This window comes from Pseudonaja textilis, chromosome 2 (assembly GCF_049901715.1).
Source record: "Pseudonaja textilis isolate UNSWEBS1 chromosome 2, rPseTex1.2, whole genome shotgun sequence".
Taxonomy (NCBI): Eukaryota; Metazoa; Chordata; class Lepidosauria; order Squamata; family Elapidae; genus Pseudonaja; species Pseudonaja textilis.
The window spans coordinates 52308498-52369445 of NC_141991.1; the positions used below are offsets into that span (position 1 = coordinate 52308498).

Below are 60948 nucleotides of genomic sequence, written 5' to 3' on the forward strand. Positions count from 1 at the left end.
TCCTTGTTGATTATAAACATCTCATGTTGATATGCAGCTTGTCGTTATCTCTGTTTTCCTGATGTTGTCCTTAATATCCAGAACATTTTTCCAGGTCTTTCTAATTTCTACTTGATTACTTCAGCATACAGATTGAACAAAAATGATGATAAAATACAGCCCCAGCTCCTTTACTAATCCTGTGTTACCATGGAGTGTTCTCACTGTTGCCTCCTGATCAGTGTACAGTGATCTGTTAAATCTAATCAGGTTTATGATCTTGGGATACCAAGATCATGCAAAGCCGACCATAGTTTATTGTTTTCTACCACGTCAAAAGCTTTTCTGTAATTGATAAAACTCTTATGTAGATCCTTTAGATATTCATGTGCCATTTCCATAATCCATCTATTATTGGCAATGTGATCTCAAGTGCCATGCCTCTTTCTAAAGCCAGCTTATACATCAGGTAACTCTTGACCTATGACATTATACTATTATTTATTCATGCATTCATGAAGGCTGCTCAACTCCAGAATGATTCTGGGAAGCTTACACAATTTAAAGGGAATAGAAAAACAGTCCAAAAATAGAAAGACATATGCGCCTAGGTAAAAGAATCAACCAATATCTAAAATTCTTATAAAATGTGTAATGGGCTTCATAAGGGGCCCAACCCCAAGCTGTTTTTAAAGACTTGCAGACAAAGCTATGTTTTTAAAGATTTGCAGAAGGCTTTCAGGATGGAACCCATGTGCATTTTTTTCTGGGAGGGATGCTGTTGTAGAAGAGAGGTGCCACAATAGAGAAAACCCATTTCATCAGGTTTATAAAACTGAAATGACATTTACTATGTCTATTATAAGGGATAGCAAACCAAACACCTGCCAGGTATTTGGACTGTGGTTACATTTTCTTATATTCCAGTAGTATAAAGCTATAGCTAAGCAGGTACAGTTTTGTGCCAACTAGCATGCATTTTAGATAGAAAGGAGTGGAAACGTGGAACCATATTAATTCTGAACCAGATTTAGAACTAATTCCGAGAAGGGTCAAGAAAGAGCCAATGAGGAAAATTGTGGGATTTGTTTTATAAATGAGTTGTAGACAGGGGTGGGATTCTAACGGTTCTATCTGGTTCTATAGAACCCCTTGTTAACTTTCTAAGCAGTTCAGAGAACCCTGTTTATTTTTTTCCACCCTTATTACATTCTTGGCAGACAGCTGTCTCCGGAACTTGGCTTTCTTAAAGGGGAAGGGTTGTTTTAAGACTTAAGGGGAAGAGATGTTTAACACTGCTGTTGGGAGGAAATACTTCCCTGGACAATCAGCACTTTGAAGAAATCATTGAATAATGAAGCAAAACTTTTAGTGACAGGGAACCAAGATGAGTGACATTCAGCAAGGCTTCTTGGCTAGCTAGAAGGATTGTCATTCAAACGTGGGTTTACATACCCTTTTTGAGTTTTGGTCTAAAGCTGGTTTTTGGTGAAGCTTAATTCTTGTGCTTGGTGAAGTTTAATCCTGTGTTTATTGATGGGATAATTTTCCCTATTCAGCTTCAACAAGCAACAGTTACTGTTGTGATTTAATTATTTGTATTGTGTTTGAATTTTTTCTTGCCTCATGATTTCTTTTTTCTATTTGGAGAAGGGGTCTTCCTTCACTTCTTTAATACTATCTGGCACTGTCCTTTTGAGGTATACTTCCAAGAGGCAGGATGCAAACTTGGCGCTGATTTTTTTTACTGCCTTTCTGGGGGGCATGTGACCTTTCCTTAAATCTGGGTGATTTCCTTAGGATATCTTGTGAGGTAAGTGAGACCAGCTGGTATTTTTAAATGGTGCAGATGGATCTTAGGATTATTTTTCCTGGGTCTGCTTTTTCTGGAGAGCTTAAATGACCTCTCTGCTAAAGGGTTTCACTTTTATGAGCAAGAGTTGGCTGTTTCATAGTTATCACTGCATTTTAAATATTTTCATTCCTCAAGGTGTTCTAGCACCCTGCCTGATTTGTAACTCCAGCTTGCAGGTATTTTTAATCTAATGATTGGTATTTAGGGCAGCTTTTTACAAGCAAAGAAGCTTTTTGTATTTTTGTACAGGTAATCCTTGACTTACAACAGTTCATTTAGTGGCCGTTCAAAGTTACAGTGGCACTGAAAAAAGTGACATGACCATTTTTCACACTTATGACCGTTGCAGCATAACTGCAATTGTTCTTGGTTCTGATCTGCTTCAATAGCTTGTGATCCATGTTGAGGAACAAAGAGTGAAAGGGTGCAAGTATTCATCCAGAATTGAGGGTTGGGCTCCTGGGGAGAAGGAGCATCTTTGGGACTGAAACTCATATACTGTAGATACAATAAGAAGCATCAGTTGGGTCTAGGAAGGGTCACCAATCTGAAACGTTAAAGGCGGCATGATTCTGCAGCCCTCAGTAAGGTGGTTCCTTCCTTCCTTCCTTCCTTCCTTCCTTCCTTCCTCCCTCCCTCCCTCCCTCCCTCCTATTGCCTTTCTTCTGGGCTGTTCTTATTCTATGATACTGTAGAACTGGGTTGCTCTGTGCATGTGTGTATGTGTGTGTTTCAGGTGGGCTTCCTAGCTTTAGAAAGAGAGAGGAAAGGAGGAAGGGACAGAGAGAGGGGGAGGGGGAGAGAGAAAGAGAGGGAAAGAGAGAGGGGAGAGAGAGAGAAAGTGAGAGAGAAAGAGAGAAGGAAGATACAAGAAAGGAAAGAAAGAAAAGGGAAAGAAAGAAAAAGGGAGAGAGAAAGGAAGTGAAAGGAAAAAAGAGGGATGGGAGGAAGGAGCAGAAAGAAAGGGAAAGAAAGAAAGAAAAGAAAGAAAGAAAGAGGGAGAGAGGAGAAGGTAAATGAGATACATGGATGGATAGATAAATACATGGAAGGAGGGAGGGGGAGGGAGAGAGTAAAAAAAAGGAGAGGAAGGAAGGACATAAACCCTGACTTCAGAAGACTTTGAAGCAGCACAGCAATCTAGGACTGGCCTGCAAGGGATCTTGGAGGTCATCTAGTCTAACCCCCTGCTCCAGCAGGAGATCCTTTCAGAATCAAAGAATAGCAGGGTGAGAAGGGTGTGTGTGTGTGGCTGTTAAAACACCAAAAACAGGCCAAGTAGCTCTATGGAGGTCAGTCGTAAATTAGAACACTTGCTAAGCAACTGGCCATTAAGCGATGACATGGTCATTAAGTGAGGACCACTTACATTTGGTTTGCCAGTCACATGGCCACCTGCCTGGGCCTTACCCTGCCCTTTCCAGGGCTCCCCAGGCCTTGGAAACTGGCAAAAAACACTTGCTAAGCAACTGGCCATTAAGTGAAGACCTGGTCATTAAGCAAGGACTATTTACCTTTGGTTTGCCAGTCACATGGGCACCTGGCCACACCCACCCAGTCACATGACCACCGAGCCACACCCACAAAATAGGCCACACCCACAGAACTGGTTGTTAAGAAATTTTGAATCCCACGCCTGGTTGTAGAGATAATGATTGTAAACTGTAAAGCTCACATATGAAGTGGATTTACTTTTGAAATTATTGCTGAACAGTTCAATTGTTTAAACTTTTGTGGAAAAAAAATTACAGCTTGGAAATTTTACAGCCAAACAACAATTTTCTGCTTCACACTCTCCCCATACCCTAAGAGGCTCTTCCTCTCTTCCCTTCCCTTCCCCCCAAAAATGTCTAGAGTCCCTTTGCTTGCTTTTATCTAGTTTCTCCAGCACCATTCCTTTTCCTTTTTGTGTTTCCAGAATATGCATATCAGTCTTTGACAGGCACTTTTTAAAAAGGCTTTGCAAAAAGAGACAACTATTTTGCTTCTGGCACATTAATTTCTGTAACATCATTAAGTACCAGGTAGTTGCAAAAGTTAAAATTTTATGAGGAAAAAAAAATGCACAAGAAAAAAAATGTTAACATTTTATGAGGAATTTCATAATGAATAGCACTTGGTGGCTTCTGAGATGCTTTTAAAAGTGAACTTCACTGCATTATATAGCATTGAAACAGCATCTTCCAATCTGCCCTTATTAATTCAGTGCTTATTTGAAGCAAATAATAATCTTGGTAGTTATGTTATGCTGAGAGAATGTATGGGTGTTTGCTCACTGTTTTATGGCATCAAAGTTATCTACCTAGTACTTTTTATTCATTTTATTGTAAGTTTTCTGAAAGGCAGCATACACGTTTCGTAACGGGCATTATATAGCATGAATTTGGCACAGACCTGGGTTGTCTCTCCAATCACGTCCATATCATCACTTCTGAGGCCTGCTGACTCTGGGCCCTGCTGGCTAGGGAGTGTTGCCTGGTGGAGCCCATAAAGAGAGCCTTTTCTATTGAGACAAAGGCAATTTGGAACATCATCCCCTCCAAGATCCGATTGGCCCTTACCCGGCTGGCTTTTTGAAAGACCTTGAAATAGTTATGTTGCCAATGGGCATGGGGAACCAGGAATGTGGCAGAGCCTGTACAATGCTCTACAGGTAGTAGTCAACCTATGACTGGGGGAGGATGTGCAGACGGAGAAGATTTACGCAGCAACTTGTGACCTTTTTCTGCTGCCTTTCCCCATTGACTTTAACATCGGCACAAAAGTGTTTCTTTAAAGTAATTTCTGATATAGACACAACAACCCTTTTCTTTTTGGCAGGAAAGAAGATTTGCTTTGAACTTGTAGCCATCTTTTATTTATAGTACTTGCATATGTGGTTGTTGGTGTAAGTATACACTGCCTACTTATCTACCTACCTTACCTACAGTACCTACCTACCTCTTGTCTACATCTTCTAATTTGTGATGTTCATTAGTTGTTTACAGAGAGCCAGTGTTATGTCAAGGATGTCCCTTTGCTACTAAGTTTTAGCTTGCTGAATAATTTGGGCACTTTAATAGACTTGTTGTAGCTTTTGAAGCAGATCATCTCATTTTTAGTCTTGCATGGAATCCTGAAAAATAGCAGGCTGCTTTAGTGAACAGAGGTGCTTTGCTCATGTGACATCTGAAGTACTTTTGAATCATTTTCAAAGCATGCATTGTCCTAAGAATTAGAGTAGGCTTATTAAATGCAATACTTGACTAATTACTTGGGACATTATTTATAGTCCAAAACATGACCCCCCAAAAATCTCCAAACAAATTTTATACTTGCTGAAAGCCATTAAGGAATTTCTTTTACAATAAAAGAATGAATTTAAAGCTGGCTTCTGGGTGGATTGACTTGCCTTCTTTCTTGTTCCCTAATCTTGTTCCCCATATTAGTGATTGTGGCAAGGAATCTTGCATGTAAGGATTAAGGCAACGGTCTTATACAGCTTCGCTTCACTTGTCCTTAAATACTTGCCATAACCGATTTCATCAAAGCAGTGTTGCTTTAACTTGGGGCTGTAAAGATAAGAGCAGCCTCATAGTCAAAGCAATACTGCTACAATAGATTGTGCTGCTGGTTGGTTGATCTGCAAAGGACAGGAAAGCGAAGTCTCAAGGAAAGAGTATAGAAATTATGCTTGGCTTCAACACGGTGAGGAGGAATTGTGGGAAGTAAACTGCAACACATCTCAGAGACACCACGCTCCAACACAGATTCATTTGACAGAAACAAGTATGTATCGCTGTAGCTAATTCTTTGTGTAAAAAGGGTTATTTGAACTGAAAGGAAATAAATACGCTATCTGTTGTGAGATTCCTAAGGCTAATACTTATTTGAAACATGTTATTTGATTGTAACGTGTCCTTTGATTCTAACAGAATAATGTGAATCCTAGCTTAATTAGTGTGCCAGTGGCTAAAATCTGCAATTGTTTTCTGCTGTTTATTGCCTGAACATGGCCATTTGTACGAAGCTAGTCTTTCTGTTGTAATGAATATTTATTGAATTTTGTAGCAAGGTCTCATGCTGTTTGGTCTTGTGCTCCTCCTCCTACATTTCACGGCTTGGTGTCTCCCCTTTAACAACCTCCTTCAGCACAGAATCATATGGATACAGGCAGGTGTCTGTGAAGAAGGCGTCACGTCTGTCGGATTGTGTAAACTCTATGAATAGCATATTTAATAATAATTTAATACAATTTTTAACTGATTTTTAATGCCACATTAGGTTTTTTTTTATATTATAACAAAAATACTATGAACCAATTGCTTTACAAGGGCTGCTGATTTATAATTACTTGAGTATCTGTTACTATGGTGACTTTAGGAGCCTCTTAATTTATTTCAAGATATTTGTTTTGAAGTTTGGGTATCTTCTATGTGGATATATACCAGTGGTGGGATTCAAAATGTTTTACTACCAGTTCTGTGGGCATGGCTTGGTGGGCGTGGCAGGGGAAAGATACTGTAAAATCCCCATTCTCTCCCCACCCTACTAACCTGCTTTCCAGCTCCATTCTCCTGTGCAGGGCAACAAAAAAAGACCCAGCCGATCAGCTGGGACTTGGGAGGCAGAGAATAGATGGGGGCAGGGCCAGTCAGAGGTGGGTGGTATTCCGAACTACTCAGAATTTCTGTTACCGGTTCTCCAGACCAAGAATAGGACAGATAGTTTTGCATCTGAAATACATGGTATTCTAGCTGGCTAACACTGTACTATACTTTATTCATCAAGTTACTTCAGCTGCAAATTTCTTAGTATTCTTTCTAAATTGATTGTGAATGGAAGATGTGTATCTTTGTTTATATAGTATTTTTTTTCCTAGTAAAAGCTGCATTACAGGTAGAGCTTCCTGAATGACTACTATGTTTAGCAACCACTATGACAGTACTGAAATAGTGATCTTACAACCAGTCCTCCCACTTATGACTTTCAAGGCATCCTTACAATCATGTGATCAAGAATTGGGTGCTTCACAACCAGCAGGCATTTAAAACCATCACAACATCTCACAGTCACATGAATGCCATTTGCACTCTTCATAGCCAGCTTCTGAAAACCAGACTCAATGGAGAAGTTGGCAGTAAAATTGCAAGGCACAGTCAGGTGATGTTAACAACTATGTTGTTTAGTGATAGAATTGCCGATCCCAATTGTCATTAAGTGAGAACTACCTGTATTTAAAGAAGCATAATTGACATAAATCATTTTTCTCAAGCTGATATATGTTGTGATAATCTTTTCCTTTTGTTACTGAAAGCTACAAAAGTACAACTGTTTGCAAACTTACCATGGCATACTATCCACTGCTAAATAATCAAAATCTACAATAATTTATTTATGCATTGTTTAAATTTAGAAGACTGCTGAACACATTGCAACTCTGGGAGGCACACAAATGAAAAACAAAACTCAAATATATTAAGAACTAAAATACATAAATAAAAATTGCTATAAGGGGGAACAAACAAACCACAAGTGTAGTAAACATCTCATGCCATAGCAGTTACACCCATGTCTATCCCATAGTCTAGGAAAAAGGCAAGCGTTCAGGGCTGTTCAAACTTCTGGAATGATTTAGTATTTTTAATTTCAATTGATTTCCAAATATTATGATGAATATGCTGTGTTTTACTGTATTGACATGAGGTTATTTGAGATTTTGATGAATTTTACTTTGGTTTCATAATTGCACTATTCTGGAGGTTTAAATGTATCAGCATAAACAGCCTGCATTTAGCAGTGAATTCTGATTGGACTCCTTCAGCAGGCAAAAACACAATCACATTGTATTGTTCAAGGTGTGCTGATGAAGATTCACTGGAAGCTTCCAGTTCATTAATACTAGCAACATTAAGAATAACAACCTTTTCCTACAATACACTTTCTGCCAACTGAACTCAAATAACAAATGTTAGAAAACACACCAGAACTTCTAGAGAACATAATTCTTGCCCTTATAATGTTGAAGGCATTACTTTTCTTTCAACCTTCTTAACCCAGAACAATTAATGATGGTGCTTACAAGATTGGCAAATGAGAGCCAGTGCTATTAATACACTCATATAAGGAAATTATTATGGAGAATCTACAAAGGTGGATATTTATGAATTGTGCATCTAAATGGATAAAATGGGAGCAAGGAAAATACTGTTTAGATCCTGAAGGTTGTTATAAAAATGCATACTGATAGACATCTTTCTTAGTTGTCATAAGATGTGGAGAAATTGTGTGCCCTTAGCATGATTCTGCTTGAAGAGCAAGTTTGTCTCTTCAGATTTTTAATCTTTTGAACACCTGTCTAATCAGTTTCATGTAGAAAAAACATATCTACATACTTTTCCAAGTACAGAATTCCACTATGATATTAAGTATGTAGCCAAGAACATAAACAGCACCCAAAAATACTTTGAAATCAGCTCCATAGTTAATTGAACATTTAGACAACTCTTGTGTATCTCTTTAGATGTCTCAATTTTTTTTACTTTGAGTAAGAACTATTGGCAATGACACCTTCAGTGTATCTTTTTTATGGATTTCTCATCCTTCATGGACACTTTTCACTTTCAGGTGACCTACTTTCTATTTGAGCATCCAGTCCACTTTTCTGAAATTAGTATACAGCTCTTTTCTATTACTAATCCTATGATTTACATTATTAATATTAATATCCTGCATATTATAAACAGAATGATAACATGGTTGCTTTCTCCCAAGATTCAGGATTCAGGATTTCAGACCTCCTTGTTCCTTCACCCACTTCTAACCAATGGTGTCATCAAAAGAGGGCAAGAATTTGTTGGAACTGAAAGGAGTTAGAATTCCATCAGCTGTCTGAGTAGCTGAAATCTCTCATTATCACTGTCACAATGCTTCTTTGAGAGTTTGGTCAACTGACCTTGCTCCATCTGTATAATCTTTACACAGAGAGATTATTATAATATATAAAAACTGGAATTAGGAGGGAATGGACATGCATGGGCAACACTTTTGATGGAACTGGCCACAGAGTTAAGCAGAAGTGTACACACATGCAAACAGCTGGGGATAATCTCAAAAGCAGCCACAAAGGCTTTCTAAAGAACAAGGATGCTTGTGGAGAGTTACTTAACTAATGGTGACAAGCCTAATGAAGCCTGAAGTATTTGAATGCTTCAGGTAGTATGCAGTATCTACTCTCTCCCTCACACACCTACATTCTGAGGAGCTATGTGTCATGTGGTAAGTGAGAGATGTAACTCTGGGCTGAATATGACCAACTCTTTGGCCCACTCTGCATTCTACAGATTCAGCAGTACTTTAATAAGAAGTCAAAAATAATGCAGAACCTTGTGGATTTAATAAGAGTCTACTAATTTATGGAGATAATCTACCCAAATTAGGTAGATAGTCCTTGACTTAAAAGTGTTCAGAGTTATGATGGACCCCCAAAATGATACAACCAAGATTCAAAGTTCCAAAGGCTGTCCCTTCCCCCTCATGATTGCATTTTGCATACTTGACAACTGACATGCATTTATGGCTGTTTGTGGTATCCTGTGGTCATGTGACCACAATTTACCTTTTTTTGCTGGAAACTGAAACTACACAAACCACCCATGGTGGACTAGAGTACAGTATTTGCTTAACAACCACTAACAAAAATGTTGTAAAATCAGATTAATCACATATTGACCCACTTAAATGACCATGGATCTATGGCCATAATTTCAGGCTGAATTACAGTTGTAAGTCAATACTAAACTATATAACAAAGGAAAATTTGTAAACATTGTCCCATCCTTAAAGGCCATTTTCTTCATGTCCCATTAAGAAAAATGCATTTAAAGTGTAAATGGTTGTATATTTGGACTGATAACTTGATTAAACATGGTAAATATGGAAGGTCCCAATAACTCATCTTGTATAATCTTCTGTCCCAAGCCTAGAACTGCCTTTTTACTGATATTTTCAATTGACTTTGGTTTCTATTATTTAAATTTTAATGATGGTATGCTTATTTGGGGATGTGTTGGCTCAGTGGCTAAGATGTGGAGCTTGTAAAATATATTTAGAAACACAAAGTCCTGAAAAATCTTGATTTGCTGCATTCTCTTCTTATTACTCAAGGCTGTCTTATGAAATGTATCCCTAGCTATGTAGATATTTTAGAATAACTACAACTTCTGTTGGCACTGTTCTGAAGCAACTGAATCTGCATTTTGATAACTTAAAGATGCTTTAACTAAGGAACTTAATATCTCCCTTATTATAATCCGAATGTACCAACTTTTTGTGATGAGTGATGCTTCACGCCTTTCCTGCGGGGCATGGTGCCATCTTGCTACAGGCTTTGGAAGAAAGATCACAGAAGCCTGTTGAATATTGTATGTCAGCCATTCACTTTCTTTGGAGTAGAATTCTGCCTAGCAAGACTCTTTGCTCATAAAACTTTGACATGCTGTCCAATCCAATAAATGACCAGAAATAATTGTTCCCTGTGGCTGCTTAATCATGCAGCTGCCAAATTTCTGTCCACAATTATTAGGATGATTAGATTATTTTACCTGAACACAAAGTATGCCAGTTGTTAGAATTAACTCATAAGAAGTTTAAAGGAATATTGTGAATCAGAGATTTTGCCTGCTAAAGTTTTATATGCAAACTCAATCTTTCTATGATGGTCAGCTACAATGCTGTCTCCCACTCATTAGGCCAACTTGTCGGCCCTCTGAGGGACTCTAGATCAGTGGTCCCCAACCTTTTTTGTGCCGCGGCCCGGTACCGGCATCACAAAATCATCCACGGCCCGGTACCGGCATCAGCACGCATGGCAAGGCAAGCTGAGCGACCGGCCATCCATCCATCCTCCACTTCTCCCTGCCACCTTCAACTCCTCCTTTGTACCTGTGTCGATGGGCATCGTGACGGCTTCGAGACGGTCGCTCGGGTCGCCTTGCCATGCGTGCTGAAAGAATCCTCGTGCCGTGGTTTTGTTCGAAGCCGCCCCCCCCTCGATGAAACTAAGGTGTGAGGATTCTTTCAGCACCCAAACGCCGCTTTCTACCCGGAAAAGCTCACCGGGAGCACTTTTTCATCAAAACAAGATGGCAGCGCCCAGCAAACCGGCGGCCCGGTAGAAATTGTTCCACGGACCGGTACCGGTCCGGGGACCGGTGGTTGGGGACCCCTGCTCTAGATGATGAAGCACTAGAAGAAAATCCTAGAGCCACATTGAAAAAAGACAAAGAATGAAGCTGACTAAGCACAAATAAAAAGTTCATTTTAGGGATTATATTGTGGTGATAAGAGTGGCAAAACATAATTATTTTTCTACTCTTTCTACTCTTTATCACATCCATAGATAATCATCCAGGAGCCCTGTTTAATATGATTTAGATCTTGTTGAAGATGGACAAGCCACAGAATCATTTGCAAGGCTGCTGTAATGAATATTCTGGGTATCTGGTGGATAAAGTGGCTTGGATCGTCTCAGAATTGGGCTCCAATAGGCATGTTCCATCAAAGTGACTGAGGCAATATCTTGTGAGGTTAGCTAGGATGAGAATTAACCTGCTACTCCTAAGGAAATGGCCTTTGTGACTCTAAGCTTAATCACCCATCTATTAAATCAGTGGTTTTTCTGGCTAATGCTGCCTAGTAATATGTAACAATGGTAACCTCCTTAAGGAAGTGGCGGTTCTCCTTGCCTTGAAAGTGGCAGTGCTCTATATTTCAAGAAGCTGAACCCAACTGTCTAGATAATTTTTGACTGGTATTTAAACTTCCCTTTTTTAGGAGTGTTGTTGAGAAAGTCTTGAGCTGCTCTTCACAGGGACCCAGGGGAAACTTTATTTAGATCCTTTTCAGTTGGGTTTCAGAATGGGTCACAATACTGAGACATGTTTGTAGTTAACATGTTTGTTAATAATCTCTAGTGAGATTTTGACTGGGATGAGGCAAATGTCCTAGTTTTTAGTTGCTCAAAAGCTTCTGATACCATTGATCTTTACATCAAGTGGCTCCACTATTCTCTGCTTTGCATTTATTTTTGTTTTCAGTTTTTCATTATTACCTCACTGCTTTTTTTTCTTTTTTCTTTGCTCTATGCTGGTCATTGACTTAAATAAAGGAATTTGATTTGATTTCATCCATGTATCCTGCTGAACTGTCTATGAAGGTTAGAATGTAGAAGTACTTTTTGTGGTGGTTCGCCTCTTTTCTCTGTGTATTGCTCTAGGAATATTGGAATGGAAAGAAGGAGAGATCCAGCCAGAAGCATTTGCCATCGGGGATAACTGAAGTCTCCTGTCTTTCCATCTAGACGAGACTGCTAGATGATGTCCAGGATCCGGTATCATCAGTATACTGATGACTTGCCAAGTGTTGGAGACAAGGTCTTGACCCAGTCTCTGGATAGTAAAGACTGAATAAGGAGAGATAGAGTCAGAATCAACCATATGAAGACCACATTTCTTGTTCTAACCCAGGCTTCGTCAAACTTAATAAAACACAAAAAGTAAAATCTATTGTAATATGATGCTGAGAATTACTTGCATTCCCAGCCAAAACTAATTATACACAGTTCCTCCAGATAAGAGCATGCTTCTCAGTGCTGTAGAATACTTGCCAACAAACAGACGTCCAATTAAGGCTTAACATAAACCGATCAGAGTACAGAGCTTCAAGATGAATATGAAAATTACTGAACTGCTTTGCTTCCTGCAAAGCTCTTCGTCATTGAGGACTGACTTTTATCTCTTATGGGAGGGGCAATCACCTCCCAGCCTTATTCCCGAGTCATCCCTTCTGCTTCAACTGCTCTCGCCTTCTAGCAGCTCTGTGTGCATGTGCACTGGGAACAGGCTCCTTGGGGTCCTCTGCTTCGCTGCTGCCAGACTCTGAAAACTCTGAAGGCAGCACCCCACTCTCAGATGGTCCTGGTCCCATCCCTGCATTGGATGCAGGACCCTTGTCCAAGTCCTCACCAGACTCCCTGACTGGTTCTCTTTTGTCCTCATTGTGCAATACCTCTGCTGCCCTCACTGGCTGCCGGCGAACCACAACATTTCTGTTTCTATTTTGGTTACACCAGGCTTGTCCAACCCGTGGCCCATGGGCCGCATGCGGCCCAGGTCGCCTCGTAATGCGGCCCAGTGCCCACCCCAACCTTCATGCCAGAGCCAGCGAGGAGGAGGAGGAGAGGCAGGCGCGAGGCGGGGCGAGGCGAGCGCCAGGCCAAGCAGCAAGAGAAAAGGCGGGCACCGTCAGAGTGCCACCTCCTGCTGTTGCCCCCGCCGCCACCGCCACCGCTTCTGCCCCCACCACTGCTGCCCCCACAGCAGCCGCTTCTGCCCCCGCCACCGCTGCCGCTTCTTCCCCCGCCACCGCTGCTGCTTCTGCCCCCGCTGCCCCCGCAGCGGGGGCAGTAGCGGTGGCGGGGGAAGAAGCGGCGGTGGCGGTGGGGCAGCAGCGGTGGCGGGGGCAGCAGCGGTGGGGGCAGAAGCGGTGGCGGGGAAGAAGCGGTGGCGGTGGCGGCGGCGGGGGCAGAAGCCACGGCGGGGGCAGAAGCAGCAGCAGTGGCGGGGGAAGGCTTCTGCCCTCACCGCTGCTGCTGCTTCTGCCTTCCAGTCCTGCCTCATCCAGCCGGGCCATTTGCAGGAGGAGAGGTAGGCGCGAGGCGGGTGAGCTTTCTCCCGCCCCCAAAAAATTTGCCGGAAAATAAACCATGATAAAAATAAATAATTTTTAATAAATAATTAATAATAAATAAAAACATCTCACTAACTTCATTTCCAAATAAATTTAATATGTTAACTATGTTTTATATGGTTTTTTTGGATGATCAGGTATCGTTACTGTTATTTTATTTTATGTGCGGCCCAAACCAAATTTTCATCTTCTAATGTGGCCCAGGGAAGGTGAAAGGTTGGACACCCCTGGGTTACACAGTCTTGGAGAATTTTCTCTCTTAAGTCTTGGGATAGCACTTCCCCATTCAGTACTGCATGATCTGAAGGTGTTCTTAAATTACTCAAAGAGCAAGTAATAACTGTAGCTATAACATCCTTTGCATAGGTCCATCTTGAGCACCAGAAATACCCATTCCTGGATTGGGAAGCTTTCTTGATATCAGTTATGACTTGAGAACCAAACATGTGAACAATCACAATGCTGTTTATATGCGGTTGCCATTGAAGACATTTGGAAGTTGGAGCTGGTTCACAATACAGTGCCGTGAGAAGTAATGCCATCTTATGCCCATGGAACATGTCTGTGATGTGAGCTGCACTACTTGCCAGTTAGCTTCCTGGTGCAATTCAAGGCGCTGATTACCACCTATAAAACCATTCATGGCATAAGGCCTGCTACCTGATGGACTGACATTGTTTGCATAATCAGAAAAATTTCCAGGATCTTAGAATGTTGCAACTCAACTGGAATTCATTAAGGGGGTTGTCCTTTTAAATCGTTGCACATTGTGAGTTTAGAGGCAAAAATTCTTAATAGCAAAATTAATTTGAAAGTAGAACCTGTTACACCACATTTCAAACAAGGGTTAGACAGCCAACTCTCAAGAATACCTTACCTTGGTTGCCTGGCAGAGCTGAGATTTAGTGGCTTTAAAGGTTTGTTCTAAATCTGTGGTTCTGTTAGTAATCCAAACCAATACTGTAGTGTATTTCTGATTTGAATTGCCATAGTTTGGTAACTAACTGTTACATAGTTTGTGGTTGAAGTATACTGCTGTTTTAACTGACATTTGAATTTCTATTTTATGTTGTGTGCCTATTCGTTGCTGTCCACTCTTTTTATTATTAAGACTGCAAACCTATGGCAGAGATTTTCCTTATTTCTGTACTAAAACTTGTATGTTTTAAATACTATACCTTTGTAAATAAGTAACAAATAGCAATGTGTATGCAGAGAGTGCACAAAAATAGGTATAAGAGGAGGTTGATTTTTAAAAAATATAATGTTGCTTGCTTTTAGTTTTCACTTAAGATGTAGGTGGTGACTCTTGAAAAGGAAGTGGTTTAATATAAATAACTGGAACTTCAGTGAATTCTGCCTTACACATTTAAAGCAACATTGAAGCTGCTCATGAATAAATAAATTCAGTTTAATGTAACAAAACCTCTTATATAGAAGGCATATTCAACATAGTGCCTTCCCAACATGCTGAGTTAGGAAGGAAGGTTAATTTCATACTGTACAATATATACATAGTATACTGTTTGTTCTTACATTCCCACATCGATAGCACATACATTTAGAATTGTTTTGGACACCATAAGTTTCCCATATTTTAGAGATCATACTGGGAAAATAAGTACTCTTTGCACAGGCTTTCACTTCTGCAGCTTCTAATGAATAAATACTGCAACAAAATAGCAAGAATAAACATGGCATGGCTATTAATGAATTATATAGTAATTTAAGTATTCCACTTTTCTGAGTTTGTTAGTACACACTATATCAGTCTTAGATGCCAGCATGTGGCAATAGTATGCCACTTTGCTAATTATCCTATAGAATAACAATATTGACAAGGTATAATAGTGTTGAAATAAAATTGAAATAAATTGGCATTTGGTTGTGCTTATAGGATATTGATGAAAATATGTCAAAACAGGACAGTACTGTTCTGACCATCAGAATGTATTATTCTGTAAGGCATAGGGCCGGTACTACTACTTCTCTGTGTTATTAAAAAGTGACATAAGAAAGCCTGAAGGTGACCTATGATTGGTGGTAGAAATCAGGATTTTTACATCATTCTAATGGCTATGAAAAGTGTACAGTTGTGATTTGGGATGTAAGAGACATAAATAATAGTGTACATTAACTAACATAAATAAATAAAATGAAGAAAAATAGCTATGTTGTCCAGAGGTGGGAAATGACAGGGTTAACTACCAGTTCGGGATTTACGAGCTTCCCTGCACACTGTGAGCTGCGGCCTGTAAATTGTCATCATTATGCTGTGTGCAGAGATGCAGCCTTTAAAACAGCCCTGTTTTCCTGCTTTTTTAACTGCAGCTGTGCCTCGTTCAGCAGCTGAAGTTGAAAAATCAGGAAATAAAGATTAGGTAAGAGCCCGGGTGGGCGGGTAGGCAAAAACATCAGCAGACATAGAACCAGTTCTATGTCTGCTGCTCTTCAGAGCTACCGGTTCTACAGAGGTGGACAGAACCGGTAGAAACCTACCCTTGATGTTGTCTGTAATGCTAAGAGAGAGGGAAAGTATAAAATATCTGAATTAAGGTGGATTGATCTTATATACTTAAGTTTACACAAAAACTGATCTTGAAAATCAATAAAATATAACGTTGCCCTGATTTGACCTCCATATTAAGTGCCTAACTCAGTACTTAAAGTATCATTAACTAACAGCTGTGTGAAAAAGCACTGTTGAGATTACCTTCTAAAATACCAATAAGGATGGTATTTCTGAAATTAAATTCTTTCTCCAGGATAGAACTTACTTAAGCTGAAAAGCAAGATCTGATCCTTCTCAGATCTCATGTGTGGTACCTACTGTCAACATCATCATTCATGATGAAAACATATAATTTAGTGTTGGCTGAAGTAGGCAATCTTTGAACAATCAGCTCTTTCAACTGTATTCAGAAACCTATTAACTGCCTACAAACTAGGTTAAATGCTAGTGGATATTCTTATCTGCCATAGAATGGCTCTGCGTTGTACAAAAAAATGTAACTTCCATGCAATCTTTGAAAGAATCCTATATAGAGAAAGAGAAAGATGGAAATGAAGGTATAGGTGTAAGTATGAATGGAAGGGCTGAATTATACATGAGAAAGTATGAATTGGTTTCACATGAATTGACGTCATCTGTTGTTTGATGATAGCAATTCATAAATTGGTGAAAGTTACATATTACCTTTCAGTGAATGGTGAAATATTGAGCTTCCTAATAGAGTGAAAAAAAATTACGTTAAAGGGTGACTCAGAAGTATGTGGCCTTACAGTGATCGGAAACATGAAGAAAGATGCTAGGGGTGGAATGATGAAGTGGCAAAGTTTGTGACTAAGGGAAAAAAGTAGGAGAATGATAGAAATACATTGTGAATAGAATACATAAAATAGCAAATGTATAGGAATTTTATCATTCTGGGAAGGAAAGCAAAGTTTCTAAAATATTACAGAATACAAGCAAATGGACATTTGGGTGTTATCAAATAAATGATTACAATCTTACATTACCAAAGAGCCATTGTGGCGCAGTGGTTAGAATGCAGTATTGCAGGCAAACTTGCTCACAGCCAAGAGTTCAATCCTGAACCAGCCTTCCATCCTTTTGACTCAGCCTTCCATCCTTCTGAGGACCCAGATTGTTGGAGACAATATTGCTGACTCTGTAAATTGCCCAGAAGTGCTGTAAAGCACTATGGGATGGTGTCTAAATGCTATTGCTATTGCTATCTTCCCCATGAAACTAAGACTCAAAAAGAGAAGTTGTCTTAGCAACAATAAGACTACATTGCATGGTAGTCAATGATAAATAAGTCCGTCTCTGAAGAAATGGCAAAAACAAACAAGTAAATGAAGGTGCATATACCGAGTTTCTAATATTCTGTAACCTAACCTATGCAATAAAGCAAATTCTAGGACTGTCCAACACTCATGCAACACAAGTCAATTACTCCTTAAAAAAGTAGCACATTTTCCGAATATCATGCAACTGTTGTCATGAAGTCCTGGAAAGGAAATATGTGGCTTAAGAAATTACCAGCAGGTATATGACCATGCATATATGGAAAAAAATATTCAGTGTTTCCATTCAAAACTAAAATGCTGGACAACTTTAATCTATAGCCCTATCAATTATTATTTTAGTATCACTCTTAATATTGGCTCAACGGTTGAATCAAAATAAAATAAATAAAAATTAAACCATAGTTCATTATTTTATTCCAGATTGTCCTGATTTTCAAATCAATGGTCACATTAAGTCAAGAACAGTGCTGGAAACACGTGGTGAGTTGCAACACAGTGAAAGAAAATCCCAGTTGGCTAAGAAACATCTGTTAAGACCCCAAGGTTTGTATCTGTGTCCTTCTTTATGAATGTGATTTTTATGTCATGTTTAAAAATGGATACACTGAAAGATGCAGTTATAGTCACCCACCAGGTGTTTTATATAGTTGCATGAACAATATAGATGTATGAAATGAATACAACTAAAGTTCATTATAATTATATAGGGCGATTAGGTTTTGCTGGCTGTTTTGGCTCCTTTTAGGAAGTTAATTATAATCACTTTCTCCAATGCCCCCTTCCTATTGTTAGCTTAACTATGTAGGAGAAATTAATTCTGATTCATTAAAATCTGTAACTTCTAGGCATTCGCAAATGCACGTGAGCAATATGATCTCTGATCTAAGAGGTAAGTTAATAAAATAGAATAAATGATATGTTAGGCGTGAAAATCCTCTCCTTCTATAAGTTTACTTATTTAATTAATTTATGTTAGTGTCCAGATAAAAATGACTCTGTGCGGCCTAAAGAAGAGAAAAATCATCTCTGGCCCAAACTAAGTAACAACAGTTAGATCTTCAATACATTATAGAAGGCCGAAAGGATCTGGGCTGTTTGATTGGCCATTGCTTTGACAGATCTGATGTGGCCAGCAGAATTTATAGGAGATAGAAGAAATGCAGTACAGAAGATTTGCAAATAACACAACTCTATCCCCACGAAGGACTTCACAGATGATATCTAGCACCTTGAATTTCACTTGGAAGCCTATTAGGAAAAAATGCAGCTTGCAAAATAGCGGTGTACCCTATTTCTAAGACAAGCCAATAACTATCCATGCTGCTGTATTGTGGACCTGTGGCAACTTCTGAGGAGTCTTCAAGGGCAGACCCACATAAATCATATTACAATAATCCAAATGGGAGAGAAATATATTTATTATGTCTGGAATCTGGACAAAAGACAAAATTTTATGTAGAGAAATACAAACAATCTGTTGTAAGTAAATAACACCTTTGAACTTTAGGGAATGTGAACTGGGGAACTCTTGGAACTCTGAGAACCTAATAGAAGTTTCCTGCACTTGTCACAATGCTGGAAAAGATTGTTTCAGGAAGTGATTGGGCTAATTAAGGGCTAATTAACCTAAGGAGGTAACTCAACTTACAATAAAAGCTCTATTTAATGGACCTTGGCTTCAGGTGCAGAAGACAAACTATGCTTATACAAGTAGTCCTCAGTTAACAAGTTCAGGGATTGTTCAAAGTTACAACAGTGCTGAATGAGTGATACTTACAACTCGAAGTATCAAACAGTCCCAGTACTCCTATGGTCATTTGAAGGTTGCAAGCCACTCTGGTGAGCAGTTTATACTCTCAGCACTTTTTTCCTCCACCAGCTACAGGGCTCACTGTGGTCATTTGTATACCCTCCACCACCCAGCAACAACCATCTCCTGGTCTGTCACATTTCCATTGTGCCTTGATGGCCACCCACACATCCTCATGCACTCTTCCTCTCCTGATAGCAGCCAACCATCTCCATTGTACTTGTGCCAGCCATTTGTGCATCATCCTCCATCCAGCACCATCTATTTACCTGTGAGAAAGTTCTCATTTAACAACCTTCAATTGTTGCTTAATAATAACAGTGGGAAGTGCTGGGATTGCCATTGTTAAACAATCCGGTCATGTGACATCATACTTTATGACTACATTTTGCATTGTGAATGGTAACCTGAGGATTTTCTTCTGAGCGTGTGTAAAATTCCATTTCACACATTCATCAGATACCCATGTGTAAAATCTCATTCATATTTAATGGATGTTCTGTTTTAATGAATACCCACTCCCTCCTTTAAATTGAGGTAAACATTTTATTTCTTCCCATAATCCCTCTTTGAATAGGTATTCCTATAGAGCAGGGATGTCAAACTCACATCATCACGGCAGTGACACATGACATATTGGGACCTTCTTCCCCTTCGCTAAATCCGGGTGTAGGCATGGCCAGCACTTAACACATCCAGCCCTTGGGCTAGGAGTTTGACAGCCTTGGTGTAGAGTAGAAGAAAAGTCTTCCAGAAAAGTAGAATCTATTCCCCAAACAGCATAGCTTCCCAAATTAAATTAAAATTAGCAAAATCTCATGAGTTTTGGGATTATTTCCTGGGATGAGGAAATCAGCCATTGGGTGAGAAGTTTCTTTAAATCTGTGCATCTCTATTTTGATGCAAAAAAATGTTCTGCAAACCATATTTAGATCAAATATCAGAATTGTTTCAGTAAATGGCTAAATCAAATAAAATTTAGCAAAAACCAGGCTGTTCATCCTTTTAGCAATATGCATTTAGGTAAGGAGACAGAGAAAGACTCCACACCAGAGGTGGTATTCAGCAGGTTCTGACCAGTTTTGGAGAACTGGTAGCGGAAAGTTTGAGTAGCTTGGAGAACCGACAAATACCACCTGTAACTGGAGATTTTACAGTATTCTTCCCCTGCCACGCCCACCAAGCCAAGCCCACAGAACTGGTAGTAAAAAGAATGGAATCCCACCACTGGTCTACACAGATTATATCTGTCACTGTTTCTTTTAAATACTTACTGTTTTTTCATTCTTAGTTATTTTTGCCTCATGAAATTATGACTCTCTATGAATATTAGGGAATAGTAATGTGTTCTGAGAAGAGCGACAGGACACAAAAATACATAACAATGAGTAAGCATATTTTATTTTAATGAAATCATTTGGGTTCCCATGAAATCTCTGTATCTGACCTAAAGATCAATACATCTCAGCTTGGCCTTGAGAACCATCAGCCCATCAATCTGATTTTCAGTCCGAGCAACTTCTTTCATTAGTGGGAGACTTTGATGGGCTGAGCACTTTTTCAGTTTCTCCACACTGCTGGGAATTCAAACTGTTGATCCTAGTACAATTTGGTTCTCATATTTAGGCTTCAGCTCTAATTATCTAGTAATTGCTTTTTGCTTTTAGCCTTATTGAATGCCTAATAATCTGTTGGATTTCAAACTCTGATAATAATTTTTATTGACAGAGATTGCCATTTTTAACCATATATATTGTGAAGACCTTGATACTATGGCTGATGATTAATGAGAATTATTTTTCATTCTAATATTCTATTTTTGCTTTCTCACTAGCTTTTATTATTTTGTTTTGTTTTAAAAAAAAATCTGTCTTTTGTTCTTGCTCCTCCTTTTGTGTAAATATCTTTTTAAAATTCAAACCAAGTCTGTTGTTTTCTAAATTTAAATTCTGAATCCCGTTTAGTTCACTTATGTTGCCCTTGTGAAGTGAAATATACTTTGACCAGAGTACATAAAAGCAGGACATACTTTTTTAATGTCTCATTTGCACAGCATTCTAAAATTTTGAATGCTTAGCATTTTCCCCCACTAAGCAGGTCAAACCTGAATGTAACACAGGTATTGCAGAGACAAATAATTGCCATTAATTCTCCTAAGTCACTTTTTCTGTTTCTAGTTGAAGGATCAGTTAAAGTTGCTTTCAGCTGTAAAGAACAATGAAAACACATGACCTTGTTGCTAGGGGTTACTGCTTGGAGGCTTTTTAAAAAGCACTACTTACTTGCAAGGAGGGTGAGAATTTCACATGATTTGCTGTGTTTTGGAAAGAAAAAAAAAAGACCCACACAGTGGGACTGAAGTGCATGTGTGCTTCATTGTTCTCTTCTCCCCCTCACGAACAAGCAGCAGTGCTTTTGTCACAATAATGTGTTCAAGACTGCGACAAAAGAGGAAGGATATTTAGCATATTGTACTATAAAGAGTTGGGGGAAGGGAAAAGGAGAAATGATGGGCTGTTTTTAATTTGCATTTTGAGATTCCAGAAGAATAAGCATGGGAGGATTAAAAAAAAACTTTGAAGGATTCCATGGCTTTAATGTAATCAAAGTGTTGGGTCACCACTTCTTCAAATGTTCAGCCCTGCGTTAACAAGTATGCTAGAAGTTTTGCTAATTGCAATGTCTTTGCACACTGTGTATCCTGTTTAGCAACCAGGAAGTGGTCACACTTGTTCTGTCAGAGTTGAAAAGATACTAGCTTAACATGAACTCGTACCACTTCACTTAAAACCAGTGTGCTTATATTTGAAAGTAATCTAATGTTACATGGCTTCAACTGTTGAAAAAGAACAGTCTTTCCCGGAGCACTCGACTTTTATTCTGTATTAGCTTTAAAGATGAAAGAGACTTAACTTTTGGTTTTGGATTTTTAGTACCTCCAAAACCTGTTCATCTTCAGCCTGCTGGACAGGAGAAGATTCCTCCAGTACCACCTAGGCCTTTACCAGCAGATCCAAAGTCTTCAAGAACTCAAGTGCCTAAAGGAGAAGCCACACATGCCTCAGCAGATATAAGCAGGCTTATTGAAAAATTTGAAAGGATAAGGTAAGACTGTTTGGTTAATTTGGAATCTCTTTATTTAAAGATTTTTGTAAAAAAAAAAAAAGCTACAATGAAAGTGGAATAGCTGAGGCATACAGTCTCAAATACAGAAAATGGCAATGGTTTTGTTATAACAGTGATGGTTATTACAATAATTACTTAAACTGGGCCATTTTAAGCCTGGTGAGGTGATTGAAACCTATCTCACAATCAATGGAGGCTTTTTAACAAAATGTGGAATACTTGTTTTCATCTAAGTAAAAGTGTCTTAACACTTTTTAAGATTCTTAATATATAATGGATTGTAGTATTGATGAGTGGCCAGCCAAGAGTTTATGATAATATATTTCTTTATCCTAAAAGTTTGTTCCTGTTTGATCTTGTATTGATACAGTTTGCTTGAACTATATGGGTAGTCAGGAGTGTTTTATCCTATAAAGAACACTTACTTAAAAATTGACAAACTTTTCAGAAAGCTGAGAAGTCATGAATATATTCATATTATAAATGCCTAGGAAGTGGCGGTTTTTCATGATATCATAATCTGTAGATGCTGGGTTTTGTTTTTGGAAGCTAAAAATACACAGTCTAACATTCCACCGAATGCCTTGACTTCCTCAATATAGTTCTTAAAATTATAAAAAGCCAAATTTGTGGCTTTTATCTGTTCCTTATAAAAACTAAAAACTGAGTTTAAATATATTTTTATGAATATTCATGGCAAGTGTATATGATTATCCATTCAGATATTCTAAAAAAAGTATAATGCTTTTTAGTTATATTAATTCAAGGCGAAGAATGAGGCTTAGAAAGACAACAAAATATATTTTGGTGCTGAGGTAGAAAATTCAGATTCTGTCATTGCATTGGTTTAACCAAACCACCGAAAATGGTTTAGTTATACTTTAGTAATAAACCGCTTTCCACAATCCAAAATTAGAGGTGGCCCTGGAAACTTAAAAAATTGGTATCATAATCTGTGATAGATTAAAGATTACTTCAATTATTGCTTCTTCCCAGTCTATGAGTTCATATTGAGGTCCTAAAATCTGTCACATCAATAATCTTGAAACTTTATTTTTGCAGGCAACCCACACATGTTGGTCAACGAAATCAAATTAATTTAGCTTTTAAGATGGAACAAGAACCAGATTCTCCTAAACAGCATGGCGCAATGGTCTATGATTTGGTAGCTTCCAGCACTTCAACAAATGAAAATAAAGAGCTGGATGAGAGTGGGCCTAACATCTTGTGTAGTCCTGAAGTGTCTAATACAGATTTAATCAAAATCAAAGAACTAAACACCACAAACAATGAAGGTTCTACTAATGTGCCCATCAGCAAAGCATCTGTGGCAGTGCACAGCCATAAGGACACATCTGTTGAGATGAATAGCAATGGCAAAATCCCTAACAGGGATAGTGGAATAGACAGCCCTTCTTGTAATGTAGCAGGAGAGAATTTCCCAAACGAGGAAGCTACAGAACAGAAAAAAACAACAGGAACTGGGGATCTAGCTGAAATGGACAATGACAAAAAAACTGTCATGTTTTCTGCTGGGGAACAGAAGAGAGACTCTGCTCAGGATGAAGACAGTGATATAGACGAGGGAAGCAGTGAAGAGCCGGAAATAGCAGAAATCTCCAAGCTGGAATGTATAGATGTTAACAAGGTATTTGTTTTAACTTCTGCATTGCTGTTACACTACTACTTTCTGTGTGGGATTTTTACTTTCAGCACATTTTAGCATATATAAAGTTGCATTATACTGTCATACATAGTGTATGGACTTAGCTCAGTATTCCTTACTACTTGGCTACTTGTAGAGTTTGTCTTTTTTTATTCAAAGCATAGTTCCAATACCACATTATTAGCTTCACTTCTCATTCTTTACTAATTCCAGTCAGCATTTTTGGAACATTCTAAGTGACTTTTAGAAATAAAACATATAAGTATTATTGACCAGTCCATTTAAGAAATATACGTATAAGCAGACTGTTAATAAAATGCATTCTTGTGTATGTCCTGATAGTAATAATAGATTTTAAAATTTAAGAAAAAAAGACTTTAGCAAATTATTTGCTGGATGTCTTTTATTTTCTCTGCTATCTAATCTTTCTTTCATACCTAAATGATGGTGGGTCAATTTCCCTCCCCCCCGCCACTAAATAGTTCCAACTTCCTTTTTGATGTTTGGGTTGTTTTCTGACTGGTGTTTTAGGTGTCTTAAAGCTCCCTTAAAGGTTAAGAACTAATTTATTCAGAAATTGGCTACAAAGTAAGCTTGATAACCATTAGAAATCCAAATATCTAATAAAAAGAACAAAGTCAGATGGATGAAAATTGTACCTGACTTCAATATTCACAAAATAGTCCAGACAAATGGCTGCATTTACTATCATTTTAGCATGGGTATTAATTTATCCTTAAAGACGTGACATATTTCCAGTCAGAGATAGTATAAGTAATTCATTAGCATTAGTTTAGGAGGTAAGTGTTTCTGTATTCATATACACCATCTTTACACTCATCAGCTTATGAATATGACTCGGAAGGCCTATAAACATTGATTTTGATGTTATGGCAACCAAGGTAGTATAATAGTGGTAATTAAGGCAAAACATGGAAACTATTCTCAACATTACAGGCTCAGAATGTGTGTTCTTGCTTTGAAGCTCTAATGCATGGATGAAATAATGTATAATACAAAGAAAATTATGATGGAAAATCCTTAATTTGCGTTTACATCAGTCATGTCTTTTTAATAATAGCTTGTATTGCATTATCTAAATTATTCTTAAGGCGATACTGCCCTTAGCATCAGAGTTGTGTTATTATATTTAACTATAAATATATGTGGCAATGCACATAAAATGTTGACTGGTTTTATTTATTTCAATTTATATGGCTACCAATTTCAAATCCATGACTATAGGTAGCTAACAATAATTAAAAATACCAAACAATAAAAGATAACAAAACACATATAACCTGTAGCTGAGGCAAAAGCCAACACAGGTCAATACAGCCATTGTACAAAATTAGGTACACACCTTGATCTTAATGCCCCCAGAAAAAAAACATGGCTTTAAGATCCCATGGAACTCCAATAGAGTCAGGACCAATTTAATTTCTAAGGCAGGTTCACAACCTCAGCAACATTAAGATATGTGAACTCCCAGAATTCCCCGAGCTGCCACTCTCTAATAGTTGAGACCCAGAGCATATCTTTTTTGCTGGGTCTAATGGAACAGTTAGGCATAATCAGGGAGAGATAGGCCCTCAAATAACCAGTTCCATTCATGAAGCATTGACTACTACTACTCACAGCTATATACCAGCTCATTATTTACAATCTTATCTAGAAAAGATTTTAGTGTTGCAATGGTAGCAATAGGAAAAAAAATCTAACTCTTTCTTCTAGTACTCTTCTCCATTTAAAAAAAAACTAATTTGTTTCTGTTACTTGTCAATGAAGATTCTCAGTTATCCAGGTGATGATTGTCCCAAAGGTGCTTTTTCAAGAGGCAACTTCCTTGAAGAGGTTTCACTTCTCATCCAAGAAGTTTCCTCAGTTCTGAAGCTTCTTCACTCAGAACTGAAGAAGCTTCTTGTATAAGAAGCGAAACGTCTTCAAGGAAGAACTAAGCCCAGTTGCCTCTTGAAAAAAGCACCTTTGGGACTTCTTCATTTTTTTCTGCTTAGAATCCACCTGACCCTAAAGCATTGACAGAGAAGAACCCACACAAATATATCTGTTTTCCTAACTACTAGTTTTATATCCAATAGTTGGATTCTCTTCTTGAAAGCTTCCAGTGATGAAGTTCCCACCATTTCTGAAGACAAGGTTCCATTGGTATATTGCTCTCACAGTCAGAAAATTTCTTCTTATTTGTAGATTGAATCTCTCCTTGATCAGTTTTCATCCATTATTCCTTGTTATTCCTTCAGGTGCTTTGGGAAATAGGTTGACTCCTTCCTCTCTGTGATTGCCCCTCAAATTTTCATGCCCCTGGTGGAAACTGACTCTGAGGGAGAGGAGGAACAGCCAACAGGGAGTGGAAGTGTGGCTCCAGAGGTTGTGGAGGAGGCTGGGGAAGGGCAGAGGCCAGCTGAGCAGTCAGGCCCATCCCTTATCCATCCTAGGGCACGCAGGGAAGAGAGGATCAGGGAAAAACATCTACTCAGGAGAAGAGGGCCATGATCCTCTTCATGGGTTGCAGGTGTGAGATCTGCATAAGAGTTTGGACCTGCGTGCTAGCAAATGCTGGAGACAAGCGTGTTTTCTTGAGGTTTATCTTGGTTGGCGTTCTTCCAGTGGACTGTACTTGGTTATCTTCCTGAAGTGTGTAATTATCCTGGTCTGTCATGGAACTTTCTTCAGTGCAGTTTGTTTTTGTTTTTTGCTTCGTTATCTGCTATTTGAGTTTGAATTGTATTTCTTTCATTTGGAATGTTACTTTGAAGATGGTTTAATCTCCAACTGTGAACAATTGAACAGTGAAGCCAAGGTGAAGGCATCAAAGGACCTTTATTTACGTTTTGGTTTTTGTTATATCACACAAATATTAGAACACTGTTATCATGTCTCCCCTTCTCTTCATGAGACTAGCCTTGCCCAGTTCTGTAACTGTTCTTTGTATATTTTAGCCGCCAGTCACCCAGTTATCTCTGTTGCTTTTCTCTGTATTCTTTCTAGAGTCTCAACATCTTTTTTGTAGTCTGGTGACCAAAACTGGATGCAGTATTCTAGATTTTCTCCAAAACTTATCTGTCCCTAAACTGGTTGTTCAGGTCTTATAGCCATCACTACTGTCTACCTACCTTTTTCCTATTAGGCCTCTTCTCTTTTCTTCCAGCTTTTCCAGCATTAGAGCCTTCTCCAAAGAGCTAGATTTTCACATAATGTGTCTGAAGTAGACATTGAACCTCTTAATTTGTGCCTCAAGTGAGAGCTCTGTGTTGATTTCTTTTTCACTTGTTTTCAGGAGTGTTCTCCAACCTGCAATTGTATAGCTGTAAATGTAGAGTACTTGGCGCTCTCTGAATTTGATTGTGTGCTTGTAGACATTTCTGCAACTTCATTTCATCCTATTACTGTGATAATGTGTATGTGCATATGCGAGTGTTTAAATGGAAGGTCCAGACATCAGAGGATACTTCAAGGGTGGGAAGAGCAAAGAAAAAGCTTGCGTTTGTTTTTTTAAAAAATCCTGCAATAATATATCACTGTACTTGTTGTTTATATTATTTTTTCATTTATATGTACTAAAAGGAGGGAAAACATTCTAAGAATTTACACTTGAAAAGAATTAATCAAAATGATCTACTGCAGAAACAAGGTAAAACTCAAACTATAAGCAACTAGTTAGGAACGGGGAAACTTGTCCTTTCTCAGGTGAACTTTTACAAAGAGGAGAAGGGCAGCTCCATTTTGCCTTTGTTCCTTTGTCTTCCATCAGAGGACACCTCTTCCCAGTCTACCTCTCTCCAGATGAAAGGCACATCCTAACCTGGAGAAAGGTTGCAGGATTCAGAAGTAAATAGCCATCAAAAGAAATGCAGAGTTAGATACAAGTGAGGAATTGTAGTATTTATATTATGGACTGATCTAATCGGTTTATTTGCATGCTTAAGTCTTATTTCATTCTATCTGTGTAAGTGCAAGTGTTTCTTGATAAATATTCATGCCTGGAGTTGTCACTAAACCTGCAAGATTCATGAGAGCTTCCTTTTCCTTTTCACTCAATCCTCAATTAGCCCTTATCTTAATTGCCTAATCTACTTAATAAAACAACCTAATCTTCTGGTTATTAGCGGGCTCATCCTGACAAGGAATGTAGCCTGTTATGATTCCAGATCACTTTGCCATTTGGAGAAGTCAAGAGCACTTTCCCCACTTTCCCCACTTTCCTTATGTGAACAGGTGCCAAGAGGAATTTTCTTGGTAATGAGTGGAAATTGTCGGCAACTGAAAAGACTCTCCAAGAATTGTGACAGAAGGGTGGGAAACACTGTCTGAGAGAGCCAGTGTAGCCAGTTCACCACATACCTGTGTGTCCACATGCTGAACAAACCTGTATTAACTTACACCTTGCTGATTTAAATGACCTCTCATTTCTGTGGTGTGAGGATAGAGAGATCTTGGTTTTCTTCAGTGAAAATGGGGTTGATTCCTCCCTCCCTTTAAAGCAAGATCAGGAGCACTACTTAAACCTCTTGTGATGAAATGTTGACTGCCTTTGGTTAATCAGTCAGGCCAGTGGGACTACATTTGATTCAGGGAGGGAAATTCCACACTGAAATAAGTAACACATTGGAAGAATTGATATAATTCGCTAACATCAAAGATAATAAATACCTTACATGGTACTTTATTTGTTATAGGAATTTTTGCTGTACTAATTTGATTTTGGAATAACAGTGAAATGTGCTCCTTTAATAATCATATGCATGATTATTTTATCTAATTGTATACCAGCTAATTGTATACTTGATCAATGCAACAGAAAATAAGAGACTTTCTCACAGGGGAATACTTAAACAATTGGAAACAAACAGTACAAAATATCTTGATTTCTCTTGTAGTTGGAATATGTATTTAAAGTCGATTTTTCATATTTTTCATATTGTCACAGTATTCAGAGCCACAAAAGCTGTTTAATATTGCAAATGAACTTCTGCATACAGAAGAAGCATATGTTAACCGGCTTTATCTTCTTGATCAGGTAAATTTATTTTAACCAAATTTTATTTTTTGAGATACATTGTTGTTCTGTATTTCTACTTATTCCAAATATTGAACACATTCAAGTATTTTTGTGAGCAATGTGCCTGGCATTTTCCACTAGGGCAACCAGATCTTAGTGGTAGATACGGAGATGACCCATAGGTGGCAGCAAGGAATGAAGAGTTGTTATATCTGTGCTGCATCTAGCTTTCACCTGGATTTCTGCAGCCCAGTACTCTTCGTTTCTCTTATTTTAGTTAAGTTAAACACATCTGACTAGTAACCTACTTTTGTATGCATGGATCACATCATAAAAATACCTTGCTTAATGGCAGTACATTGCTGTATGCAATACCCAGTTTGATATGTGCACCTTAATTTCCAAATGATTCCTTGTCCCTAGATAGAATGTTGCAATCCATAAGAATGGAATGAATGAGTTTATACAAAACTGAACTAACTGAATGTTTTTTTCTGCTTCTATATAGTTTAATGTTTCAGTTTCAGAAAGACTGCTTCAAGAATGGAGACTAATTACTTGTCCCATTCTGATGAAATGTTTATGTTGTCTAATTTCATTGAGAGGATGCCTTATCAACCACACTATTCTCCAGTTAATCTTCCTTATTATCTTACTGTACTTCCCTTTTAATATAATATAGTAAATAATATATACAGTACAATAATGTCTATCTATCTAAACTATATGTATATATGTATGTGTGTGTGTGTGTGTGTGTGTGTGTGTGTGTGTGTATATATATATATATATATATATATATATATATATATATGGCATTCAGCTTTGCTCGGTATTTTCCCACGTCATAGTAGTTGTGCTTTTAAAGTTGTAGCGACGTTTCAGCAGAATCTCATCTGCCATCATCAGGCTTCTGTACATCAGGCTACAGAAGCCTGATGATGGCAGATGAGATTCTGCTGAAACGTCGCACAACTTTAAAAGCACAACTACTATGACGTGGAAAATACCCGAGCAAAGCCAATGCCATACACTTAAGAAAATATATATATATATATATATAAAACTTAATATAAATATATATATATTCGTGTTTCTCCAACAATACAACCTCCCCCAATAGGAAGTCCCAGCATGTTTTATAGGCATAAAATCAAATTAAGCCCCTCTCCCCAAATTAAGCCCTATATTGAACGTGCAAAATGGGGGGGAATGGCGGGGGGGGGCTTCGCCTGAGGCACCCAGCGCAGCAGACAGGCTGGCCCTCCTGCCCAGTGGCGGAGCTCTCGCCAAGACATTGAGCGCCTCCTCACCAGGCCCTCTGCTCATCCCGCCAGGGCCACAACAGAGCTGTGCCAGCTGGGCAGAGCCGGTAAAGCGAGCCGTGAGTGCACACCTGCCTGCCAAGTGAAAGAACCCTGCCCACCCGAGCTTGGCTTCCTTCCCAAGTCCCTCCAGCCCGAAGCTGAAGGGGCCACCGGGAGAGGCTGCCCGAGGCAGTGATAGTGCCCACCCGTCTGCAGACAGGGAGGCGAGGCGACGGCAGCACTGCTTCCCTGGCCGGCGAGTCCAGCGGAGAGAGCCCAAAGCAGCCTGTCCTTTCCACCCCTCGCCCAGCCCGTCCCCATCCCCACGCATCTCCAAATGCGCTGGCTGCTCCAAACACTGCAGTGGCATGGGCATCGGGCAGAGGTGCTCACTCGGCAGGGCTTAGCTCGCAGGAGGATGCGGCGCAGGCTGTCGCCTTGCCTCCCTGTCCACGGATGGGTAGGTGCTATCACTGCCTCGGGAGGCCTCTCCTGGTGGCCCCTTCGGGTTCGGGCTGGAGGGACTTGGGAAGGAAGCCAAGCTTGGGTTGGCCCAGCTCTTTCGCTTGGCAGGTGGGCACGCAACCGCGACTCACTTTCCTGGCTCTGCCCAGCCCGCACGGCTCTGGCGCGGCCCTGGTGGGATGAGCAGAGGGCCCAGCAGGGAGGTGCCCACTGCCTTGGCGAGAGCTCCGCTGCTGCGCAGGAGGGCCCACCTGTCAGCTGAGCTGGTGCCCGAGGCAAAACTCTTCACACTCTGCCCGCGCCTTGCAGGGATGGCGGCTGGGTACTTCTCCTGGGGTGGGCCAATCTTGCACTGCAGCCCTGAGAGATTCGCCTCCCCACATGGGTTTGGGCTTTGTCGTACCGGTAGTAGGGCGTCATTTTTAAAAGAATTGGCTTTGCCTTCAAAGGCGAAAGGAAGGCAGTGACAGGGGTGCCTGAAGCCAAGTGTCTCCGCCATGCTCCGCTTTCAGGGAGGAGCCCTGGCTGGCCACGCATGGCTGCACCAAACACCGTGGCATTGCTCTAAACGCTGCGGCAGCACGGGGAGAAGGGAAAGCAATGGTGGCGGAAGGTCTCCCGATATGAAGTGCCCCACCAACACCGAGGTCAACATCCAAGCTGTTGCCGCTCGCCCACCCAAGGATGCAAGGGGGGGGTAATTAAGTCACCCCTGAAAAGATGGCCTAGCCATTTTTTCGGGGGTCAAAAAAAAAATAAGGCCCGGCCTTATTTTGTGAGAAACACGGTATACGTGTGTGTATATACATATACATGTATGGCATTCAGCTTTGTTCGGGTATTTTCCCACGTCATTATAGTTGTGTTTTTAAAGTTGTAGCAATGTTTCAGCAGAATCTCATCTGCCATCATCAGGCTTCTGTATTGTGTTCATCTGTGAGTCAGACTTTCACAGCCGTTTCTGTTTCAAATTTGGTGCTAGCCTACTGCTGTGCCAGAATGGTTTTTTCTTCATCCTGATTGGCTGAGAGTCTTGGTCTGTGTTTATTGGTCTTGGGGTTTCTTAGTACATAAGAGGTACTACAGACAAAAACAGTACGATACCACACAGGCATCACATCAAGACTGCCTTCAAAACAGCAGCCATCCTAAGAAACCCCAAAGATAAAATTGACCTGGAAAACCAAGGCATATATGAAGTCCCCTGTGCATCACGCCCTGCCACATACATTGGACAGACCAATAGAAGAATAAGTACCCGCCTGGATGAACACAAAAATGCAGTAAGAAAACTGAAACACACTCCCTCAATAGTCCAAAACATGAAAGCCACAGGTCATAGCATCGACTTCAATGGCATCAAAACCCTAGCCACTATAGAAAACCCCAGCTACAGAATTATCAGAAAAGCCATAGAGATTGAAAAAGGACCTGAAAGCATGAATAGAAGAGATGACTCCACCAGACTGTCAATTATCTGGAAGCCTGCACTCACAAACAAAACAATCTCCACACCACAAGCCAGGCAAACACCTGGGCACAAACAGACCCCCCCTGATACCTCCAGCTCAAACACACCCCAACCAGGCACCCAGATGAAACAAACCTAGCTTCCTAATAAATGATAGCCATCCGTTTACTCGGAGCCAAGCCGCACTAAAAGCCTCTAATACAGGAAACACAATGTTGCCATCCAATCAAGACAAAAAAAATGCTACAAAACGGACAGAAGATATTAGAAACACCAATCAAGCAGAACACAGCAAACTCCAAGACCAGTAAACACAGACCATGACTCCCAACCAATCAGGATGAAGAAAAAACCATTCTGGCACAGCAATAGTCTAGCCCCAAATTTAAAACAGAAACGGCTGTGAAAGTCTGACTCACAGACGAACACTATACAGAAGCCTGATGATAGCAGATGTGATTCTGCCAAAATGTTGCTACAACTTTAAAAGCACAACTATGTATATGAGACATAGTATTTATTCAGAAAAGATATCTGAAAATATCTATAAATTGTATTTGGCTCTGCTTTATAGTTTGGGACTTCATTTTTGTTAAGTAAAGCTCAAAAGAAACAAGTTATTAATCACCTTACATGCTGAGTGACCTTGAAGGTGGGATATATCTGCTTAAAAGGAACCATCTTAACAACTTAACATCCTTTGAATATATAATAGAAGATTCCTTTAAAAAAAATAGAATCATCTTTCAAAATCCAGCTACATCAATATAAGTTATGTTCTATTTGGAAGTGATTTTGTGGAGGTTTTGTGTTCTTTTTTTGTGCAGGTTTTTTGCACTAAATTGTATGAGTCGGGAATTCCACCTGATGTGGTAACAGGAATATTTTCAAATATTTCTTCCATTTATCGCTTCCATGAACAGTTTCTCCTTCCTGAACTCAAAACAAGGATTACAGATGAGTGGTGGGTAAATGAAAAGTTACAAGCAAATATTTCCATATTAAGAAGTAAAAAAGTTATTTTTTTCTGTAATACACTATTGATATTTTAGTAGATTGGTATAATATATTTACATACACATAATATATACTTTATAATTAGAAACTCAACAAATTTCACATCACTTTATTGGTACCAGTAAAATAAAGGAAGACAGAAATAATGTTATAAGACTATTCAATAGTCTTCCCCCATTTCCCTAACATTAAAAGTTACGAGTGTCAGACCTAGTACAGAAGCACTGACCTTTCCCACTGTGTTCAGAGTTAGTAACTGCTACATGCCATGCTTGTATTCTCACTGGGTTAATTATGCTTGCATAATTAGTGAAGCCTACTTTTGCAAATTCTAGCACAAGCAGAGCCCTGGCCAGGATGTAGAACTGGGTCCATAAAGAGACAGTTGGGTGGATTCTTAAGTAATAAAACAGTAGGAAGAAATTATTCATGCAGATAATCAGTTTAGTGATGTGTAATAGCAGATTGCAGAAATTAAGATGGTTTAAACAGTATAAGGCCACATGTTGCTCTTTCTTTAAATGATAAATTGATTTGGTCAGTTAGACGTCATGTAAATACATACTGAAAAGTGCATCATTCAGTCATCACAAAGCTTATCTCCAAAGGCTCTTAATACAATATAGATGGCATCGGATAAGATAAAAGTTCCTCTGAAGGAACTGTTTTCTGGTTAGAAGACAGGAGGAAGAAATGGATTTAAATTATTTTTACAAGGAAGAAGTAGAAACAATGGATACCCATCAATATTTTGAAGTGCTATTTAAGTGGTTAATAAAATATTCAACAAATGGTATAAATGATCTTTTACATCATCTTAAAATTTTGTTAAATGCCCAGAATTTTGATTTATTGGGATAGTACATAAATAGATAAATTTTGCTGGTGTTTTATGATATTTCAAAATATTTTGAATATCATAAAACATCTCCAGTATTTCCAAGTGTTCCAGACATGGACATTCACAGTACAAATTGTTTCAACTTAATTTTATATAATACATTACAGAAACAAGTAGAATTAACTTTATGCAAATACAGGTGAATAAATAGAAAGTATTAGTACTGTACTTGACAGAAAAAGATATAGACATTTGGTGATTTTCATTTTTTAAACATCGTTTGCCTTCTTCAAATATTTGTCCAGGATTTCTGAGTATAGTGCTACCGTGTGAAAGGAGACAATCAAAAGTTGTTTTTATTTCTGGCTCCCATCATTTGCAGACAAAAATATGAATCAAACCCAGGGTATACCTATAATTATTGATGAATCCAAGTTTGTTTATATATATATATATATCTTCGGCTCTGTGCTTCTCAGAGTGATGTGAGCTTGCAGCTGCTTCTTCCTTTTAACTGCTAGTGGGGGTGTGACACAGCCAAACCCCCTACCAATGAGAACACACCCCCACCCAATCAGAACACAGCCAAGCCCCCACCCAATCAAGTAACACCCCCACTAGCAGTTAAAAGGAAGAAGCAGCTGCAAGCTCACATCACTCTGAGAAGCACAGAGCCGAAGACACACGCCTGAAGATGATGAATGAGACTTCATCGAAACGTTGCCTAGATACTTTCAATCTTACGCGGGAGAAAACCCGAATAACCAAAGATCCACATACTAATACCCGTGAGAACCTCAAAAAACTAATATATAGATATATAGATATATACACATACACACATATATATCTTTATATCTTTAAATGTGTGTTTTTAGGGATACAAACCCAAGGTTAGGAGACATCCTTCAAAAGCTTGCTCCATTTCTGAAGATGTATGGAGAATATGTAAAGAATTTTGACAGAGCAATGGATATGGTAAACACATGGATGCAGAGATCATCTCCTTTTAAGGATGTCATTCAAAACATACAGGTATGTTTCTAAGTTGCCACTTGGAATGTAAAGAGTATGTATTCGCTCTTTTTCTTTGTTATATGCCAACATATTTTCATATTGTTTTAGCCTTAACTACAGAAAATAAACCAGAATAATAACATAAAACCATAGAATTAAAACTGATCTAAAGTGAAGAGAGCAGATTTAAAACATGCAGTCTCAAAGAAACATTAAATACCTATTGTAATACAAAGATTTTTTTTAGCCAATCTAAAACTAATTGAGTATGAGATTGATCTGATATTGGGACTGAATTCTACAACTAGGGTGCCTCAAGTGACCTGGCCTTATGCTACTCTTACATCAGCCAGATATCAGAAGACAATGCAGTACAACTGCTTATATCTTGAAAGTCTATAACAGATGGAGTACAACTAGGGAGTAAAATATTTTCCAGTCCATTTGAAGTCACGGCATTAGATATTGATAAAGAGTTCCTCATATGTAAAAACTTAGAGAAGGAAATTTCATCTTGGATATTTGCAGCTGATATACATAGCTGAAGACGTTTTGTACTATTTTTTTCATAATTTAAAAAAAGCATCCTAGAGTCGTTAGGCAAATATTACTTTCAATTAAAACAAATAAGTGATATGTTTATTACTTTTTTCTTACTATGCAATGTAGTACTTGCTTATAACATTTTTCAGTACATGCTTCACCTTGTATACTATAAATGTATCAAAATAAGCTTAATTTTCTGGATAAGCATGCCAATTACCTTAATTGATTACTTTCATTTGAATTTGTTTGATAGATTTATAGAGGTTGTGTGTGTTAGAGAGGTAATATAACACTAAAAAGTATTTCAATAAAGAAATATGAACAGGGTAGAAAAGGGAGAGAAGAGCTTCTGTAATTTATTCTGTTTAGACTGAAATCCAACTATTAATCAGGATCTTTTCTCTATCTGACACACTTTCCTTCTTTTTCCTCTTTATTTCTGGTGATTTGCCATATGAAAACAGCTTTGTATAATGTTTTTTTTTTCTTTTGCATGCAATATTTGTCATGATCTTCATATGAATAATACTACAGTCTGTGACCCTTTGTATGATTTTTTATGGAATGACATGGAAAAATATTGCCAAAATCTTAAGATAGCTGCTAATACAGAAACACGTTGATATTCTGAATTTGATTTCTCATAAAATTAAACTATTTTTAAAATGGATGCTATGAAATGGTTGATGCATGGGAATATGACTGGCTGGCTGGCTGAATGAATGGATGAATGTGCGTGTGTGTGTGCATGTGTAGGTGTAGGTGTGCACACATATCTATTGATAGATGTTTTTGTTAATATTATCAATCATTCTGTCTTTTTGGCGCAAGCACTGGGTTTGAAGAAGAAAGTGTATGTTTGAGTAGTTCTTTCCTGTCTCTGAAGTTGGATCCAATTGGTGTTGGCTGCGGCTGGGTGGGTGGAGAGAATCGATTGAGCCCCTTCTGTGCTTTGACCACTTCATGTTTGGACTACTGCAATGTGATCTAAATTGATACAAGACCACACAGAAGCTATAGTTGATCAAGAATGCAGGACAGGCAATTGTGGGTTTGGTACATTATGCACATGAAACACCTTTGCTTAGTGAACTGCTGTATAGTTACCAATGGGTTTCTAGATGTAATTGAAACTTCTGATTATTATCTATAAAGCTCTTTATAGCATAGGAGTTAGTTATTTGAAATACTACCTGCCTCTCTAGTTTCTACCCATTCTGTATGAACTAGCAGAGTCAGCATGCACTTGGTCACAGAACCAGTGGTGGAATTCAAATTTTTTTACTACTGGTTCTGTCGGCGTGGCTTATTTGGTGGGCGTGGCTTGGTGGTCATGTGACTGGGTAGGCATGGCTTGGTCATGTGACTGGGTGGGCGTGGCCACCTCAATGTCACTCACATCAAGGGGTGCCTCACCTGGAACTGGCCTCACTCTGGGCAAGTCACAAAGAATAACAAAAACAAAATACAAAACAATAACCAGTTCATTTAATAATTTAAATACATGACCCATGGCTTTTTTTTTTTTTGCAATATATCAGTGAAATATATTTTTTGCATTTCAGAAACAAGAAATATGTGGAAACCTGACACTGCAACATCACATGCTTGAACCTGTTCAGAGAATTCCACGCTATGAGCTTCTCCTGAAGGATTATCTTAAAAAACTTCCTGGGGAATCACCAGATAGGAAAGATGCTGAAAGTAAGTGCAGTTTTCATCCATGCCATTGTAAATAAATTGCTGAACAGTAAAGATATATTTCAAGGATGAATGTTGATTATCCATAAAATACCTTTTATGTATTGTAACACTTAAAACTTGTTCTGTTGTTTCAATTTAACCACACATATAATACTAACTACATTGAGCTATCTATATATTACTAAAACTCTCATCATGACCTTTACCTGGAAAAATGGTTCATTATAGGGCAACTTTTTTTGAATCAAGATACCTCAAAAGGGCTAACTTATAGAATGTGTCCATGACTCAAGAGAATGAAATTTGAGGAAGTTGTGATTGCTTCATTGCTACTAGCTACTGGTGTGCTGCTACACTGCTGCTAAAATTACATACTAGTTTTCAACATTCTGTGACAGTTTCCCAGCCAGTCTCACAATCCCTTGCCCCCTCTCCACCTACCTTCCTGCTGAGAAAGGAAGGGGAGTGAAGTTGTGATGGATTGTGTCTATGAAGGGGGAGGTGGTAGGGGGAGGTGGTGGACTACAATGAAGCAGCACTTTCTCAAGAAAAGTAAAATTTCCCAGGGTATATCAGAGTTAAGAGTGGTATAGGTTTAGTCTGGCAAGATTTTGTGTATATGCTGTGAGCAAATAAAGAGCTGAACTTTGGCTGGATTGTTCTACACCATTCTTGGGCTTGCCCTGAAGGGAAGGGAGGAAGGAAGATTACTGATGCTCCTTCCCAGCTTTCCACAAAGAAACTCAGTAGGGAACCAGCATAATGTCAGACTCCTGCTCCCATTGCTTTTTTCTTGCCCTTCATCATTCTGTTTCTCTGTTTAGGTAAGGAAATGTCCCTGAAATGATGATCCAACAGAGCATCTAGTATAGTAAACCCATAAAATTCAGGAATTCAAACCTTTAATTTGTTATATACAGTATATAACATACATCTAGTAAGCACAGAAATCTGTTTTGGTCATTATATTCCATTATGTTTAAAGGAGTGAAGCCTTGAGTATGTATTAATTCGAATGGGTTGTTGACAAATAATATTTTCTGATATTTTAACAGCTGAAGAAGCAAATAATTCAGTAGCCAACTTTAAAAAAAAAGAAAGGTGAAAGAAGAAGAAAAAAACCTGCTGGCATAGAATTATGCCTGTGTGGTATGAGAGGCTGATTGAGGGTGACCAGTTCAAAGACACCTAGTGAGATATTATATCTGAGGGAGGAATTAAAGGCAGAGTCCCATGGTCCTACAACAGTATCCTATCTGCTACACTACATGGAGCCTATATAATGAACCCAGGTTTCCATGATACAATGCCACCTATTAAATCTGGGCAATTTCATTTAGGTTACTAAAATAACTGAAATGCTCTCTTACAGTTTTTTCTCCCTCAGAAAGGAAAGCTGGTAGTGCCTTCTGCTTATCGAACAAAAGATTCACATATCTGCACAGAATGCTAAATCATCGTTCAGGGTCACTCATCTAAAGTGTCAGGTTACACCCTCAAACATAAAGGTTTCTTTTTATTAAATAGAAATAAACTCAGTTAAACAATCCATGGGTCAAAATTGACTTTTTAAGGAACTGATCAATTTCTTTTAAGTCACATTTTCTGTTTCGGTATATAGGTTCACATGCAGTAGAATCCAGTAAGTATGTATCAATGAGGTATGCTTTTTTTTAGTGAAGTAGAAGAGAATGAGCTTATGTTTGCGTACTAAAGCTGTCCATTTTAATCCAAAGTAAGAGACAAATGTAAATGCCATGCTGTCCATTCAGCACAATTTACTGTGTTTTGACATTTGAGTAAATACAATTTTCTTTTGTTTAATAATATTGCACGTTGTACTATGTTTTTTAATCAGTGATGCTAACACTGGAAGAATTCAATTGATATTGATCCTAAAAAGTGTAGACATGGTGCAGGGAGAAGTGAGTTCACTAGCTTGCAGTTTTGGACTCCTATTGTGCATACCAGGGAAATAAAAACTGCATTATTAGCCAATAACAATCTTCAGAATGTACAATTTTACTGTCTACATTGCAGAATCATTGGAGCTCATTTCTACTGCAGCAAACCATTCAAACGCAGCCATCCGAAAGATGGTGAGTAGAAAGCATGTAAAACAAATGTCATTTGAGCCATTAACTGAGATGCTTGCTTGAAACACTGTTGTTGTTGTTTTATTAATGCTGAATATTGATGTTCATACTCATTGAACTCTCTAATATTTATCAGACTAATATATAACTACTGTTTTTATATTTAATATTACATGTATGCTTTTTAGGACTTTTTCCCCCTCACTACTTGTTATAGCAAGTAGCACTTAGACTTATAAATGCCTCACTGTGCTTTACAGCACTGTCTAAATGGTTTACAGTGTCAGCATATTTTCCCCAACAATCTGGATTCTCATTGTACCGACCATGGAAGGATGGAAGGCTGAGTCAACCTTGAGCCAGTCAGAATCGAACTGCTGAACTGCTGGCAGCCGCCAATCAGCAGAAGTAGCCTGACAGCATGTAGCATGTCAGAAGTAATACTGTACTGTATTATAACCACTGGACCACCATGGCTCTGCGCTACTTGTTATACATTATTTATAATACATAGTTAAAGGAAGGAGAAAGAGGGTTTTATCTAAGAAAATTAATCAGGTGGCCTAGTTTTCTCAGGTGCTAATGCTCAGCAGATTATCATAGAAGTTGAATTGCAACTTTAGGTTTTTATAGAAAACCACAATAACATTTTTAAAATAAGCCTGCAGAGTTAAATTTGTCAAAAAAAACCCCTAACCCTCAACCCTTAAAATCAAATCTAAAGTATAAGACTGAAATGGTTATTACTAGAAAATCTTCTAGTAAATAATCTAGACAATTATACCTTTATATTTGTAATTATTAGAAACAGACTCTATCTATATACATGCAAAACACTCTACTTTCTAAAAAATAAACAATAATATATTAAAACTATTTCCTTAGTTGGATGATTCTCAGATTATCATTTCAGTACCATATGTTATTTTATTTATTTTCTTTGAGACTTGTTTCTATTGCTTGGTACACAGGCAGATTTTGCAATAATTCTAAATATTTCTTATGTGATAAGCCACTGTAAAAGAATTGTGTTAAGTGGGTATTGATAGGTTTATTTTATGTTGCTACAAGGTAAATAGGAACCAATTTTAAAAATCAGATTATTATGACTTCATTTGATAATTATTAATGTGTGAAAATTGTCATCTGCGACTGCAAAATGAAAAGAAGTGAAAAAAGAAATAAAAAGAAATGTGTTGAGAACACGGAATTCATAAAAAACTCAAAAAGACAGATAGTAGAAATTATTCTTATTCACTATATAAAGTGGCTGAGACAGCTTTTATCTCTTTTTATTGAATGTAGAATGTAAAATGTCCCATGTGTCTGTATTATTGTAGGTATTTTACTACTGCAGATGGCATACGTGTTTAAGTTCTTTGCAAGGCATGTGGGTTTAATTGTTGATTTTTTAGAAGACATTGTGTGACATTAAAAGAAAATGTGTCCCCAGTGCTATGGTTGCCTGTGGAGTTTTTCTATTATTAAAAAAGCTGTTCTGATTACTTATTTGTACAAGAGTATAAAATTAAGGTTGAGAATAATAACTTCATGCCTAACATATTACTTTATTAAATGATGGAACTGCCTTCTCTTACAGAGTCTTTATAATAAATTAGCAAATACTAGAAATACCAGTATTGTGTATTTCTTTTGTTCTTGTAGGAAAAGATGCACAAGTTGTTAGAAGTATATGAACGCCTTGGTGGAGAAGAAGATATTGTTAACCCTGCCAATGAATTGATTAAAGAGGGTCACATTCAAAAATTGTCAGCAAAGAATGGCACAGCACAGGATAGGTATTTATTTCTGGTGAGTCACTTAGTTTCTTTGGTATAAAATCTTTTACTCTGTCCACATAAGCTTCTTTGACTAGGTTAATCAATCCTTGGCACATCTGCCCACACTCAGCAAACTCTGTCAGTAGCTTTTAAACAATATTTCCACCTCTCATAGATAGCTTTTATTCTTTCATGATCAGTCCACTTGGTGCTATCGGTATTCAAAGAGTATTCCAAACATTTTAGGAATAGTTGATGTTTGGTTTTTTTTTTTCTTTAGTCTTAGCAAAGGATTTTGTATGTCTCTGTGTGAATAAATTGTTGGGTTTTTTTGCTGATATGCTGATTGTGTTTTTTTATGTGTTTGAATGTGAATACTTCTAGTAAAGAGAATCCGGGTAGAACAATGTTATTTAGCAAAGGCTGTTTAGCATGCAAAGCTGTGTCTTCCTTCTTAGTTATGTTTATCTTACCTTTGATCAATTGGTGAGAATCTTGATAAGGGGACAAAAGCACATCAGGAATCAGCCAGAATTCTGAGTTCAGACATAACAATGGATAAAACGGTGTAAATTGTAGAACAACTTCAATCCATGTTATTAAGTTTCTAATTTATTGCCATAATATAAATTGTGGTTTGTGATCTGATATGTTTATAGGCAAAATCAATCCTTCTGCAACTTTAGCACAAAACTATAATTAGGAACCTACAAAAAAATCGGCAAGTTTTTACCTATTTTTATATCGAAAAACTCTTTTCATGTGCATTTTTTGTGCTGTTATATATGATACAGCAATATACTTTATTGTCCCTGAATCCTCTATTGTAAGGTTATACATATGTTCATAATGAAACTTAAATTTAGGCTTATTAAATATAATAAAGGAAATATGTAAGAGGAAATGTTGTCAATGAGAGATAATGAAGTAATTCTGGAGTTTAATTCTGGAGTTTGCTATCCTGCAATCCTATCTAAATACAGGTTGTCTTCAATTTACGACCACAATCGAGCCCAGAATTTATGTTGCTAAGTGAAATATTTGTTAAGTGAGTTTGCCCCATTTTACAACTTTTCTTCCTACAGTTGTTCAGTGAATCATTGCAGTTGTTAATTTAGTTACACAGTTGTTAAGTGAATCTGGCTTCCCCACTGACTTTGCTTTGTCAAAAGGTCGTAAAAGGGAATCGTGTGACCCTGGGACACTACAACGGTCATAAATATGAACCATATTTATTGCCAAGCATATTGCCAAACATCTGAATTTGGATCATGTGACAAGGGAGCTGCTGCAATGGTCATAAATGTGAAAAACAGTCATAAGTCACTTGTGTCAGTGCCATTATAACTTTTGAACAGTCACAAAATGAACTGTTGTAAGTCAAGGACTATCTGTATATCAAATTTTCTATATGGATAACGATGGAACAGAATAATGTTGGCACAGTTATCTGCTGTTACATCAAATGAATTCTTCTAAGAATTTACCTTTTTAAGGAACAGTTTAACGTAGGGTTGCAGTTTGGATCATATACATACCCCCATTCAACCACGAGGCTCACTGGGTGACTCTGGACTAATCTAGTAGTAAGACTACTTCCTAGATCTATCTAGTAATTATCAAAACAAATTAGGGAGACCTATGTATGTGGCCTTGAAGTCCTAGAGAATAAGAAAATACAAATACAATAAATAAAATACAAAACAATAACTCAGTACATGTGCAGACATGCCCTAAAGGGATTGTGCACATATTATTTGTGGTATTAAGGAAGGGTACAATTACAAGGAAGATAAAAGTCCCCTGAAAGTATACTATGTAGTACATCTAAATCTCCTGATTCTAGAATCTTCTGATACATAGCAGAATGTACAATGTCTATTTAATAAAGCTGTGTCTTATGATTCATTAAAAAGCTATGTAAGGAAGTATTTGGTTATAAGTATATATATGTTATTCTTATGAAAGAATTATGTAAAAAAATTACATAACAAATATTTCTTTTGTTATTTACAGTTTAACAGCATGGTGTTATACTGTGTTCCAAAACTGAGATTGATAGGCCAGAAATTCAGTGTTCGTGAAAAGATTGATATTGCGGGACTGCAGGTTTGTATCTGATTCTTTTGGTTTTAGTTTCTGATGTATGTATTTCTAGTCTTGTTTAAGATTTTTTTTTATTTTTAATAAGGAATTCTTTTTTCCTATTCTCTCCTATTGAGAGAAACATATTGGTTTGTCTGATCGTGATGAGAATTAAATACTAAAAAAAATGCCAAAATGTTGATTTGGTTTTCTAGGTCCAGGAAATAGTCAAGCAAAATGTGACCCATACTTTTTCAATAACAGGAAAGAAAAGATCCTTGGAGCTACAAGCCAGGTATAGATTATTTTTCTTCTCCTAAATATATCTTGAATTGGACCTTTCCCATCCTAAACTTCTAATGTAATGTTTAACAAATATTAAAAGGAAAAAAGTTGATGCATCTTGTTTGTATTATATTTGCTTACACTATTAACTGTCATAATCTTATGTTCAATCCCAGCAAAGAAGGATTGCTGTTCACTTATAGCAAAAGTGGAGCATCGTGTTGAGTCAGGATTAAATCCTTCTCACTGAGAATGTGTAGATCCTGAGGAGATCCCAGTGCAAGGAATATGAAATATTTGAGGCATCAACCCTCAGGGGGATGGCTTTGCCTTCCATCTTTCATAAATGTTCATGAGAGGGAAAGGGGAAGAAAGCACTGGAGAACTTCCCTTACCACCCCTCACTTTTCCTCTTGGAAAGTGCTTCAAGGGAGCCCTTTGACACAGTGTCTTGAGCTTTTTGTGTCCCTCTTTTGCAATTTCAACAAGACAGATCCAATGAAGCAACTAGGTGCTTCCAAATGCTTCTGCCTTGAAAGCTGGCCTCCCTCGGAGCCTGGTTTGTTTAGCTCATTGGAAAAGGTGAAGAGTAGAAGAAATCTGAGGAAGTGACAGTATAGTGTGCACAGAGCACTCTCAAGGTGGAGGCTACCTGGAGGGTAGCATTATTTCTGAGTGAAAAAACACAGTGGGACAGAAAGCCTCTGGAATTCTTTGTTCATGGTTCTCCAGAGACTTGCAACAGAAGTAGAAGAGCAGAAACAAACAGAGACTTTAGTTTAGCTGTCTGGAACGTGAGGTCTAGCAAGATGTGAAGTTTTGCTCCCTAGTTTATCTCTTTCAGATATTAAAACAATTCCACATATTAAATTCTTTACCTCTGGTTATCAAAGAATTGATATTATAAAAAGAAAGGCAAACATCCTTTGTTCTAATTTTATAGGACAGAAGAAGAAAAGAAAGATTGGATTCAGGTAATATCTATTTTATCAAGGTTTTCTCTTGCTCCGCTCTGTGCTGCTGGAGCAGCTGGATCTTCCCAGGCCACTGTGCATTTGCAGGCAATTGTGGCTTCCAAGGATGGCTGTGGGTTCACACTGTACTAGGCGGGTGGGAGGAGCAGGAGACAGTCCCTTACTTTACTGAGTCTAAGGGCTGGAAAGGAATAAGCCTGTAATGGCATGGATTGCAGTGGATCCTCAACCAACAACCAGTGGAATGATATGATGTGATATAACATGACATATGTATTATAATAGTTTATAATAATAGATTGCTTGTGTGTGTGTTATATTATTATATATGAGAGATCCTCTGTGATGGAGACGGATGATATAAAAAAATAAATAAAACAAATATACATAAACATCTCACATTAAAATATATATATCATTGTATTTATCCCATTTCTACACTCTCACCTAAGATTAGATTAGATTATAATTAAGGCAGATTTCCCCCTCTACCTTTGCATGGTCCCCACTGCTTTGAGCTATGTCTCTTTCATAACTTTTTCTTCCTTCACTTTTCTGGAGTCTTTCAGACATTGCATCTCAATTGAAGTCCACACTCTGGAAATTGAGATTGGTTTTTTGGGGTGTTTTTCAGAGCAGACAAAGATTCATTCACAATATTTGCTTTGAATTAAAATTCATGAGATCATATTTTGCACTAACTCCATTTTCATAAGTATATCCTCTATTTCAGTAATGCAATTTAACTTTTGAAAAATGGAAACAAACAGGTTTCTGTGTTACAATCTCATCTGTTTCCTTCTTTGAGATCCATTCTCTCTGTCATTCTTTTCACTAAACAATTCAGATAAAGCTTGCATTCAATTAGCAAAAAAGTCTTAGCCCTTCATTATCTGCAAGACACTCAGTTTTCAGAATAATTTTAATCTGTAATTTTTAGCCTTGAAAAGGTACAATTGTTGAACAGTTGAAATCAATGATAATTTAAGAAAAAATACTGTGTATTTTGCTGGTCTAAGACTTTGCTGAAAAATGTTTTTTACTTATTACTTTTCTTTGAAACTACCACAGGTTATTCAAGCAACAATTGAAAAACATAAGCAGAACAGTGAAACGTTTAGGGCTTTTAATAACTCTTTTTCTCAAGAAGATGAGCACTTCCTAGATTCATCAGTAAGTAATCTAAGCATTTAAGATATATTGTATGGCAGACACACATTTTCACACAGTTAACAAGATTGTCCGAAGAGTTTGGTTATGATGCCTATTTGGTGGTATTCAGTGGGATCTTTTGACAGGTCTGGATTTCCCCTGCAGGGCAGAAATAAAAGGCTAAAATGTAAGAAATGGGAATTCTAAATTAAATTTTGTTAGATTGATTGATTTGATTTAGCAGTTGCCTATTCCAAGTGACTTTAGACAAACTACACTTTAAAAAGTAAAGCACAATAAAATAGAAGAAAAGTACAAATATATAATACAACAAAGAAAACTTCTAGGGGTTTAACAAATACTCTACCCAAAGTACTTGGAAATATTTAGGGTATTAGGGAATACAAGCCTGGAAAAACAGCTAAGTTTTCAAAAAAAATTGAAATATCGGCGGAGAACCCTACATATCTTTGGCAAGATGCTGTTCCAAACTTATTCTGGGTTATTGTTAATATATACATACAGTAGTGCTTAGAAGTTTGACCTAAAATGTAATCAGTTCTCCATACAAACTCTAAAACTAGATGAAGAGCACCCAATTAAATAAAGAAGTCAAAATACATTTTATTTGTTCATTTATTTAGTTGCATTTATTGCTGCCCAAGAGTTACTGAAAGCAAAGGTTGACATACTTCTGTCACACCCAAATATTTAGCTTCAAATCATTTTTGTTAATAAATAAATGTGAAAAGCAACAAAATTTTATAATAGGTGAAATGCTTTTCACTTATTTTTATATCAGTCATTCATAAAATTTTAGGTATCCTCAAATACCTTTCTAACATACTGTTGTGCGGCCCTAATATTGCCAGTTGTTCATTCTAGGTCAATTGCAAATGTCAGGATAGCACCAGAAAGTACGATGTGCTGACACAGTAATTCTAATCTTTCTTAATGTACTTGGGCCAACACAAGGGATTATTGGGCTGATTTGTGATGGTTTATTTGTTTGTTTATTTGTATTCTGCCTTTATTATTTTTACAAATAACTGAAGACAATGAACATATCCAACACACTGCCCACCTCCTCCTTTTCCCTACAATACAATCCTGTGAAGTGGGTTGGGGTGAGAGAGAGTGACTGGCCCAGAATCACCCAGCTGGCTTTCATGGCTAAGGTGGGACTTCAATTCACACTCTACTGTTTTCTAGCCTTTAACTACTAGACCAGGAGTGTCCAACTGGATTTCTTGGAGGGCTGGATCACCATTGTAGTTGTCCTCCATGAGCTGACTGAGGGAATGGGTGGGGATGGGGCAGACAGCCTCTTGCAGTACCCTGCAAGCCAAAACCAGCACAGTCCCCCCCAGATGCCCTGTTTTGCCCAGCAGAGTGCTGCAGGAGGCCGTCCAGGCTGAAAACGAGGCACACCCCCCCTCATGCCCTGTTTTCACTAGCAGAGGCGCCACGGGCCAGTCCTTTGTTATTTCTATGGGCCAGATCTAAGCACCCTGCTGACTTTGAGTTTGACACCCCTGCACTAGACCAAACATTTTTATTAAAAAAAAATGTTATATGTTTTAAATGTTTATTTAGAATTATCTTTTTGTTAATTTCTTTACCTTTGGCTTTACCTTTGAGTCTAATTTCAGGATTCCCCAATTTTGTTTGTTTTTCAGATAGTTAGCACCAGTTCCATGGAATCTATGCCAGGAACAGACAGCAGTAGCAGCACATCTGCAGGGGTAAGCAGTTGTGAAACCGATGCCTCATTAAAGCAGATGTCAGAATGCTTTGTTTAATGGGGCTCTCTCTGTGTGAGTGCACGTGTGTGCATTTGTGCATGCACATGTGTAGGAAACAGAAACTGGTATAGATAAGTTGTAATTCCTCCTTCCATTTTACTTACAAAAGCATTTTTGCCATGATAAAGGTTATACTTTACCTTTTCTTATACAAAGCTTTAACATATATCTGACTTATGAAACCTATAAGCCCTAATTTTCTGTACTTTCTTTAAATGCAGTTTGCTCAGAGATGGTATTTAGCAGGTTCTGTCCAGTTCTGAGAACCAGTAGTGGAAATTTTGAGTAGTTCAGAGAACCAGCAAATACCATCTCTGACTGGAGATTTTACAGTATCCTTCCCCTGCCACACCCACAAAGCCTTGCCCACAGAACCGGTAGTAAAAAAATTTGAATCCCACCACTGAGTTTGCTGCATGTTCAAGCAGGCACTATAAACCATAGCAATGTACATACTATTTGACAGAGGCCTCACAGACTGCTTCAAATTTTCAGTTGCTCAAATACCAAACTGTATTTTTCATATGAAAATCCCCATTTAACTCTAGGCTTAACTGCTCTGCCTAATTCAGCTACACCAGACTTCCTTATAATTAGGGTTGCCATCTGATAATAGAAATGGTTGCTAGTTAATCAGTTGTGTTTCCGCCTAGTAACTGATCGCCTTATTAAGTCTGTGTAAATCTACATATGAATAGATAGTGCTACTAGGGAGGAAAATGCATCTTTCCCTTTATATTTGCACATGAATGTTATAGCAGGTGCCACCAGAAAAGAAAAGAGGCGTTTCCTAGAGATAAAAGAACGTCCATCCTACAATCAGGGCTGGCTGAAGATGCTGTGCTGCCTTGGGTGAAGACAGCTCCACTTAAAATGATATTTTTGGCCTTTGTGGTGTACAAGCATTGCTGTGAGAGAGAGAATGCGATGCTAAGAGGATAGGTTCCCCTCCCCAGTTGAACAAATATAGACAATACCAGCAGTAGAAGATCAAACAGAGATATTCCCTACCCCTCTGGATTACAGTGGTTTTACCACAACCGCATATAAAGAAAACTTGAATTTGTTTATTATTTTGATAAAAATAAGATTTTCTCTCTTCTAAGGCGTACACATTTTTCTTGCATTTAAATAATTTAAAAGAAAATAAGAATATAACTTTATTTAACCAAAGCAAACAAAGATTCAAGCAGTTCTCAACTTACAAGCATTTTGTTAGCAACTGTTACAATGGCCCTGAAAAAAAGTATAACTGGTCCTTGCTGTTAATAACCTTTGTAGCATTCCCACAACATCATCAAAATTTGATGCTTGCCAACTGGCAGGTATTTATAACAGATGCAGCATCTTGAGGTCCTGTGATCACTATTTGTGAATTTCTCAGCTGGCTTCTGACAAAGTCAGTGGAGGAATTCCAGATTCACTTAATGACTGTGTGATTCACTTAACAACTTGCAGTGATTCATTTAACAACCATGGCAAAAAAACAACAATTATAAAATTGACACGACCCACTTAATAACCACTTGCTTAGCAGGGAAAATTATGATCTTACATAATGCCAAAAACCCTATACTATCTCAGACAAACTTTTTAAAAGCCTCCAGTGTTGGAGCACCCACAACTTCTGGAGTCAAGTTGTTCCACTGATTAATTGTTCTAACTGCCAGGAAGTTTCTTCTTAGGTCTAAATTCTTTCCTTGATTAGTTTCCATCTATTGCTTTTTGTCCTGCCTTCTGGTGCTTTGGTAAATAGCTTGACCCCCTCTTCTTTGTGGCAGCCCCTTAAATATTGGACCACTGCTATCCCATCACCCCAGTCCTTCTTTTCACTAGACTAGACATATCCAATTCCTGCAACTATTCTTCATATGTTTTTATGATTTGAATAATGATTTGAATGAATGATTATTAAATCATTTATATTTATTCATATCACTTAAATAAATATGTTGCTAAGAGAAGTTACTGAAACCTTCTGGTTCTACTTTAAGAAACTTTGGCTTGAAGTGTAGGAGCAAAGTTGGCAGCTGTCTCTTCAATTTTTTCCATGATCTCAGTTGCTTTGGCTCATTTGTGGTAGAAATAGATACAAAATGTGTTACTGCCTTTCAGATGTGTCCAAAGGTAAAACGAAGTACAAATATCGTGAGTTATTTGAGCCACACAGATATTAACTTGATAAGTTTATAATGGGGGAACAGCATGCTGTCTGTTGCTAATGCATACATAAACCTGCCAGGTCCTTCTTAGGATTTGCACATATGCCCATCTCATCTGCAGTATCTGAATGTGGCTATGAAGTCCAGCCAGGCAGAAGGTTATGCTGCCTTCATTGGTCCTTGAAATGGGAGATGTCTCTCCTTCACCCAGAGGTTTGATGTGCCATATTAGAAGCCTCAGTTCCCAAAGACCAAGCTTTTAAATAAGTGGCTCCAGTTTCCCCTTTTTATCAAAATGGCCAAGCTAAAGAGCCTAATGGTAGCACAGAACCAACACTGGATTAAAAAGAACGCTATGAAGGGTTTTGATTAATAATCAAGGCAACAAAGTAAAATTTGAGAAAATAATCTATCTGCATGCATCAAGTTAGTTGAGGCTGAACTCTATGAAATCATTAGCTTTAAAACAAGACTGAAGGACATGGGAGAATGGAAGCGAATAGAAGAAAGCACACACAAAAAACCCTCATTCATCATTTAGCAGCCTAATTTCTCTTATTGGTTCCAGTTCTTTCAGGACTTTTTGAATATCGGGTTCAATCCTAGCCCGATACTCTTACAGTGTTTTGGGATGTACTGGTGCACTGGATTCCCTGGGGAAAAAGAAATGTCTATCTTTTTCTTCGTCTAAATCCCACCCATCTGCCACTCATTGAAAGGCAATAGTTACTTTAATTACAGATCACTTAAGAGTTGTCAGCTAGTCATCAGCCTTCTGGATCTGCTGCAATTTAGCAGTGCTTCTCTTTAGAATGTCACTTGTGTCAGTTACTTAATAATGATGTTATTTGAATAGACTATGTATGACCTTTGTTTTTAATAGAAAAGGAAATAATTCTGTTAAAATTAGTGCTCTTTAAAATACACAGGAGGGGTACAATGTTAAATTGAAGCATCATACTTTCACATGGTGATGTGAATGTAGTAATTCTTTTTTACTTGATCTTGTGCTTGATAAAAGATAATTAACCAGTACAGCAGAGGCGAAATCTGCCACTTGGTGGTGATAATAGTTAGCAGACGAGAAGCCACCTTGTTCGTACTGTTAAGCGTGCAAAAAAAAAAACAACCTTTGCACATTGAGATATGACCACAATTAGTTTGGAAAACTAAAGTGGTAAAGTTCAGGGAGAAAAATAGATAGGGTTATATATGTTAGTAAATGATCCTCAATAGTTTTTTTTTATTTATTTTTTTAATTCCAAAGCAATAGAGATTGTTACTATTGCTGCTGCTACTTTAAATTTGCAGGCTCTCCCTGCCTTAGTGGGAAAAAGTTCTCTCTTCCTTGAAATTTTTGTGTTGAATTTGTTGACGTATCTAAAATGAAAACTCCCAAAACGTTCAAAAGGCTGAAACAGTGTGTAGACTCAAATATATGAGACTTAATTATATTTTCATGTAATTTCATCAGCCATTTGAAATAGCTTTCTTTTCTTTTCTTTTTAATGTTGTAAGCTTTGTTGAAGAGACAAGGGGATTCCAAGTGGGTAATGACATGACATCAGCCAGGACAAGAACAAGCTTAATTTCCCATAAGCATACATGTAATCAACATTTAATTAAATGCAATTACATTCTTCGTGTATTTAATAATTTTTAATATCTTTCCCATTAGAAGTTCCAATTTAGTGGCAGTCTTTATAAAGACTCTGGCAGACCATACCCCAATAAATGATTTGAATTTGTATCTAGCATTAAAATATACTCTTGCAGGTGAAAAGAGAAAAACATGGGGATGGCCATCACTTATGACAATGTCCAAAATTATCCCTGATGGGACAGCATGTATATTTTTCTTTTGCTTTCCCCCCAGCAGGTGTTGTTTGCTAGCTGAGCCGTAAGGGGCACAAGCTTGTCCCTGGATTTCACATAAGGATATTTGTACCACGAATACACTTGGACATGATCAGATTCACATAAAATATTACAATCCCCTCTTGTTCTGGTGTTGAGGTTGATATACTGCCCAAATCCCTACTATAGGCTGATTGTCCAGTCAAGTTATGTTGATATATGAGAGGTCTGCCTGCTTTTCCAGCATAGGATCATTGTACATTGTCCATGAAGCAGAGATTTTCAAAATATATATTAATACAACAAGTTTTAATTCATATATTTATAGTGATGGATCTTATGGAATACTAAAGATTCAGAAGAACTTTTGTGCTTCTCTTAAGTGTCTGGTGCTATCTAGATTGCCCTGCAGTAATTTGAGTATCCTTGTATAAAGAAATGACACATCAACTGAAGACTTCCAGGAGTTCCCAATTTTTCTGCATCTTTTTTTCTATGGTACGAGGTCTAGATTCTGAAAGATGTAGTGGATCATATATTATAATTGAGAGACTACCAATATGTAAATAGACTGCCAAAAATCTGTAATGGTTACTATCTAGGTGTGCTTTAGAAACTTTAGGCTTTGTCAAAAGTTATTTAATGTTTATTTTAAAAGTGATCATATTAATGAACTTTGGATCTGGGTAATTTTAATGTATTTTTACTCTTTGCGTAGTTTAAATATGTCCCTTACTGATATTAGATAATACGATAGGAGTTGAGCTGCATTTTATTGATTTGTAGTGATCTTTCTAAATTTCATTTTTCATTCCAGCCTGAGTGCTGCAGAAAATCTTCAAAATCGAAAAGAGATAAAGAGAAACAAGCTTGCAAAAGTTGCAGTGAAAGCTTTAACTCCATTACAAAAAGACGACACCACTGCAAACAGTGTGGGGCAGTAAGTATTAGATAAAAGCCGCATTATTTCTGTTAATTTTGATCATGTATGTGTGACATGACATTCTTTGTCTTCAAGATTCTGCTAAGAAAATGCCATTTTACTATTATTTATTACAAATATTAACTTTCAATATTTTTTTCTATGACATAGCTATATAAATAGATTGATGAGGGGCTCAGTAAATATTCACGTGCTCTCACCCATCAAAAGAAAAGGCACCAGCACTTATATCTCCTATTTACATACTTCTTTTGGAATTCACACATCTTAAACACAAGTTTCTAGTAGCAAATTAAAATCAGTGGCATTTATTCGTTTTAGATTTTTTAACAATTTATGTTTTTTTTAAAGTATGAATTCAACCATTATGTTTTACCATTTCAAGTTGTACATGGTTTAACTCATCAGTGTATGCCTATCAGATAAAAGGCATAATACAAACCCAGTTAATTAATACATGAGAACATTGGCTTTTTAATGTTTTATATTTTATTTTTCAATTCTGCTAAGTTACATTCAATGATGCAGTGTCATGTTACTGTTCTAGACAAAAGATTCAGAATTGCCAACCTCCAGATGTTGCTAAACTGTAACACCCACTTTAGCCATGTTTCGCTGGGATTGCTGAAAATTCAGCAATATGAGAAAAGTGACTGATCATTGCTCTACTTTAGGCTTTTGGGCACAGTCGTTCCATCACTTGCAGTCCAGCTGTTTTAACTCTGCAGGCCAGATACCAGAATCTAGAACTCCATTGCTTCCCACAATAGATACCTTTCAGCTGTATCATGCATGGTGTTTACAAGCAGATTAAAACAGGGAAGAGTAGAAGTGTGATTTATTGCATTGAACTATGGAGAAGAGGGTGCAAAAGCAAGCTGATTCATGTGATCTTTTTAGATGTAAATGATTTAAGAACAACTTTGTTTCTCTTCTGTATTGGAGAGCTAGGATGCTATCTAGCACTTTAATTATATCCAGTGAACTACTTCATTACCCTGTAGTTGGCATTTCTGACAGAAAGTTTACAGTGACTGCTAAAGCTGACATCTGATCTCTTTGATACAGATATAAATATTCTATATACCATACAAAGAAAATTTTATTTTAACATGTAAACTACTGGTGCAACTTTTGTACTGAAATTATATTTGGACATTTTTCCTGCCATTTGTTTCAAAGGATCAATTTCTTGCTGGGTATTACTAAAAAATAAATGTTTAGAAAGTTTTCCCCAGCTCCCCCTTAAATATGAAATAGGATTAAATAGGAAACATAAAGGTGCCATCAGAGTCTAACATATTTAATGCATTATACATTTTTAAATTATTTAAATATTTTCCCACAAATAATGCACTCTTTGCTTGAATGTTGCATGCAGAGAGTATATCCTAACTTCAAACACATACAAAGTTTATATACTGATTTTAAGCTGTGGTTTTACCAAGTATTGTATTTTGGATCCAATTTCAAGGTTATATCCTAGATATGAAAGACTGTATTATTTTCAAATTGAGGGGGTTTTTTTGTTTTGTTTTTCCACGTGGGGCTGTTAAACATTTTGTTGAGGTTTCAGTCACATTGCCCAATAACTTCAGAGGGTATGATTCAATAAATTGCACCAATAGAGCTAAACACTGACTGCAAAAATACCAATCTGAGGTGCTTCCTGTTCCATATTCTACTTTATGCTTTATTTGATATTTATAAAAATTATGAAAAAGAACTTGCTAATTAGCCATCTGTTAGTGGATGCAAATACTTTTGTGTTCAGTTTATAGCATTGTTCCCTCTTTTTATTTGTTTCCTCAAATTAAAGTTGTTGTTATTGGCAACTGCTACATTGATCCTGAAAATATTCAGTAAATAATAATGATACATTTAATAAGATAAGTTGAATTTGGAAAGAATTAAATTGGGGGTCCCAATTGTTTTCTCTGTCTATCCTGCCCCTGGCTGAGCAAGAGACAGAGTTGATTAAGTGGCTTAATCTTGATTTTTAAGTGCTTACAGGCAAAGGTTTACAGACCACAGATGCATGTATGTGCATGCGTATACTAGCACTGCTTACAAATAGGAAGCTTCTGAGAGAGACCAAAGCAGAATCAGCAGATGGAAGCATAGTCAACAAACAGTAGTGGTTCAGGTGTCACTAAAGGATCCAAGGTGAAATTGCTGAACTTCAAGTGGCACGTGGTATCCAGAGAATCAGGAGCATGGATCCAAGGATGTAACAGTTGTTTCCAACAGACAGCCAAGAACAACTATGACAAGTTGCCAGATGTTAAGACTATTGTTGCTCTTATTTTTCAAGGATATGGTCACTACTCAGCCCTCTGAAGTTTGGGGTAGTTCTCAAGCTGGGTGGCTACTCAAAGTTGAGAATTCCAGCATGTGATTTGTCCAACACTGTTTCTGGTGTTTGTTGGTGAAGACAGCCTCGGATTTTTGGCTGTTCCCTGAGTCCTGAGGCTGACATTCATTCGGAGTAGGTTCCTCAGCACTGGAGACCATAACAGTTTGATATATTGAAATGAAGAGATTGCAAAGTGAATGTCCGATTTACAAAGCACCAATCAATACCCTTTCATAAGTGGTCTCTTTAAATTTTTTATTCTAATAAGCTTTCAGAAAACCTTTTAGAAATATCAAAAACAGCCAAATAGTTCTGTAAAACATTGAATAAAAAGGAAAATCTATATGTTTGCTTTTGTAGAGAAAATAACATAGAGTGTTATTATTCCTTAATGTTTTTCAAGTAGATGAAGAAGCAGGAGGTAGCTATATCTTAGATATTGGTACTGAAACCTTAGAGCAACAATTCAGTTTAATTGTTTTTAGGAACAGAAATCAATGTTGTTATCAGGAAACTTTATCCTAATACTGGTGTTGTTGTTTAATCCAGGTTATCTGTGCCAAATGTTCTGAATTTAAGACTCTTGCTGATAATAGTCGCCAAAACCGGGTATGCAAAGATTGCTTTCAACTGCCGTCAGCAAACCTGTGCATTTCAGGGACCGAGGGTGCAGGAGAACAAAGAAAAAAAGTAACCACAGAGGTATATTTATCATGTTTAATTGACTATAGACCGGCCGATTACCTCGACAAAAGCTTTGCTTTTTCCTAGTTTTATTTTATTTTTTATTAATTGAAAAAAAAACAAGAACAAAAAAGCAAAGTGAAGACAAGGGGGGAAAAGAATACATATACATGCATAAAATAAATTGAAACAAAAATGAAATGATAAAAAGTTTTTAAAAGACATAACAAACAAACAGAAAAAAGAAATGATTAGGAAGAAGCATTCTGGTAGCGCCTTTCTTCCTCTCCCCCCCGCTTCTAACTGCTACTTGAATATTTTTATACTTTATTTTATTATTATTCATTTCTCTCTGAATCATTTGAATGAGGTTAATGATTTTTAAAGCAGTTTCACTTTTTCTTCAAAAACCATATTTTGAGCATCTTAACTTGCCTTCCTTTGTGATATGTATAAAGGAACCATTACTGCTTAAACTTGCTTAGATTTTTGCTAAGAATATATACAGTCTTTTTTTCCTTTGCTGCATTTGTTCCCATTTTTAGTCTTGTAGTCCTGCATTGATGGCAACATTTCTGTTTTCCAATATATTGTGCTAAATTGATTCTTGCTGCTGTCAGCACATATTTAACAATTTGAGACACTTTTCATTTATATTCTGTGAGGTCCTAACCAACAAATATTACTGGTTTAAATTTGAATTTTATTTTTTAGAATGTTTTTAGAAGTTTCGGTATAGTAGTTTTGAATCTTTTGGCAAAAACGATATCTAATAGTAAAATAATCCTTGTGATATTTCCAAGGTTTATTATTGCATCCTTGGACTTAATTGATGGAGTTTCACAACCATTTATTTTAAACATAATTTCAAAGTGTTGCTTGCTGCAAATCATGTTAATGTTTTCCATAGTTCTTCCCATTGTCCTTTTGTTATTTCTCCTTTTGCATCCATTGTATCATATAATTTTAATTTGTTCTATGTTGTTATACTTGATTAATAATTTGTAATTATATCTTGATCATCTTGATTCTGTGTGTTTAAACTTCTGTCATTTTTCTCAGGGTCCCTCTTTTCTTTGAGATTGCTTTTTAGTTTTCCAGTTATTTGCACATTCATTAACCATGGTAGATTCCTCCCATTATTAAGCAATTCTTATTGTGTCTGATTTCTTAATAAGTTCAGATGTATCATATTGGCATATGTGATTAGATCTTGCTTACTATTATACTTGAAATAAAAAGCATTGGTCAGTGATATTAGAAGTAAAATAGAAAAAGTTTTTAACAGACTTTCTCTTATAATGTGTCCTTTTAGAGTCTTGTCTTCTTTTGTTTCTTTATATTATAGATATTTAGAAAGTTCATTGACTAAGCTTCCTCTTCAATAATTGATATTCTATTGTTAGGAAATTTCATAGCAGATTTGCTATTTACGTTACAAGCAGTGGTGGGATTCAATTTTTTTTATTACCGATTCTGTGGGCATGGCTTGGTGGGTCTGGCAGGGGAAGGATACTGTAAAATCTCCAGTCAGAGGTAATATTTGCCAGTTCTCCGAACTACTCAAAATTTCTGCTACCAGTTTTCCAGAACTGATCAGAACCTGCTGAATACCACCTCTGGTTACAACTTAAGGAACTTGGATGGAGAAGTTTATGGTTGGGAAAATAAGTCTATTTCTATAAAAACTTCAATTCTTCATATTTAGTGTTTATAAAAAAAAGGCACAGTCCATAGGTATAAGAGGGAAACCAGATTTGTTGGCATGTAAATAATAGAAGGAAAAGTAGGAAGAAAAAAATTGATAACCACAGAATCAATGCTCTATCTTTGATTTACGGAAACAAGCTTGGTGGTAAGGTTTTGTTGTTTTGTGTGTGTGTGTGTGTATATGTGTGTTTCAGACAATTTCATTATTCCTTTCTCTTCTTATATCTATACTTCTTAATTGATTTTTATATTGAAATGAAAATTTGTATATCATGAAACAAAACCCAATCTTTTTTGAGCAACACTGGGGGTATAGGGGAGAGTTATTTTATACTGGACTTAGCATAAGGATTATTTTAATACTAGCACATAAAAAGTCTAGGTCTCAATTCACAACTTTTTATTAATTTTCAACTTTCCCCAAGCTATTTTAAGCCTGAAAATACTTATCAGGTACTAATAATTGTTCTCAGTTTCTAAACTTCACTGTTTGCAGCAATAATCTAATTCAGATTATTTAAACTTCTGTATATTTAAAGTTTGGTTTACTGGTAAATTATTCTTCTGTGCCCATTTGCTATGTGTGAACCAATGTTTAAACCAGGATGTATTAGCATATATAATGAATAATAAATTCATGAGAATATAAATATATTTTTATTATTTTTACCAGAAACAAAGCTTATTGAGCTCTGAAAATAGTCTCTTCAGTAGCCACCTCCTGTTTCATGAGAAAGGAAAGGCTTGGTGTAAAGTGTGGGTCACCATTCCTAAGACAGAGCCTCTTGTCTTATATCTCCAAGGAGAAAACCAGGTAAATACCTCAGAATATTACAACTACTGAAAAATAAGTCAGACTGGTAATTCTCAAGCTCTCGGCTGGAATGTACTTTTTTGCTATTAGGAAACTGCTGGCATGCTGAGGTATGCACCAAATATATTTATACTTTGGAAGCCTACCTGTTTATCTCTGCATGATCTACTATACAGAATTTCCCTTTTCCAATCATCCTTCTTTTTAGGCCTTCCTGTATTTATATTGAGCCACAGTGGTGCAGTGGTTAGGGTGCAGTACTGCAGGCTACTTCTGCTGACTGCCGGCTGACTGCAATTTGGCAGTTCAGATCTCACCAGGCTCATGGTTGATTCAGCCTTCCATCCTTCCAAGGTGGGTAAAATGAAGACCCAGATTGTTGGGGGCAATAGGCTGACTCTGTAAGCCACTTAGAACTGTAAAGCACTGTGAAGTGTTATATAAGTCTAAGTGCTATTGTTATATCCAGTATGATCAGTGTCTTGTGGATCCACTGTTGTGGATGATCTGCCCTCAAAGAAGGTAGCCAATTGTCCTTGTACATTTTGCTTTTTCTTTCTTTCTGGAAGGTCAGAGATGCCTAGAGCAGAGACTCACCCAGAAACTTGGAATAGGCCAGATCGTCCTGAGGATAGTACTGTATAATAGATCCGTCCTGTAATTTTCAGGAGTCTACTGCCTTCTGCTTTAACTCAGACAAAAAGTGCCAAAGGCTAGGGAGTCCTAGGTGGAAGCATTTAGTTTAGTTGCTTTCAACCATAAAAACACTTTACTGAATTCAGTAAAAGTTCCTGGAATCTTTTTTCTTCTTTCATACCCTCTTATTTTCTCAACAGAGAGACACAATAATTATTTGTTTGCCTTAGTCTCAAGAAAAGTTTTTTTTTTTTCAAATAAATACTTCAGAGGATTTTTTTTTAATCTTGAAAAATATTTATCCTCTCCAAGATTAAGAGCGGGGAAAAAAATAACATGGTATTTTAAGACAGCGTGACTTTGAATCTTCACTGGATTTGTAAAGTTCAATGTTGGATCCATGCAATTGTGGAATTGCTGAGAATGTGTTTTGATCATGCATGAAAGAAGCAGATTTCCTCAGCTCAGGCATATTTAAAAGCTAAACCATATTTACTAGAAATACATGGGATTTATATAGCAGTAAAAGCTATTCTTAGATCATTCTATGGTGTCTACACTAGAATGATAAAGAGAAATATGTTGATTCATAAAATATGCAGAAAAAATGCTTTCCTTTCCTAGCAAACCATAAACCCATGGGTAGAAGGCCAACTCACCACAGTCTTAAGTATCAAATGGGAATAGCAGCATCTACCTCTTCTGTGTACCAGTTTTAATGGAAACCAACCTATGCAACTATTTTTGCAAAATGCTTTTTATTTCCTCAAGTGTGAAACGAATGGCTTCCTTCCCAAATTATTGGCCCTGTTCATCTGTTGCATGCCTGTGCTCAACCTTTTTATAATTTTCACACCTTTCTTTATTTCTGGATTGCACATAGGTTGGACGCATTCCACGCAGCATACCCCTGCTGGGATACGAAATTGACTTTCCACATTCTGGTGAAAAGTTTGAATCAAAATACGTGTTCAAACTTTGCCAGTCCCAGCAGACAACATATTTCAGTGCTGAAGATGAAGACTTGCAAATGAAATGGATGGATATTCTCACCAAAGCAGCTAAAGGGGACATTCATGATGAGAGTGAGGAAACCAGCAATCCCTAATGTCATTTCATGTGATCTTAATCATCATGGGGGATGGGGAAAAGCCACCTGAACTCTGTATATTCATGGCACTTTGAAAACATACATGGCTTTATATTTTGGTATGCCTATAGAGAAACCGCAGTCATTTCTTTCCCTGCCCCTCTCTTTCCTATTCATCTCATTTGGTACCAATTGTCCAACATCTATGTTGTTAGTGTGTATAAATCAACGTAGTTGCTATGAGTGTTTATATTGCTATTAAGGGGGGGAGGGGGGAAGCATCCATTTTATCTAAGATAATTAGGAAGACAATGGTTTCCTGTTTCCCTTGACTATTTCCTTTATTCCTTTCAATTGCTGTTTCAGTGAAGGATGTGTATAGTCTGTTACAGATGTGCTGCCTCTAAGTAAAATGTTGTACAAGGGCTTGTGGCTGGCCACTGATGTGCTATTATTCTCTGGTTTCTCTTGGATCTTTTTAAATGGTCTCTTCTCTGCCATATATGATCAAATATAAAGGGGCTATTTCTTTTGTTAACACTGACTTTTCTTGACAGGGTTTTTTTCACAAGACAAATACTGTTTTTAAAGCTATTGCAGAAGGCATCTTGAAAGCTGAAATATCAAGCATTTCTATATATTTATATATAAATATTTTTCTTTTTTTTAAACTTTTACACACTTCTTATTTCTTTATATCACCTCTTTTTTAATGTATGCAAACAAATGTTTTTATACTGCAACCTGGGATGTTACTCATCAATAAACATTTTTGTACACCCAGGAAAGTAAACAATTATCAATAAGGATTTTTATTTATATAATTTGTAAATATCATCTTAAACATCTTTTTTAAAAATATGTTCATATTACACTTGTATAAATTGAATTTGCTTCCTTGTCTTTTAGTCGGCAAATGTATTTATGTATGCAAATAAAGCCCAATTTCACTGATTCTTGTCCCAGCTACTCAAAATACAGGAAGACTTAAGAAAAACTTGAGTAAATTTTCGGTGCCTTACATTTTTTTTAAGTGGGGAGATGAAGACTATATTTGATGATGATGACGCTGATGATGACAATCATCAAAATTGTAGAGAATTTTCACATAGGATAAACTGAAACCTCTGAATTTGCAGTATTATTCATTTTAC

General features: G+C 37.4%; 1 protein-coding gene across 1 annotated transcript; it reads left to right on the forward strand.

The window, feature by feature from the left end:
* Window positions 1–14394: 14394 nt before the first annotated feature.
* FGD3 (FYVE, RhoGEF and PH domain containing 3) lies at window positions 14395–60748 on the forward strand. Its single transcript, XM_087923883.1, has 19 exons — window positions 14395–14478; window positions 17795–17917; window positions 22118–22289; window positions 23373–23958; window positions 28925–29014; window positions 33067–33203; window positions 34976–35132; window positions 37226–37364; window positions 39405–39463; window positions 41126–41272; window positions 43258–43350; window positions 43542–43621; window positions 44555–44585; window positions 45657–45758; window positions 47417–47482; window positions 52379–52501; window positions 55410–55562; window positions 57928–58068; window positions 59588–60748. The coding sequence occupies exons 4-19, from the start codon at window positions 23422–23424 to the stop codon at window positions 59810–59812; spliced, it is 2280 nt and encodes a 759-aa protein (XP_087780009.1). The 5' UTR covers window positions 14395–14478; window positions 17795–17917; window positions 22118–22289; window positions 23373–23421; the 3' UTR covers window positions 59813–60748.
* Window positions 60749–60948: the final 200 nt, after the last annotated feature.

What these genes read in the sequence shown, in the direction of transcription:
- FGD3 (XM_087923883.1), top strand. Translation starts at nt 23,422, where the DNA reads ATGGAACAAGAACCAGATTCTCCTAAACAGCATGGCGCAATGGTCTAT. An exon ending in ATGTCATTCAAAACATACAG is followed by an intron (nt 35,133 to 37,225) that starts GTATGTTTCTAA and finishes TTTGCATTTCAG; the next exon opens with AAACAAGAAATATGTGGAAA. An exon ending in AGATAGGAAAGATGCTGAAA is followed by an intron (nt 37,365 to 39,404) that starts GTAAGTGCAGTT and finishes TCTACATTGCAG; the next exon opens with AATCATTGGAGCTCATTTCT.